Source organism: Populus nigra, chromosome 2 (assembly GCF_951802175.1).
Source record: "Populus nigra chromosome 2, ddPopNigr1.1, whole genome shotgun sequence".
NCBI lineage: Eukaryota > Viridiplantae > Streptophyta > Magnoliopsida > Malpighiales > Salicaceae > Populus > Populus nigra.
In genome coordinates, this window is record NC_084853.1 from 25,771,112 (window position 1) to 25,843,200 (window position 72,089).

Below are 72,089 nucleotides of genomic sequence, written 5' to 3' on the forward strand. Positions count from 1 at the left end.
TAGGTGTGGGTCGTCTAGTATTGGAGAATATTGACAAGTTCCTACTGGAAGGCACTTCACTGCCATCACCGTGCCTTGGAACGTGATTGATTCTCGTTCTCATATGAGGTTTGAAATAGTACGAGATAAATATTGAGATCTCCTCAACAATATAAGCCTCACATATCAAAGCCTCAACATGCGCCTTGTTCTTAACCTTTTTCTTGAGATTAAACAAGTACCTACATTGAATTAATCAAGTATTTTCAATTAAGAAAAACATAGAAAATACTTTTATATATGAATTACATTGCAATTGTAATATCTAACCATTCGAATGGGTACATCCATCTATATTGAACCGGTCCTCCAGCTTTTGTCTCGAATGGTAGATGTATAGGGAGATGCTCCATTGAGTCAAAAAATGATGGAGGGAATATCATCTCAAGTTTGCATAGTGTCTCAACGACATTCATTTGAAGCCTCTCAATATGCTCAACATTCAACTTGTTGGAGCATATATTTTTGAAGAAATGACTGATTTCCATGAGTGCATCCCATATTCCCTTTGGCAACAAATCACGAAAAGCTAATGGGATGAGTGTTTGCATAAACACGTGGTAGTCATGACTCTTTATTCCATACAATCTGCAGTCCTCTATATTAACTAGCCTTGATATGTTCGATGCATGTCCATTCAGAAAACACAGACTCTTAAGCCATTTGTAGACTAGTAGTTGTGCGTTTTTCTCTAACACGAAGCTTGCTCTTGGTTTTGCGACCCGTGACTCACCATAAACCAACTCCATATTTTTACGGTTACAATATAAAGCTATATCCAATCTAGCCTTGATGTTGTCCTTTGTCTTCCCCTTCACATCCATGACGGTGTTGAAAATGTTCTCAAACATGTTCTTTTCGATGTGCATGACGTCAAGGTTATGGCGGAGCAGATTGGTCTTCCAATAAGGAAGCTCCCAAAAGATACTTTGCTTTACCCAATTATGGGTCAAACCAAAACCAGGAAACTTTTGCTTACCTGATTGAAGGCCAAACACAATGTCACCGTACTCTAATACAACATCATGCAATTCCTCACCAGAAAGACGCGGGAATGCAACATCTTTTTCAACTCTGCCAATAAAGAAATATTTTTTGTTCTTTCTGTACCTGTGATTAAGTGGCAAGAAGCGACGGTGACAGTAGAAAAAAGAAACTTTGCCTCTGTTTGCTAGCGTGAATGCCTTGTTGTTTTCCATGCAGTATGGACATGCGAGTTTCCCATGCGTGCTCCGACCTGAAAGCATTCCATAAGCTGGAAAATCATTGATAGTCCACATCAAAGCCGCCCTCATAAGAAAATTTTGTTTCCTCGATATATCATAAGTCAGAGCTTCGAAGGACCACAACTGCGCCAACTCATCAATCAACGGTCGAAGACAAACATCTATATTCCGCCCCAGGCTGCTTGGACCGGGTATGACAGTAGATAAAAACATGAACTCCGGCCTCATACACATTCCCGGTGGCAAGTTATAAACTGTGAGTATGACCGACCAACAAGAATAAGGAGCAGCAAATGTGTAACATCCCTCATTTCTGGGATAAAACCACAATCTCATGTCAATAGAAAAATAGAGTAGTTATTTTTTATATATATACATGTTCATGGTCTTCGTATTAACATCTACCGGAATTTCGACGGAATCCCCCCTATACCGGAAGGTCCCAAGTTACCGATATGTGACCTGTTTACACTTCTAACAGTTCACATCTCATAACTTAATTCTCGACCCAATCATCCTGGGTTTCAATTCCACAATTATACTCACACCTATCAACCATAATATTTATGATATGCATTATATAACAAAAATATCATTATGGATGGATAATTTAAATAAATATAAATACATAGACATGAAATATGGTTATATAAACTACAACGTTAAATTCATCCAATCAAGTTTAAACATTTATTATACAAATTAAGTTATACAAACATTTTCATGTTTACAAAATACAAGGGTATACTCCCTAGAACCTAAATTTCAAAAAGGAAACATAAGCTAAGATCTACTCCTGTCGTGCATGCGATGATCCTGAAACAAAATACATATTATTGCAAGGTGAATATCACAATAAATATAACAATATGAATATCTTATAATTTCAACAAGGTAACATGCATTTATATTTCATTTACTTCTCCCTTCTAGTTTTTTTATATTAAAATCTCTTCCTTATTCAAACTATTAATAATCGTTCCCTCTGCCACTATCAACCTTCATTCCAGACCTTATAAGATCAACGTGATTACTTTTGCTTATCACATTACCGATACCACTTTCACTGGTATCGTCATCACCACCCCATAGGAGTCGATCTAAGGCGATCCCTTTACCCAGAATCCTAACATATACTAAATGTATGCTGGCCAATACATGGTGATCCCTTTACCCAGGATCCTAACATACACTGAATGTATGTTAGCCAATACGTGGAGATCCCCTTACCCGGGATCCTAACATACACTAAATGTATGCTAGTCCATTCATGACGATCCCCTTACCCGGGATCCTAAATTACACTAAATGTATGCTAGCCAATATAGGGTGATCCCCTTACCCGGGATCCTAACATACACTCAATGTATGCTAGACAATATATGGTGATCCCCTTACCCGGGATCCTAACATACACTCAATGTATGCTAGTTTATGCCTCAAATCACACTTCTCATATTTCCTTTGTCAGTGATAATTTCATCACTTGGCAATTCACATAACAACTTTTCACCTAGAATACACATACATTCAGTAATTCACATTTCACATCAAAAATATATTAAATCATGGAATTTAACTAGAAAGCATAGGTGTGAATTACCTACCTGCAATAGAAGCTCTACTCGTGCTCCCCTGCTGCTGCTGTTGCACCATGTCTGTGGTCCCTCCTGCAAATCACAGGTTTATCTCATAAATTTTCTTCACTCAAGGATATGTTTTATAATAACCATATCAACAACCAATAAGTCTTTCTTTCAGTCATTTCTTAGTACTTTATGTTTTTCTCATTTCACTCATTATTACTGTCGTTCTTTGTCCAATCCTAGTTATCATTCCTTTCTTTATATTTGGACTATCACTGTCCAACTGTTACTGCCTCATTTTTGAATTTTTACTCTCTGACCTCTCCTCAGATTTTTAACTATATCTAGAGTTATAGAACTCCGATTTAAGCGAAATTTGTGGCGTTGGAAAGGTAAGTTATGAGGCTACTAGTTCTATGTTTTGAGAAGAACCCAGTTCTGCCTCTAAGATAGTCAAAATCACTCCTTAACAAACACTCAGACTGTTACTGTCCAACTGTTACTGTCCATTTTTGAACTGTTACTGTCTGACCTCTCCTTAGATTTTTAACTATATCTGGAGTTATAGAACTCCGATTCAAGCGATATTTATGGCGTTGGAAGGTAAGACATGAGGCTACAAGTTCTATGTTTTGAGAAGAACCCAGTTCTGCCTTTAAGGTAGTCAAAATCACTCATTAACAAACACTTGTACTGTTACTGTCCAACTATTACTGTTCATTTTTGAACTGTCACTATCTGACCTCTCCTCATATTTTTAACTATATCTGGAGTTATAGAACTCCGATTCAAGCGACATTTATGGTGTTGGAAAGGTAAGACATGAGGCTACAACTTATATGTTTTAGGAAGAACCTAGTTCTGCCTCTAAGGTAGTCAAAATCACTCATTAACAAACACTCGGATTGTTATTGTCCATTTTTGAACTGTTACTGTCTGACCTCTTCTTAGATTTTTAACTATATCTAGAGTTATAGAACTCCGATTCAAGCGAAATGTGTGGCGTTGGAAAGGTAAGACATGAGGCTACAAGTTCTATTTTTTGAGAAGAACCGAGTTCTGCCTCTAAGGTAGTCAAAATTGCTTATTAACAAACACTCAGACTGTTACTGTCCATTTTTGAATTGTTATTGTCTGACCTCTTCTCAGAGTTTTAACTATATCTGGAGTTATAGAACTTTGATTCAAGCGATATTTATGGCGTTGGAAAGGTAAGACATGAGGCTACAAGTTCTATGTTTTGAGAAGAACCCAGTTCTACCTCTAAGATAGTCAAAATCACTCCTAAACAAACACTCGGACTGTTACTGTCCAATTGTTACTGTCCATTTTTGAATTGTTACCGTCTGCCTCTCCTTAGATTTTTAACTATATCTGGAGTTATAGAACTCTAATTCAAGCGAAATTTATGGCGATAGAAAGGTAAGACATGAGGCTACAAGTTTTATGTTTTGAGAAGAACTCAGTTCTGCCTCTAAGGTAGTCAAAATCACTCATTAACAAACACTCGGACTGTTACTGTCCAACTGTTACTGTCCATTTTTGAACTGTTACTATCTGACCTCTCCTCAGATTTTTAACTATATCTGGAGTTATAGAACTTCGATTCAAGCGAAATGTGTGGCGTTGGAAAGATAAGACATGAGGCTACAAGTTCTATTTTTTTAAGAAGAACCGAGTTCTTCCTCTAGGGTAGTCAAAATTGCTTATTAACAAACACTCGGACTGTTACTGTCCAACTGTTACTGTCTATTTTTGAACTGTTACTGTCTGACCTCTCAGATTTTTAACTATATCTGGAGTTATAGAACTCCGATTCAAGCGATATTTGTGGCGTTGGAAAGGTAAGACATGAGGCTACAAGTTCTATGTTTTGAGAAGAACTCAGTTCTACCTCTAAGATAGTCAAAATCACTCCTAAACAAACACTCGGACTGTTACTGTCCAATTGTTACTGTCCATTTTTGAATTGTTACCGTCTGCCTCTCCTTAGATTTTAAACTATATCTGGAGTTATAGAACTCTGATTCAAGCGAGATTTATGGTGTTGGAAAGGTAAGACATGAGGCTACAAGTTCTATGTTTTGGGAAGAACCTAGTTCTGCCTCTAAGGTAGTCTAAATCGCTCATTAACAAACACTTGGACTGTTATTGTCCAATTGTTACTGTCCATTTTTAAACTGTTACTGTCTGACCTCTCCTTAGATTTTTAACTATATCTAGAGTTATAGAACCCAGTTCTGCCTCTAAGATAGTCAAAATTGCTCATCAGTCTCGGTTGGTGATCCATAACTGGAGTTCTATGACTCCAAATTGAGCAAGACCAATTTCATTAGTTAGTAAACATCTAAAAATATAATTTCTATGAAGGAACTTCATCCTAATTCCTTCATTCTCCTACCCAAAATCTCTTTAAAGGTCAAGAGACGAAACTGTCCAGATTCATCAACCTTTCCATTTACACATAACACATGAAGTTATTTACTTTAACAACTCTTACTTTTTCCTTAATTCAAGTCTAAGAACTCAATATATAAATTAACATCCAGGCATCAATTCATAATCGACTTGAAATGACTCATAAGACCAGGTTTAGAATATCTTACCTGATGCGAATCAAGGCTTCGATCCCTCCTTTTCTTTCTAATGACAGCCGACCCTCCCCTCTTCTCTTCTTGTTTAATTTTTCTTGTTAATCCCTTTCCCACCAGGGTTTATTTTACCTATAACCCTCAATCTGGGATGGGTTTTTGAAATTTTGGTGTTTCTCTCTTGATTTGTAAAAATAGATATAAAAACTCCCTCTTTTCTTTCTTTACGTAGCTGCAGATCTGTTTTTGGTGAGAATATGAGTATTTATGCTCTATAATTATTCTTATTTGCATTTAGGCCCCATTTTCTTTAAGTGTATTCGTTCTTGCCCCCACTTCTTTTTAGTTTAGTTTATTTTCTTGAATTTAATCCAGCCTTGGTTTTTTTTTTTAGGATTTACAAAATGACCCAAATGGGTTGAATCTGTCTGTACACAACCCAAGACGCACATTCCTTGATTCAGCTGAAAAGTGAGGATGCACATTGTTAAAGAGTTTCCACGCTTCGCCGTCAGAAGGATGCACTATCACTCCATCAACTGCATCATGTGCTTGGTGCCATGTCATGTGCTCAGCAGTCCTTGGTGACATGAATAACCTCTCCAGTCTAGGTGTGATCAGGAAGTATCTAAGTTTTTTATATGCCACTAGAGTCTTTCCCCTGCCAGTTCTAGGTTTGTAACGGGAATGCCCGCATGTCATGCACTCGGTCATCTCAGCATTTTCAAGGTAATATAACATGCAGAAGTTAGGGCACATGTCAATTTTCTGGTATCCTAAACCGAGGGGTTTTATCATGGACTTCGCAGCATAGAAGTTCTCTTTCAGCCTGTTCCCTTCAAATAAAATGCTTCTCGCCCATTCAATAATCTTGTCATACCCGGCCTCACTCAACCCGTGATCTGACTTGATGGTGAACACCTGTGCTACGACCGATTATTTACTGTGATTCGTGCAGCCATCCCATAATGGTTCGTCAGAATCTTTCAACAAATCAAAAAACCTAGCTGTATCTGCATTAGGTTCTTCTTCTACGATTGGATATTGACTGACATTACCTTGATTCATTCTCATTGCATCTATAACCATATTTCTGTAAGGATTAGTGTTGTCATTTGTCGCTTCATGCACGTTGCTAGCATTAGAAGTAGACGCAACCACCGTTTCTTCCATTCTCCTCTTACTAACAAATACTTCTCCATGTGCATACCAACACTGGTAATTCTTCATAAACCCTTTGTGTAGAAGATGCATCATTACAACATCTGGGTGTAGATATTTTTTATTTTGACACTTCCTACATGGACACCTAATACCGCCTCCAATAAAATTTTTGGGAATAGATGTTGTGAAATTAATAAAACCCTGAACCCCGTTACAATAATCAATCCTTCGCAATCCTTGGGGTGAATCTCGATACATCCATGAACGATCATCCATGACATATATCGAACCTCTATAAAATTATGATGACATCATGTATTAATTAACTAAGTTAGGTAAATAAACTTGCAAAAATATTACTTTACCTCGAGATTATCCAACAAACCAATCACAACTTCTCATAAATATTAAATATTCATTATCATTTATCAATGTCCATACAAATTAATATATATAAATTTACAGAAATTACCACTCCGCAATACCATTGATAAAACTTTAAACGGACCCATTAAGCAAGCTATTAATTATTTCAAAACAGAACATGTAATTCGGTAGTTCCATAAAGTTTTAACAATTTACAAACAAATACAATCTTACAAAATCTAAAACAAACCATAACAGGTATAGAATTATACATTCATATACTACAAGTTTGTTTGAGAAATAACAATAAAACATATACATCTACTAACAAAATACATATACTAAAAAAAACAATAAAATTGACATTTAATTAAATGTTAAAATTTAAAAAGATGTTAAAATTGAACAGTGGAGGCTGGCAGCGAAGGAGAAGAAGCAGGAGCAAGAAGAAGGGGAGAAGGGCTGACCTGCGGTGGCTGCCGTCGTTGGCGGAGATGTTGGAGGCGACAGGCAGCGGCCCTGTTGATGTCACTGATGGTTAGTGGTGGTTCTGTTTTTTCCTTTTCTTTCTCTCCTCTGTTTTTCATTTTTTTTCTTTGCTTCTTCTTCTTCTTCTTCTTCTTTCCTGTTCTTTCTCTTTTTTTTTCTGCTCTCTATTCTCTTCTCCTCCTTTCGGTCTTCCCCCCCCTCTTTTTTTTTTCGGCCCCCCTATTTTTATAGGCAAAAACAGGGGAAGGACATGGCTGGGGCGGCCACTGTGCTGCCGCCCCAAAAACTGCCCGAGGAACACATCTCCTCCCTCTTCTCCAACACGTGGAAAGCTTCGAGCAAGTAGGGGTGGTGTCGGCGTCTTTTTAAAGAGAGAGATTGCGGCAACAGAGGAAGAAAAAAATCTTCTTCCATTGCTTCGCACGTCCAGGGGAAGAAGAAAACCCACAATGCCTTCAAAACGACACTGTTTTGGGTTTTTCCTTTTTTTTTAATGAACAGTGTATGAAACGGTGCCGTTTTGGGCAAAACACGCCGTTTCATTTAAATGAAAACGGCGCCAAACTTATCTTAAAATACAAATCAATCCTCAATTTATGATTTGTTCAATCAAGTCCTAAATTGCAATTTTGATTTAAAAATCAATGCAATTGCATCTCTGCCAAAAATCAAACAGCGGCCCTGAAGTTGGCTGCCTTTTTTACTTTGGTCCTTGGTCTTGAATTTATGCAATTTGAACCTCAATTGAGCAATAAACTTCTAATTTCTTCAATTTGGCCCTTGATCCGGTTTTAATTACAGCCCCTCTATTTACGGGCCTTTTTCAATTTGGTCTTTGGTTTTGGATTTCTTCAATTAAGTCCCTAATTGGCCATCAAACTTCAATATTTATGCAATTAAGCCCTTGATTTGACCAAATTAACTCTAAAAAATTATAATTTGACCTCAGAACTTTAATTTCTTCCAACTAAAGCCCAAATTAACTCCAAAATTAATTTTTCTTGCAATCAAACTGTAAATCCCAGGAAAAATCAAGGCTGGATTAAATTAAAGAAAATAAACTAAATTAAAAAGAAGTGGGGGCAAAATGAATACACTTAAAGAAAATGGGGCCTAAATGAAAATAATAATAATAAATAAATAAATAAAGATCTGCAGCTATCATAAAGAAAGAAAAGAGGGAATTTTTGTATCCATTTTGTTTTACAAATCAAGAGAGAAACACAAAAAATTCTAAGAACCCATCCAAGATTAAGGGTTATTCGTAGAATAAACACTAGTGGGCAAGGGATTAACAAGAAAATTTGAACAAGAAGAGAAGATGGGAGGGCCAGCTGTCATTAGAAAGAAAAGGAGGGAGTTGAAGATCGAAACCTAGATTCGTACCGGGTAAGGTGTTCTAAACATGGTTTTATGAGTTGTTTCAAAGTCGATTATAAATTCATGCATGGATGTTGAATTATAGTTAGGGTTCTTATACTTGAATTTAGGGAAAATATATGAGTCGCTAAATTAAATAACTTCAGGTGTTGTGTGTATTAAGGTTGACGAATCTGGACAGTTTCGTCTCTTCACTTTCAGAGGGATTTCGGGTAGGAGGATGAAGGAATTAGGATCAGGTTCGTCATAAAAATTGTAGTTTTAGATGTCAACTAACTAAGAAAATTGGTCTTGCTCAATTTGGAGTTATAGAACTTCAGCTATAGGTCACCAACCGAGACTAGGTCACGACAGACCTTGTAGGGTAATAGGTCTGGTTCGTTGATAAACAATTTTAACTGCCTTGGAGGCAGATTTGTGTTCTCCTTCCTTCAAAGAACTTATAGCCTCATGTCTTAGCTTCCTAAGAGAGTAATCTTGCTTGAAACAGAGTTCTATAACTCTAGATACAGTTAAACATCTGAGGAGAAGTTGGGCAGTAACAGTTGGACAGTAACAGTTCAAATGTCTAGACAGTAACAGTTTAAAACAAGACAGTAACAATTCCAAAACAAGATAGTAACAGTTTAAATATCTAGATAGTAACAGTTCAAAAACAAGATAGTAACAGTTGGACAGTAACAGATTAAATATTTAGACAATAACAGTTCAAAACAAGACAGTAACGATTCAAAAACAAGATAGTTACTGTTCAAAAACAAGACAGTAATGACAATATAAAGAAAGGAATGATAACTATGGTTGGACAAATAACGACAATATTAATGAGTGAAATGAGAAAAACATAAAATATTAAGAAATAACTGAAAGAAAGACTTATTGATTGTTCATATGGTTACTATAAAACATATCCTAGGTGAGGAAAATTTATGAGATAAACCTGTGATTTGCAAGAGGGACCACATGTGTGGTGCAACAGAATAGAAGGGGAGCACAAGTAGAGCTTCTATTGCAGGTAAGTGAATCGCACCTATACTTTCTAAGTTAAATTCCATGATTTAATATATATTACCGATGTGAAATGTGAATTGCTGAATGTATGTTTAATCAAGGTGAAAGGTTGTGGTGTGAATTGCCGAATGGTGAAATCATCGTTGACAAAAGAAATATGAAAAGTGTGATTTGAGGCATGAACTAACATACATTTAGTATATGTTTAGATCTCAGGTAAGGGGATCGAGCATGTATTGACTAGCATACATTTAGTGTATGTTAGGATCCCAGGTAAGGGGATCGAGCATGTATTGTCTAACATACATTTAGAGTATGTTAGGATTCCGGGTAAGGGGATCACCATGTAATGGCTAGCATATATTTAGTGTATGTTAGGATCCCGGGTAAGGGGATCACCTTGCATCGACTACTACAGGGTGATGATGATGATACCAGTGAAAGTGGTATCAGTAATGTGTTACACAAAAATAATCATGGTTGATCTTATAAAGTCGGAAATGGAGGTTGATAATGGAAGAGGGAACGATTATTAATAGTTGAATAAGGAAGAGATTCTAATGAAAAACCAGAAGGGAGAAATGAACAAAATATGAATGCATGTTACCCTTTTTAAATTGTTAGATATTCAAGTTGTTATATTTATTGTGATATTCATATTTCAATAATATGTATTTTGTTTCAGGATCATCGCATGCACGACAAGAGTAGATCCTAACTTATGTTTCCATTATTGTAATCTAGGTTCTAAGGAGTATACCTTTATATTTTGTAAACATGAAAATGTTTGTATAATTGAATTTGTATAATTAATGTCTAAACTTGAATGAATGAACTTAGCTTTGTAGTTCTTATAACCATATTTAATATCTATGTGTTTATATTTTTATCCATCCACAATAATATTTTGTTATATAATGTGTATCATAAATATTAAGGTTGGTCGGTGTGATAATATTTGTAGAATTGAAAACCGGGTTGATTGGGTTGGGATTGAGTTATGAGATGCGAGTTACTAGAAGTGTAAACAGGTTACATGTTGATAACTTGGAACCTTCCGGTATAACGGGGGACCTTGTTGAAATTTCAGTAGATGTTAATATGAAGACCATGAATATATATATATATATATATATATATATATATATATATATATATATAAATTCTAATTACTTTGTTTTCGGTTGACATGAGATTGTTGCTTTTATCCCGGTATAGGGGGTATGTTACACAAACCCTCCATAAATTCAATTAAACCTTCAATAAAATTTAATTGAGTCCATAAACATCTGATTTTGGACCTTTCTTCCATAAATTGAATTTTCTTTGTCAACAAGGCTCTTATCAGTCAACAAAATACTGTCAAATTTTAATATTTGTATTTTTGAACCTCCTCAACCAATTTTTAACCATTTTTAGGGCGCTTTGGCATCCTCTTTCACTGTTATATTTTTTTATAATTTTTTGTATTTTTTTGTATTTTTGTATTTTTTTAAAGAGAGAAAAAAATGTGAATTGGGTAATAACCCAAAAATTGATTCTGACAGTTGCCCCCCTCTTTACAATGCTTATGACTAAAATCTCGCAAGAGGTTTTAGATAGTAAGCTTTGTAAGAAGAAAAACAATCACATTTATCTTGGGCAACCTACCCCTCTTGAAGAAAATTGGTTTGCTTTCATGAGTGTCCTGCCCTTTTGAAGAAAAACAGTCTATTTTCACGGGCGGCCTGCCCACACACTCACACTTACCCTGGTCTATTTTTATGAGTGACCTACCCAAACATACACAAAGTGGTCTATTCTCAGGGACGACTAGCCCACACACTCACTCTTACCCTGGTCTATTTTCATGGGCGACCTGCCCAAACATACGCAAAGTGGTCTATTTTTAGGGACGACCAGCCCACACACTTATGCTTACCCTGGTCTATTTTCATGGGTGACTTGCCCAAGTAGAAAAAGAAAGAGTGGTCTCATTGTAATGGGTGACCTACCCAGGTGGAGGAATGATCTCATTATAATGGGTGACCTACTAAGATTAAAAAAAAAACACGGAGAATGGTCGAGTTGTAATGGGTGACCTATCCAAAATGGAAAAAAGGAAGAGTGGTCGTGTTGTAATGGGTGATGTAAACCTTGGTGAAAAATAAAGGTTGCTTAGATTGAAAACTAACTACATGAGAAATATAAGTGAAGAAATTCATGCATATGGTTAAATAAAAACGGGAATTTAGAAATTTTTGGATATAAGTTTATGGACGAAATATTTCAAGACAATATAAATCAACCCGAAAATGTTGAGGGTTGGATTAAATTAAAGAAAATAAGATAAACTAAAAAGAAGTGGGGGCAAAACGAATACATTTAAAGAAAATGGGGTCTAAATGCAAATAAGAATAATTATAGAGCATAAATACTACTCTTCTTACAAAAAATAGATCTGCAACTATCGTGAAGAAAGAAGAGAGGGAGTTTTGGTATCTATTTCTACAAATCAAGAGAGAAACACCAAAATTTCAAGAACCCATCCAAGATTAAGGGTTTATAGATGGAATAAACACTTGTGGGCAAGTGATTAATAAGGAAATTGAACAAGAAGAGAAGATGGAGGGCTGGCTATCATTAGATAAGAAAGGAGGAAGTTGAAAATCTTCAACTGGTTGAAGATCAAAACCTTAATTCGTACCGGGTAAGGTGTTCTAAACATGATCTTATAAGTCATTTTAAATTCGATAAGGAATTGATGCCTTGATGTGAATTATAGATTAGGATTCTTAGACTTAAATTTGGGGGAAAAGTATTTGTTGTAAAAATCAAGTTAATTCATGTGTGGAATGTGATTTGGGGACGTGAAACCATGATAATTTACCCAGAAAATATAGTTTGGGAAATTTATGTGTGAAGGGAAGGGGGGGTGACGAATCTGGACAGACTCGTCTCCTGACTTTCAGTAAGATTTCGGATAGGAGGATGAGGGAGAACCAGTGTCCTTCATAGAAATTATAGTTTTGGATGTTAGCTAACTAAGGAAATTAGAGTCTTCGTTATGAAAATGATCCAGATTGGGATCCCTTGACAGACACTTCTCTCATGTACCTGCAACATCAGTATACTCTGAAGAAGGCGAGTCAGTGGGACTTCGAGATGTCTAGATAGTAACAGTTTAAAAATGAGACAGTTGCAGTTTAATATCTTGACAGTAACAGTTCAAGACAGTAATAGTTCAATGTCTAGATAGTAACAGTTTAAAAAAATAAGATAGTAACAATTCAATATCTAGAGAGTAACAGTTCAAAAATGAGACAGTAACAGTTGGACAGTAACAGTCCAAGCGTTTGTTAATGAGCAATTTTGACTACTTTAGAGGCAGAACTGGGTTCTTCCCGAAACATAGAACTTGTAGCCTCATGTCTTACCTTTCCAAAGCCACAAATTTCACTTGAATTGGAGTTTTATAACTCCAGATATAGTTAAAAATCTGAGGAGAGGTCAGACAGTAACAGTTCAAAAATGGACAGTAACAGTTGGACAGTAACAGTCCAAGCGTCTGTTAATGAGCAATTTTGACTACCTTTGAGGTAGAAATGGGTTCTTCCCAAAACATAGAACTTGTAGCCTCATGTCTTACCTTTCCAACGCCACAAATTTCTCTTGAATCAGAGTTCTATAACTCCAGATATTGTTAAAAATCTGAGGAGAGGTCAGACAGTAACAGTTCAAAAATGGACAGTAACAGTTGAACAGTAACAGTCCAAGCGTTTGTTAATGAGCGATTTTGACTACCTTAGAGGCAGAAATGGGTTCTTCCCAAACATAGAACTTGTAGCCTCATGTCTTACCTTTCCAACGTCATAAATTTCGCTTGAATCAGAGTTCTATAACTCCAGATATTGTTAAAAATCTGAGGAGATGTCAGACAGTAACAGTTTAAAAATGGACAGTAACAGTTGGATAGTAACAATCCAAACGTTTGTTAATGAGCGATTTTGACTACCTTAGAGGTAGAACTGGGTTCTTCCCAAAACATAGAACTTGTAGCCTCATGTCTTACCTTTCCAACGCCATAAATTTTGCTTGAATCGGAGTTCTATAACTCTAGATATAGTTAAAAATCTGAGGAGAGGTCAGACAGTAACAGTTCAAAGACGAAGCAGTAACAGTTGGACAGTGAAAGTCCAAATATAAAGAAAGGAATGATAAATAGGATTGGACAAAGAATGACAATAATAATGAGTGAAATGAGAAAAACATAAAGTACTAAGAAGTGACTGAAAGAAAGACTTATTGGTTTTTGATATGGTTATTATAAAACATATCCTTGAGTGAGGAAAATTTATGAGATAAACCTGTGATTTGCAGGAGGGACCACAGATGTGGTGCAACAGCAGCAGTAGGGGAGCACGAGTAGAGCTTCTATTGCAGGTAGGTGATTCACACCTATGCTTCCTAGTTAAATTCAATGATTTAATATATTTTGATGTGAAATGTGAATTACTGAATGTATGTGTATTTAAGGTGAAAAGTTGTTATGTGAATTGCCAAGTGATGAAATTATCACTGAAAAAGGAAAATATGAGAAGTGTGATTTGAGGTATAAAACTAGCATACATTGAGTGTATGTTAGGATCCCGGGTAAGGGGATCACCATGTATTGTCTAGCATACATTGAGTGTATGTTAGGATCCCAGGTAAGGGGATCGTCACGAATGGACTAACATACATTTAGTGTAGGTTAGGATCCCGGGTAAGGGGATCTCCATGTATTGGCTAACATACATTCAGTGTATGTTAGGATCCCGGGTAAGAGGATCACCATGGAATGGCCAGCATACATTTAGTGTATGTTAGGATTCCGGGTAAAGGGATCGCCTTATATCGACTCCTATGGGGTGGTGATGACGATACCAGTGAAAGTGGTATCGGGAATGTGATAAGCAAAAGTAATCACGTTGATGTCTAGAATGAAAGTTGATAGTGGCAGAGGGAACGATTATCAATAGTTGAATAAGGAAGAGATTTTCAATAATAATAAAAAAACTAGAAGGGAGAAGTAAATGAAATATGAATGCATGTTGCCCTGCTGAAATTATTAGATATTCATATTGTTATGTTTATGGAAATATTCACCTTGCAATAATATGTATTTTGTTTCAGGATCATCGAATGCACGACAGGAGTAGATCCTAGCTTATGTTCCCCTTTTGAAGTCTAGGTTCTAAGGAGTATACCCTTGTATTTTGTAAACATGAAAATGGTTGTATAACTTAATTTGTATAATAAATGTTTAAACTTGATTGGATGAATTTAACGTTGTAGTTTATATAATCATATTTCATGTCTATGAATTTATATTTATTTAAATTATCCATCCATAATGATATTTTTGTTATATCATACATATCATAAATATTATGGTTGATAGGTGTGAGTATAATTGTGGAATTGAAACCCAGGTTGATTGGGTCGGGAATTAAGTTATGAGATGCGAACTGTTAGAAGTGTAAACAGGTTACATGTCGGTAAATTAGGACCTTCCGGTATAGGGGGTGTTGAAGATCATCAGCCTTAATCACAACACAGTCATATCTAATTCCTTCCCTTTCTCTTGCTCACAATTATGTTATAACGTTACCTTCCTTTCTCATGTAATACGTTACCTATTTCTCATGTAATACATTACATATTAGATGTATATAAATACAAGCACACTCACCACCAAATCAGTGTGGCAGATTTCAAACATTCTCATGGTATCAGAGTCTTCATTGGATTAACATCCCAAGATCCCAAGAAAATGGCCTCTTCGCCAACTTGATGTCAAGAATGCATTCCTCAATGGTCACCTCACTGAACAGGTCTACATGGAACAACCTCCTGGGTACATTGATCCTCGCTTCCCTAATCATGTTTGTCACTTGAAGAAAGCTCGTTATGGACTCAAACAAGCACCTCGTGCTTGGTTTCAGCGTTTCAGCTCTTTCCTCACTCAGCTCGGCTTTTATTGCAGTCGTGCCGACACATCACTTTTTATCTTTCACAGGAAATCTGATGTTATTTATTTGCTTCTTTATGTTGATGACATCATCATTACAGGGAACAACTCCTCTCTTCTTCACAGTTTTTCTTGTAAGCTTCATTCTGAATTCGCCACTAAGGATTTGGGTTCTCTGAGTTACTTCCTTGGTCTTGAAGCTACATCCAAAACTGATGGTCTCTTCATCAGTCAACTAAAATATGCTCGTGACATTCTTACTCGTGCTCAGTTACTTGATAGCAAGCCTGTTCATACCCCCATGATTGTTTCTCAGCACCTATCTTCTGATGGCTCTATGTTTTCGGATCCTACTCTTTATCGATCTCTTGTTAGGGCCCTTCAATATTTGACCATCACGCGTGCTGACATTGCTCATGCTGTCAACTCTGTCAGTCAGTTTTTGCATTCTCCAACTAATGACCACTTTCTTGCAGTAAAACGCATTCTTTGTTATGTCAAAGGGACTCTGCATTTTGGTCTCACCTTCCGCCCCTCTGCCACCCCTACTACTTTAGTCGCTTATTCTGATGCCGACTGGGCCGGATGTCCTGACACTCGTCGCTCCACCTCTGGTTATTCCATTTATCTTGATAACAATTTGGTTTCTTGGAGTGCCAAGAAGCAACCTACCGTTTCTCGTTCAAGTTGTGAATCTGAATATCGTGCACTTGCTCTCACTGCCGCAGAATTGCTTTGGCTCACACATCTCCTTCGTGATCTGAAGGTTTCTCTTCCACAACGGCCTCTTCTTTTATGTGACAACAAAAGTGCCATTTTCTTAAGCTCCAACCTGTTTCTCATAAGAGGGCCAAGCATGTTGAGTTAGATTATCATTTCCTTCGCGAACTTGTTCTTGCCGACAAGCTTCGCACACAATTTATTCCTTCTCACTTACAAGTTGCTGATATCTTCACTAAAAGTGTGCCTAAAGCTCTCTTTCAATTTTTTTGATCCAAGCTCCACATCGGTCCCAACCCGACGTTCAGCTTGCGGGGGGGTGTTGAAGATCATCAGCCTTAATCACAACACAGTCATATCTAATTCCTTCCCTTTCTCTTGCTCACAATTATGTTATAACGTTACCTTCCTTTCTCATGTAATACGTTACCTATTTCTCATGTAATACGTTACATATTAGATGTATATAAATACAAGCACACTCACCACCAAATCAATGTGGCAGATTTCAAACATTCTCAGGGGGGACTCCGTCGAAATTTCTGGTAGATGTTAACACGAAGACCGTGAATATGTATATATAAAAAAATTTAACTACTCTATTTTTCTATTGACATGAGATTGTGGTTTTATCCCAGAAATGGGGGATGTTACAGGTGACCTATCCAAGTGAAGGAATGGTCTCATTGTAATGGGTGACCTATCTAGATAAAAACATGGAGAATGGTCGAGTTGTAATGGGTGACCTACCTAAATGGAAAAAAAGGAAGAGTGGTGGTGTTGTAATGGGTGACCTTCCCAAGTGGAGGAATGGTTGCATTGTAATGGGTGACCTACCCATATAAAAAAACATGGAGAATGGTCGAGTTGTAATGGGTGACTTACCCAAATGGAAAAAAAAAAGAGTGGTCATGTTGTAATGGGTGACCTACCTGAGTGTAGGAATGGTCGCATTATAATGGGTGACCTACCCAGATAAAAAAAATATGGATAATGGTCAAGTTGTAATAGGTGACCTACCTAATGGACGAGGGCTCAAAGGGGCACTCGAAAGGAGGTAGGGTTAGAAAACGCACTACCCAAGTGGTGAGGGCTCAAAGACGCACTCAAAAGGAGGTGAGGGCTCAAAGGCACACTAAAAAAAGAGGTGAAGACTCAAAGACACACTAAAAAAGAAGTAAGGTTAAAAAAACGCACTACCTAGGTGGTGAGGGCTCAAAGGCGTACTAAAAAAAAAGAGGTAAGGTTAGCCAACGCACTACCTAAGAGTTTGATGATGGATTAACAATTTATTGAAATGTTGAAAACAATATATTATGATTGATACTTACCTGAGAAATATAGGCCCCCATTTCTTCATGGTGTCTTTCTTTTCTCAAAAGTTGGCATGTTGGTAGTAGGCATTTTCATTCTTGCTTTACTCAAGTCACATCATATAAGCTGGACCTCTGGAAGGGTTTTATGTCGTCATACTTCTTTGTCCTCCAATCTTTATCTCAAGGGTTGTCAATTTTGCCCTACATTTTTCTTAGAAAAGGAATCATGGAGCCAACCCTACCAGGTGTTTTTGATTGCCCCCAACTTGATCATGCCCCCTAAGTGTTCAATTCGAGTTTAATTTGGGGTGAGGATATGTGAGAGTAAGTTTGGGTTTTTTGTACAATGAAATTTTTTCATGCAAAAATTTTGGAACTTCCAAGTTATTCCAACCAAAAAAATCATTTTGACATTGGTTCAAAATAAACTTGTTCTATAAAAATCAAGCAATTCCTATGGACAAGTTTCTTGAAGTGATGAAAGCTTTTGTTTTGCTTTCGGGTTAAAGATGAAGTGACATCTGGTTGGTCACAAAAGGTTTAAATTTCAGTTTGAGGGTTATTAAAAATCGAATCAGTTCAAAACATTTATTTTATTTGCATGAATAATGATTTGACCCGCATGAGAAAGCATTGCTTAACAATCCAGATTGCTTGCCTTTGATTAGAAAGGGCTTGATTCGGTACGTAATGTAGGCTTTGGCTATTGGTTACGAAGAAAAGGATATTTTGCAGGCTCAAAAGGTGTTTTAAGGGATTTCAAGACTAAGGATCACTTGTGCTTGTTTCTTGACCTTTTTCTTTTGAATTTCTTTCCAAAATGGTTTATCGTGCCCCCTAGTGTAGGGTTTGGGCTCTTTCTCTTTGTTTTCTTTATTTTTGTTTGGTTGAGCATAATCACCTTGGTTGTTTTTATGAGAAGCTCAAATCGTTTGGATCCTTTTGGATTTTCTTTATCATGCCCCAACTTTGCGTGGGCAGCTTTGATCATTGAGTTTTTCTTTCATGCCCCTCAGTATTATTTGGGCATTTCCAATCGTTGAGGTTTTTTCTATGTCTCTCGCACTTGCCCCCTAGTGTGGGGTGTGATTCTAGCCAAGGTTATTTCAAAAATGTAATAGGCTCAAAATGGGACTATAAAGGATATATTTCAGCCTTGTGAAATGATTATCAAAGATGGTTTTTCCTCATCTCAAACTCATGCAATGAGGATCAATAAGTCTTGCTTTCATGTGTGTATGCAAAGTGATTTATTTAGTCAAATAAAACTTAGCTTTTGAGTCACCTCATGGGGCTTTTTGTCTTTGTTTTTGTTTTGTCTATTTTCGTTTAAGTTTTTTAGGTATATGTTTACCTATCTAAGGAATCATTTGAATTTCCAGCATACATTTTTTTTGGACAAATACCAATACGATTCTTGTTTTTGTACTCATTTTGGAGGTCCCAAAAAATATCCATGAAAACATATGAGATTATGTATGGTTTTGGAAGAAAGGAAAACACCAAAGGATTCTTCATGTTGTAGTTTTGTGAGCAAAAGTTGTGCTCAAAATGTTATTTACACGTAATAACAACAAAAAAGAGTGTGATTATGAACACAGGAAAGCACATGGTCTTATTTAACAAGGAAAGCTCATTTGACAAAGAAAGTCTTGTTCAAAAGCATTAAACAAAAAGCAATAAGAAGGCAGGCTTCATTCCTTTATTTTGGCAAATCTGTTCTTAGGTTAGCCTCCTCCCCAAAAGTTCTGTACCGATGGACTCAAAGACGATGTCGAACAACACCACAGTCAAAATTTGAGTTCTTCAAAATTCAACTATCATTTCCACACCTATGCTGGACCATTGATGTTTTCAGATTCCCCAACCATTCCATTGCTAGTGTTTTTCTTATCCATTACTTCCAGCATGATTCGGTAGAGGATTTGTGTTCACATTAAGAGTGTCTTCAAATTATATCCACCCAGCTTTGATTAATTGCAGAAGCTTTCTCTTGAAGGCGTTGCAGGTATGGATGCTATGCCCAATAATACTAGCATGGTATTCACAATTGAGCTCTGGCTTATACCAATTAGGATAAGGTGGTTACACAGGTGGCAGAGGTTTTGGAGCTATATGACCGATGCTTAATAGCTTCTGGTACGTCTCATTCAGGGGTAGCGGTTATGAAGGTAATTGTTCTTGAACAGTTTGGTAATTTCCAATTTGGCTTTTGGCTTGAAAGTTATTGGGCTTAGGTTTTTTGATGTTGGTAATCTGGGATGGAGTGTGGTAGTTTTGGGATGAATTTTTCTTACCCTTGTAGCCATCTTCAACATGGTGGACCTCTTTTCTCTCGAAGCCTCTTTTCTCGGTGGGTGCAGAAATTCTACCACTATTGACACCTTGCTTTATGTGTTCACACACTACCACAACATTAATGAATTGCTGGGCCGAACTACCCATCACATGTTCATAATATGGTGCTTTGAGTGTATTGGCAAATAAAGAGACCATCTCTGTGTTCAGAAGTGGAGGATGTACTTGAGCAGCTGATTCCCGCCATCTTTGAGCATATTCCCTTATACTTTCTTTGTCTTTTTTCTCTATATTGGACAAGCTAGTTCTGTCAGGAGCAATTTCCATATTGTACTTGTACTGCTTGACAAAAGCATCCACCAGATCCTTCCAACTTTGGATTTTTGTGTTGTCCAATCTCATGTATCAGCTCAATGTTGCCCCACTTAAGTTGTCTTGAAAAAAATGCATCGGTAGTTTTTCATCATGTACTACCTCTTCCATTTTATTGCAGTAAGACTTGAGATGAGTCATGGGGCATTGTGTTCCACTGTATTTGATGAATTCAGGAACGCGAAAATTTTTCGGGACAACCACATTTAGGGCTAGACACATCTCTACTGCCCTTACTAGATCATATAAGTCTACCCCTTCAATGACTTTGAGTCTGGCTTCCAGCGCCTTTATCTTAGCTTGATCAATGCTAGCAGATGACTTAGCCTGGTGGGAATCGTTAGCAGATGCCTCCATGACTGTCAGGGCTGGTGCAGGTGTCGTTGATTGCACAAATGTTGGATTTTGTTGAGGCTCTTAACCATGTTCGCTCATTCTTTCTTCAGGCTGAACTGTAGTAGGAGCCTGATTAAAGGTGACCGGTCGGTTAGAAGGACACTCACCAGCGGTATTTCTCATTGTTTGCTCGAGTAAGCTAATGAGGCGAGCCATGCTTGTTTTCAGAGACTCCAACTCTTCTTGAAAATGGGCAACACGTTGAGCACGCTCTTCATCTTCCATGTTTCTTGCTCGAAGTCGGGTGTTGTAGACTTTTTGGGGATCTATATTTCAATCTGATGCATGCATGTTAAATGTATGAACATGTAATCTATATGATGAACTTGCCCTTCGAGTGGTGACATATGATCGTAACTTTTGCATGATGAAACAAGAATCTTGATTCTTGCCCACACTTTACAATGAAAATTTTCTGAGTGATGGTCCTTGTGTCACCCACAAGTCTTGAGTTCAAGATGCTTCAAGAAGGGTTTGCCCTGATGTAAATAAAGATAGCACATACAACCTAAGGACATGTTTTATTCATTATGTGTACATGGGTAGGTTTTGTACCTGGTCTTAAAAGGGTCTCATATCTGCCCAGTGACGATCTTCATAAAGACAGTAAAGGGGCGTTGCGAGAAATGGTTAAGGCACGTATACCCACCATTACCAAGCAAACACTCAGATATGAGTTGGGTGTTTCACGCATCTGAACCCTGACCAATAGTCATAGGGCAGATCGCTAGTTCCCCACCTAACTTAAAAGTTTGTGTGTGCTTTCCAAAAGTTAAAGCATGTGATGCATTAGGCAGTTCTATACAATGCATGAACAAATATGTACAGAAAGTAAAGCGTGTAAGAAAAAAAAAAGGAGCCTATTAACAGAAAACACAAAAACAAAACAACACAATTATCAGAAAAAACAATGCTTAGTCCACAAGATCCCCAGTGGAGTCGTCATTCTGTCGTACGTGTGTGGCGTCGCGACAATCGTCCACCACTCAAGGAAAAAAATGGAATGGGGTCTATCTGGTGAATGTTGAGAGACAAGGAATTCTGGTCTCTTATCAGTAAAATATGGACTGGGAGTCACCGCTTAGTATTCTGGTCACTAAGAACCCTAACTAGTCTTAGAGATCGAGTACGGAGACTGGTTGCGTAAAGAGAAGATATTAGCACCCCAACTACGCCCTACCTAAGGTAAGCTGCATTGTTTTATTTGTCTGATCAAAATCTAAGGTTTTGTTGCGTTTTCTAGTCGTTAGTCCTATCTGTCTAAATTTCAAGAGAAGCCCTTCTTAATAAGGAGGTTCTTATCTTAATATGGTAAAACCTAATTGTTCTATGTTGTCAAAAGAAACTACCCTTTTAATATTGGGAACGCGTTTTACGTATACATTCGTAATCCCTGATATTAAAACAAAACAAAATAAAATTTTTGCTGTTTTTGAAATTTTGGCCAATGTTCTCTTGACTTTAATAAACTGGTTATTAAAGCCAAAATGCATGCTAAAACATTCTCTTTTTTTTTTGTATGAAAAACCAAGTATTTTAATACCAGATTTGTATTTTTTGAAATGATAAAAAAAAGACTAAGATTAAACAAAACAACGTAAAACAATACACACGGGGAAATCACAAATATTGAAAAATATTTTGTTCTTTTAATTTTTTTTTTTGAAATGGGCTGGGCCGAACCCGACCCAAATGCATGGGCTAGGCCGTGTGAATAGTGCCCTCCACTGTTCACATGCTATGTGAACAGTGGAGGCTGGCAGTGAAGGAGAAGAAGCAGGAGAAAGAAGAAGGGGAGAAGGGCTGACCTGCGGTGGCTGCCGTCCTTGGCGGAGATGCTGGAGGCTACACGCAGCGGCGCTGTTGATGGCGTGGCAGTTCGCGGTGGCTCTGTTTTTTCCTTTTCTTTCTCTCCTCTGTTTTTCGTTCTTTTCTTTGCTTCTTCTTCTTCTTCTTTTTTATGTTCTTTCTCTTCTTTTTTATGCTCTCTCTTCTCTCCTCCTCCCTTTGGTCCCCCCCTATTTTATAGGCAAAAACAGGGGAAGGACGTGGCTGGGGCGGCCACTATGCTGCCGCCCCAAAAACTGCCCGAGGAACACATCTCCTCCCTCTTCTTCAACACTTAGAAAGCTTCGGGCAAGTAAGGGTGGTGTCAGCGTCTTTTTGAAGAGAGAGATGGCAGTGACAAAGGAAGAAAAAAATCTTCTTCCCCTGCTTCGCACGTCTAGGGAAGAAGAAGACCCACAATGCCTTCAAAACGACACTGTTTTGGGTTTTTTCTTTTTTTTAATGAACAGTGCATGAAACGGCGCCGTTTTGGGCAAAACGCGTCGTTTCATTTAAATGAAAACGGCGCCAAACTTATGCTAAAATACAAATCAGTCCTCAATTTATGATTTGTTCAATCAAGTTCTAAATTGCAATTTTGATTTAAAAATCAATGCAATTGCATCCTTGCCAAAAATCAAACAGCAGCCCTGAAGTTGACCGCCTTTTTCACTTTGGTCCTTAGTCTTGAATTTATGCAATTTGACCCTCAATTGAGCAATAAACTTCTAATCTCTTCAATTTGGCCCTTGATCCGGTTTTAATTACAGCCCCTTTATTTACGCACCTTTTCCAATTTGGTCCTTGGTTTTGGGTTTCTTCAATTAAGTCCCTAATTGGCCATCAAACTTCAATATTTATGCAATTAAGCCCCTGATTTGACCAAATTAACTCTAAAAAATTATAATTTGACCCCAGAACTTTAATTTCTTCCAATTAAAGCCCAAACTAACTCCAAAATCAATTTTTCTTGCAATCAAACCCTCTATAAATTCAATTAAACCTTCAATAAAATTTTATTGAGTCCATAAACATCTAATTTTGGACTTTTCTTCCTCAAATTGAATTTTCTTTGTCAACAGGGCTCTCGTCAGTCAAAAAAATACTGTCAAATTTTAATATTTGTATTTTTGAACCTCCTCAACCAATTTTTAACCATTTTTAGGGCACTCTGACATCCTCTTTTTACTGTTATATTTTTTTATAATATGTTTTTTTATTTTTTTATATTTTTTTTATATTTTATTTTATTTTTGAAGAGAGAAAAAAATATGAATTGGGGAACAACCCAAAAAAGAGTTATGACAACCCTATTAGCTAAAAAATAAATAAAAAATAGGTTCCTTTCAAATTCCTGAATTTATGGGACGAGCGAGATGATTTCCTAGCCATTGTTAGCTCCTCCTGGCAGACTCAAATCACAGGGACTCCAATGTATCAATTCACCACCAAGTTGCTCCTCCTAAAAATTGAGCTCAATAAATTCCATAATCAGTACACCAACCACATTACTAGCAGAGTATCTCAATCTAGAGATGCTTGGAATGCTGCTCAAACCATCCTAGATGATAATCCAGCTTCATCAGAAGCCAGAGTCAATGAAAGGGCCACCGCTAACCAGTACATGCAATTATGTAAGGATGAGGAATCGTTTTTTCGACAAAAATCCAGGATACAATGGCTTCAGCTGGGTGACAGGAACACAAATTTTTTCCACAAATCTTTGCTACACCAACAGGTCAGGAATCGAATCCACCAACTAACGGATGAAACAGGTACTCTGATCCAAGACCAGCAAAAGATGGGTCAGATGGCAGTTTCATTCTTCGATCAACTCCTATCAGCTCTGCAGCCATCACACCACTATATCAAAACACCATCTCTGCCTCTTCCACAACAGCAATGTTTCTTCCCATAAGTAACGTTGAGATCAAGACAACACTGCTCTCCATTCCTGACAACAAAACCCCATGACCAGATGGCTACAATGTTTTCTTGTTTAAGAAATGCTGGTCTATCATTGGGGCTGACTTCATTGCTACCACCAAACATTTTTTTTATACCATCACCTTCTTACCTAACTCCACCAGGAAGGATCACTATGTATGGACCGGACATCGCTCAGAAACATTCACGGTTGCCTCTGCATGGGAGCTTTTACGTGAAAGAAAACCTACAAATACCATGCATCAGCTGCTTTGGTACAAAGGTTGCATTCCATGCCAATCATTCATTCTGTGGCTGGCCTCCCTGGGTCGCTTAAGCACTATGGACAAGTTGCACACATAATTGGGATAATAACTAGCAACACATGCATGCTATGTGATCAGCACACTGAAACTCATGAACATCTCTTCTTCCAATGTCCATACTCCACATTCGTCTGGAATAATACTGTCAGCAATAAAGCACATGTTCACTGCCCATTCGCCACTTGGGATCACCTTCTCCAGTGGGCTTCCACCGTATATATGAAGAAGAATGACATCACTCATATGATTGCTAGACTTCTGCTCTCTACCATAGTCTACTTTTTTTGGCATGAAAGGAACAACAGGGTCTTCCACAATGCCTTCCAGCTCCCATCAGCAACAGTTGATGCAATTCTCCAAAGAATTCGCATACACATCACGAACATGGGATATAAGGGAACCTGTCCGCCGCTGATCCAAGACATCTGGGGCCTCTATTCAGCAGCACCAGATGATGATGGACGGTAGCTATGGAATAATCTTCGGGAGCAGGATTAATGAAGGAATGCACCAGACAATGATGGAAAGAACGCTTGCTATGGAATGATCTTTGGGAGAAAATTAATTACATAGGCATTGTTCACGTAGAGGCCATGCATGGTTTTCTACTATTCCTTTCCTTTGTAACTCTGGGAGAGCATTCACTACAAAAAAAAATGGGGTATTAGCATCTGAATTTAGCAAAGGATAATTCCGTTGTTAAATTCAGTAACGGATTTGCACCGAATTACACATATATTATTTTTTTAATATCAGCAACGGACTTTAGCAACGGATAATCCGTTGCAAAATTTACGTTGCATTTAGCAACGGATTTTCCGTTGCTAATTAAAAAAATAATTATTTAAATTTTAATATAAAACCAAAATTACGAACACCGTTGATTACATTTACAAGGATTAAATCCCAACCGTTTATTTTTCGCTGGCCTTGGTAAATCGACCCCAGTGCTCTTCCCCCACACTGAAATACAAACAGATCTAGACAAAATGAACAAAACCAACAGATCAAAATTAATGATCTTCCACTCTTCCAGTCTCCTTCGTCCCTAACAAAATCGAACCAGAACTGTAGAAAAATCACCCTCTCTTCATCGATTTGATTTTCCTTTATCCCAAACATTTCATCTTCTTCGTGTCTTCAGCATCCCTAATTTCTTTTTTTCATCTTGTTCTCCTTCATCAGAACAAAATCGAACCAGACCCATTATTATCACCATCGAACGTGCTGATTTAAGGTATCTCCTTGTAAACGGGTTGGGTGTTTCACGGTTTTCTTTAATAGTTCAGGTAAGTAATTAAGGGTTTTTGTTTTTGTTTGTTGCAATTTAACTTGCACTAAAAAATTTTCACCTAACTTTCCCAATCCAGGTTTCTTTCTGTCATGTAGAACGATCTCGGTCACTTGTAACTCAAGAACACAGGTAACTTTTTTTTTTCAATACTTTGAATAATGGTTTTAGGCTATTAATTCGGTAATATAGGGGTTTATGAAATGTTTTTACCATGATCTATAACCTAATTATGCATGTGTAATTGAAAATTTATCAAAACCCCCAATTTAATTTTTAGGGTTACGGTTCATAAATTTGTTGATGTCCCAGCAGTTGAGCTATAATCATTTTTGCTTCCCTTTGGTTTTTTTTTGCCAGTAGATAGTTGTTTTCCCCCATGAGATACCTCCTATGATGCATTTTCTTCTTCTGTAGCAGTCCAAGTGTTTTTTTTTTTCTTGTTGTGATTTGATTGAGCATGCTTGCAGAGTTTTAGTGCTGCCTTTTAGTCACAGCCAATCCAACTTACTAGGATGTGGTGGTTGCTGATTCGTGTAGATATTATTTCAAAATATGCAATTATTAGTTTTAGTTGCAAAACTTATACGCATTTACCACATCAAAATAGTTGTCACTGGATATAAAGGGAACATAATGATAAGTTAAGGTACAGGAATTAATTTTTTATTAGAGGTTGTTTATGTTTATGTTCATGATGTTGAGTTTAATTTCCACACATACCTTATCATTACTATCATAGTTGTAAAGAAGGCATAGATGCTTTTGATATCATATACTATGAATCTTTTTAGGTTAAACAAATTGATGTAGTACTGAACAAAAAGCCTAGGGTGATTATTCTGCCAATTTTTGTAATACCTGTGTTTGATCTCCAACTGTGACAATCAACGCATCTTTATTTGGGCAGAAAGACACCCAGCTTTTCTTGGAGTAAACATGAAATTGCGATGACCCATCACATATATGCAAACACAAGGCATGGGAGTAGTCAGTTCCCCTTATTAGCATGCTGAACACATCATATCCCAAGGAGTTAGCCAGTCGATCAGCTGGAATGTCACGTCTATGCCTGTGAAGGCATGGGACTGTTTTTTTTCTTTCCTTATTCAATTCAGAAAAAAATTGTTATGAGAAGACAATTGCCATGAAAATATGAAAACTAAACAGTACTTTAACTTGGATATTCTTTCTGTTTTTCATAGTTTAACTTAGATTTGTTTTAAAGACTAGCAATTGATAAAGCTGGATGGGTTTAACATACTGTTTATGTTTTTTATTTTTCCAGCAATATGAATGGCTTATTGGATCACAATATAAATCAATAGAGTTGGCTAAGTCTGATTGGGTTGCAACAAGGAAATCTCCACCTTGGGCCATTGATTATTGGGGCTTTGGTAAGTCAATTTTGCTCCATTTTTTGATGGTTGCTTAATTAGATTATGCTTAATTTGTCTGCTGGGCATGCCTATTGTAATCTTTTAAATTAATTGGAACTCTGCTTTTCATTGGGATAAGATTATTCATATTTAAATTTATTGTCCTTGTAGATCCTAGTATGTGAACATGATGTTAGGATTATATTCAATTAACTTTTCTGGGTATAGTACTGTCTTTTTTATTTTTGCTTTTACATATTGCTTCCTGAAGTTCATGTTTTTGGTGTTTTTCCTCTTAAGAAGAATAATTAATGCTTTTTACAATAAGCTGTGGGGGGGAACATTACAAGAGTAAAAAGAATGGGGTAAGAGGTGATAAGGACATATTTAAGGGCAGAATCTTATGGGGAAACTTTATTTTTGCTAGTGGAGGGTGTGGTGACTGTTTAAGGATTCCTTAATTTGTCTATAAAGTCGTGGTGTTTTGTACCTTTGAGGTAAAATTGGATTTATAATTACGGGGAAAGAAAATAAAATTATTGGTTGACAGCAAGCTGTTGCGCTGTGAATGGATGGTGGAGGAATAAGGAGATGTTTTGGACTGTCACAATGCTACATTGATTTATTTATTTATTCTCCACTGTAAGATATTTATTTTCAAATTAAGTTGTATATCAACTGGAAAGTAAATCTCTTATGTTACACGGGCCTCATATGACATCATCATAAATGAAAGTATTGCTGTAAATTAAAGCACAGACGTCAATTGTTTTTCCTTCCATTTCATGTAGTAACAAATAAGAATTGGATTGAATAATTCCAAGATAAAAGAGACCTAAAGCAACGCTTTTTCCTGATGTACACATTCTTTTCTATGTTAATTTCTTCGGCAAAATTAATTGGTCAAATGGATATCAGACATCCACATCAGACGTAGTATAGGACTGCTTCAAATAAAAAGTAAACTGAACTTGAGTACTCCATATAAAATCAAAAGCGTAAACTGAAGAAAAAGGAAAAAAAAAAAAGTTCCCCATTCAGGAGTTACTAACTAGTGAAGTTTTATTGCAAGTAATGATTTTCCATTTGAAGAGGAAGCTGGTGGAAAAGAACCTCCATAGGATGATGTCTTTTCAGCTTTGCATCAAAGTATTAAGCAATCTGGTAGCTTCGTCGACAACAAGTCTAAAAAAGTGGTTGTATGTATTTTTTTTTTATTATTTCTTAATATAACTTAAGTATTATTCAACATTCAAATTAATTTATTATTGCATGTATTTTATTTGTAGGAAAATTATAAAATGGAGATGATTTCAAAGTATGGAACTGATCGGGAAAATCATCCTTCATTTGATGGAGCAGCTTGGTGTGTGGCTTCAGGAGGAGTTACAAAGGGTAGGGTATATGGTGCACCTCGTATGCCAAAATCAAAAGTTAGTACAAGCTCTTCATCACATTCCTACTCGGTGGAGTCATCATATCCCAGTTCATCGTATCGAGCATTGCAAAAGGAGATAAAGGATAAAGAAGAGGAGATAAAGAAAAAAGATGATTTTATTCTTGAAATGAAACGACAGATGGATTCCATGAAAGAATATCTTGTGAACAATCTTGGATACCATGATGGGACATCAAATATTGATCAAGGTATGCCACCACCTTTGACTCCATCAATACCGCCACCTATGGCTCCTCAGATAATGACACCTATGGGTCCCGCATCTCAACCAATTTTTCGACCTACACCTCGACCTTTATATCCTGATCAATCTTGTGTTGATCCACAATATCATGGTTTGTCTTCGCAACCAGCACCATGATTGTATCTTTTGTTGTTTTATTTTATTTTATTTGAACTTAATTGTATTAATGCAAGTTTAACTCAATTTTTATAATATGAATATTATTTTTATTTTGTTTTTTATTAATGATATAATTATTTTTAATATTAATTAATTTATGTTGGTTATATAAATTCTACAACTTTTAAAATATCCATAAATAATTAAATAAATAAATTAAAAGTCATTTTAATAAATAAATAAAAATTAATTTAATAAAAACAAATGAAATCACCAACGGATTCTCCGTTGGTGATTGCAACTGATGCATGAATCAGCAACGGAGAATCCGTTGCTGATTCACAAAACTAGCAACGGATTTATCCGTTGCTGACAAATCCGTTGCTGATTTGGCAGCAACGGATAATCCGTTGCTAGTTTTGCAACGGATTTTTCATTGCTGCCAAATCAGCAACGGATAAATCCATTGCAAAACAATCAGCAACGACAAATCTGCATCGGATTTTTGCCGTTGCTGATTCCGTTGCTAAATTGTTTTAGCAACGGATTTTAGTATTATTTGCAACAGAATCGTCCGTTGCTAATTACTCCATTTTTTAGTAGTGATTAATTACATAACCACTATTCACGCAGAGGCCATGTATAATTTTCTTCTCTTCATTTATGCTATTACATTCTAGCTAATTTCTGTTGGGGTATGCCACTCATAATTATGTAGAGAATATTTCTTTTATTTATATACATCTGAATTTTTTTTAAAAAAAAAGTTTAGGGTTTAAGGTTTTTAGGGTTTTGAGTTTAGAGTTGAGAGTTGAGTTAAGGTTTCAGTTGATATGTATATAACCCTGAACCCATGTTGAGACGTTACTGAAGTTCCCTGATGGATGGCCTTTCCAAACCCACTGGTCTTCGTAATAGTGCTTTGGATGGAAGAGGATGGAATGCCAGCTTTCATGCAGCGTTGTTATATCCATGGGGAAGTCCCAATGCCCTCTATTGATAATGTTTGAGACTCGGGCATTCCATGGCAACCCTGTGGCAGTGGGAGTTCGCATTGAGTAAGTGTCTATGCGTCTCTTCCCCGCAGGCAGCTAGTAATCATATCACAAAGACGTTGAGGAGCCATTGCCTATATATATAATGAACCATCCTCTGCACCATTCTCGGCTCTGCAAAATCTTCCTCCAAGACCAGGAGGGGTTGGATGGTATATTGATTTGCCATAATGATCTTCCATGTAAGAGAACTGCATGGATCCATGATGTCCATATGGAGTCTTTATCTATGAGAAGGTGCCAAATATGCTTTGGTGTTGCAGCTTGGTTCCAGATTTTAAGTCGTTTAACGCCTAATCCTTCTTCTTGCCGTGGGTAGCATATGGCCTTCCATGCCACCTTTACTCCATCAGGGGAAAGTGATGTTGTGTGGTCCCGCACCATGTGATGGGGGGACCACCACATTAATTAAGGAGATAGCTGGCTGCCTCTTTGATTTAAATTAAATGAAACGGTTACTGTAGATGGCAGTAGCAAAATTTGAGAAGAAACAGAGGAGAAAAACGTGAGAAAGAAAGAAGAGGAGGCAGCAGAGCAGTGTGTCTTCTTTCTTCGATTTCCAGTTCGTTCACCGTTGGATCGGGCTGAGATTTTGACAACAGCTTATAGACACGTTCCTATTCATACTGGACGATTGGATCGAAGATTGGTAGTGTGGAAGCTGGTCATTTTGACAGAAAACAGGGCTGTCAGTATTGTGAGTTTTTTCTCAAATAATTCTCCTTTAATCTTGTTGTCATCCGAGAATAAGTAGTTCTTGATGATATATATGTTGTAGCCCTTAGTTGAATCTGAGGAAGAAAAATTGTGAACCCATTATTTGTTGATAGTGGAAGTTTTTAGGTGGACTCCGGTCCCGTGGTTTTTCCCGCATCGAGTTTTCCACGTAAAAATCTTGGTGTTGATTTGTGTGATTATTTGCATTATATTTGGTCATTGTTTGATTCTGTTTTTACTGCACAAAGAGGGAAAAAGGATTGGGACTTGTGAATTGTGAATTGTATTCCGCTGAATTGATCCGGTTAGTTGTCCCTGGTTTTCCCAACAAAGTGGTATCAGAGCATTTGGTTGTGTAGATTGAATTCTTATGCAGTTAAAATGGAAAAGGAAGATTCAAGTATGATAAAGCTCACTTCCTCAAATTATTTTCTATGGAAAACAATGATGGAGGATCACTTATATTGCAATGATTTGGCTTTGCCGATTGAATGTAAAGGAATAAAGCCTGATGACATGGATGATGCAAAATGGAATGGACTAAATAGAAAGGCTACCGCTAATGCTAGAAAATGGGTATCTTCTAAGTCCATTAATCATATTTCTCAAGAACATGATTGCTATAAAGTTTGGAAGATGTTGGAAGAAACATTTGCCAAGGAGAGTGCACAAAACAAGGTTTTTGTAATTAGAGACCTTGTGAATTTGAAGTATAGAGATGGTGAAGATGCTTCAGTGCATATAAATATATTCCAAGGGTTCTTGAATCAGCTGTCATTGATGAACCTTGAGTTAGCCGATGAAATGCAAGCATTAATCCTATTGAGTTCATTGCCGGATAGTTGGGAGACTTTGGTAGTGTCACTTAGCAATTCTACTCCGAATGGAAAGCTCACTTTGAAAACAGTGAAGGATTGTATTCTCAATGAAGAGAAGAGGAGGAAAGGGACAAGCACTTCTGAGTCTCATGCACTTGTTACAGAAAGTCGAGGGAGAAGTCAAAGCAGGTTCTCTCACGGCAAGCAAGATGGAGAATCCAGCAATAGAAAAGGCAAATGGAAGCCAAGAGGAAGATCTCAGTCAAGGAAGGGTTTTAAGTGTTATTACTATGACAAGCCTGGGCATATGCAAAAAGATTGCAGAAAGTATAAAAGAGATAAAAAGGGTAGAGATGAAGACAAGAATGAAGAGAATGGTACAATTGCAGTTGTGTCTGATGGTGATGTTGCCATTGTGTGTGATGATGGTTGTGTTAATCTTGCATGTCAAGATACCACCTGGGTTGCAGATTCAGCAGCTTCTTACCATGTTACACCCCGGCGTGATTTTTACACATCCTACACTGCTGGTGACTTTGGTCAAGTTAGGATGGGAAATTAAGGGATGGCTAGTGTTGTCGGCATTGGAGACATTTGGTTGGAAACCAATACTGAGTGCAAGTTGCTACTCAAAGATGTTAGGCATGTGCCTGATATGTGCCTACATTTGATCTCTACTAATACTCTTGATGAAGAAGGCTATCACAGTTACTTTGGAGATGGTAAATGGAAGCTCTCCAGAAATTCCCTAATTGTTGCTAAAGGAAAGAAGATGGGTCTTTACATGTCACAAGCCAAGGTGATCAAAGGGGAGGTGAATGCAATTGAAGATTGCTCTACTGATCTATGGCATAAGCGGCTTGGGCATTTGAGTGAGAAAGGCCTTGACATCCTTGCCAAGAAGAACTACCTTCCTTTAAAAGGTATGAACTTGAACACATGTACTCATTGTTTAGTTAGTAAACAACATAGAGTTGCATTTCAAAGATCACCTTCACATAGAAGGTCACATGTTCTTGATTTAGTTCATACTGATGTTTGCTCTATGATTGATAAGTCTCTTGGAGGTGCATTGTACTTTGTTAGTTTTATTGATGATCACTCCAGGAAGATTTAGGCCATTTGTTTGAAATCCAAAGATCAGGTGTTTAATGTCTTTAAGGATTTACATGTCAGAGTTGAAAGAGAAACTAATAGAAAGCTGAAATGTGTTCGAGCAGACAATGGTGGTGAATACAGGGGTCCTTTTGAGAAGTACTGCAGGGAACAAGAACCATTGTTGAAAGAATTAGATGTATGCTCTCTCATGCAAAGCTGTCTAAGTCCTTTTGGGGTGAGGCAATGAAGACTGCAGTTGCCATGATCAACCTTTCTCCATCAGTTCCTCTTGAGTTTGATGTTCCAGATAAAGTTTGGAAAGGAAGGGATGTTTCCTATGCACACTTAAGAGTGTTTGGATGCAGAGCATTTGTACATGTTCCAAGGGATGAAAGGTCTAAGCTTGACAACAAGACAAAGCAGTGCATTTTCTTAGGCTCTGAAGATGATGAGTTTGGCTATAGGTTGTGGGATCCAAAGAAGAAGAAAATTGTGAGAAGCAGAGATGTTATCTTTTTTGAAGATCAAACCATTAAAGACTTTGAACTAAAGGAGAAAACATAGTCTACTACTTTTATTCCATCTAATTCAAATCCAGCACCTACTCCACAGTTACCTTTGATGCTTGCTAATCATGGGGGAGACTTGCAAAATGATGAAAATGATGAAAATGGTGGTTTTCTTAATGAGCCATTAGTTGGTGATCCTGAATCAGCTAATGATGATATTGATGTTATTCCTGAACAGGTTATGCAGAAAGCTCTAGATGAGCCACAATTGAGGAGGTCAACTAGACCTCGCCAACCTTCCACCAAATACGCTCCTCATGAGTATGTGCTGGTTACTGGCGGGGGAGAGCCAGAATGCTTTGATGAAGCTATATCACATGAGAAGAAAAGTGAGTGGTTGAAAGCAATGCAAGAAGAGATGAAATCCTTGCATGAAAACCATACCTTTAAGTTAGTGAAGCTTCCTAAAGGTAAGAGAGCATTCAAGAACAAATGGGTGTTCAGGTTGAAAATTGATGAGCATTGCTCACAGCCAAGGTACAAGGCAAGATTGGTTGTGAAAGGTTTCGGTCAGAAGAAGGGTATTGATTTTGAAGAAGTCTTTTCATCAGTGGTCAAGATGTCTTCAATCCGAGTTGTGCTTGGCTTAGCTGCTAGTTTGAATCTTGAAGTTGAGCAACTTGATGTGAAAACTACCTTTCTCCATGGTGATTTAGATGAGGAGATCTACATGGAACAACCTGAAGGGTTTGAAGCAAAAGGTAAAGAGCAGTTAGTTTGCAAGTTGAAAAGGAGCCTATATGGGTTAAAGCAAGCTCCAAGACAATGGTAAAAGAAGTTTGATTCTTTCATGGTGGATCATGGTTATGACAGGACCATTTCTGATCATTGTGTATTTATGAAAAGGTTTCCAGATGGAAACTTTATTATTCTCCTGTTGTATGTGGATGATATGTTGATTGTTGGCCATGATGCTAAGAAGATTCAGATGTTGAAGGAAGAGTTAAGCAAGTCTTTTGCAATGAAAGACTTAGGACCGGCAAAACAGATTCTTGGCATGAAGATCACACGTGACAGGAAAAAGGAGAAACTTTGGCTGTCTCAGGAGAGATATGTCCAAAAGGTACTTGAGAGATTCAATATGAGCAACTCCAAACCGGTTTGTTCTCCACTTGCAAGCCACTTTAAACTAAGTTCTAAGCAGTGTCCTTCAAGTGATGAAGAAAGAGATGAGATGAAAAAGGTTTCTTATGCATCCGCAGTTGGTAGCTTGATGTATGTCATGGTTTGCACAAGGCCGGATATAGCTCATGCAGTTGGTGTGGTTAGTCGGTTCCTCTCCAATCCTGGTAAAGAAAACTGGTCAGCAGTGAAATGGATACTCAGGTATCTCAAAGGTACTTCTAGTTTCAACTTATGTTTTGGTAATGATAAACCTGTGTTGGATGGATACACAGATGCAGATATGGCTGGTGATGTTGATTCTAGAAAGTCCACATCAGGATACTTGATGAAGTTTGCAGGGGGAGCTGTCTCATGGCAATTAAGGCTGCAAAAATGTGTGGCGTTATCCACTACAGAGGCTGAATATATTGCTCTTACTGAAGGGGGCAAAGAGTTGTTATGGATGAAGAAGTTCTTACATGAACTTGGTCTAGTTCAAGAGAACTTTGTGTTGCACTGTGATAGTCAAAGTGCAATCCATCTCAGTAGGCATCCTACTTTTCACTCTCGGTCAAAGCACATTAAGGTTAGATATCAATGGATTCGAGATGCTATGGAGATGAAGTCATTTGTTGTCGAGAAGATCCATACCGATGACAACGTGTCAGACATGATGACCAAACCTCTACCGAGAGAGAAGTTTGAGTTTTGCAGAAGGGAAGCAGGCTTGTCAGAGCCTCCTAAATTGAAGCTTACATGTTGATCGCCAGTATGGTGAATTTCTCACATGGTGCGTGAGGGGGAGATTTGTTGTGTGGTCCCGCACCATGTGATGGGGGGACCACCACATTAATTAAGGAGGCAGCTGGCTGCCTCTTTGGTTTAAATTAAATGAAACGGTTACTGTAGATGGCAGTAGCAAAATTTGAGAAGAAACAGAGGGGAAAAACGTGAGAAAGAAAGAAAAGGAGGCAACAGAGCAGTTTGTCTTCTTTCTTCGATTTCCACTTCGTTCACCGTTGGATCAAGCTGATATTTTGACAGCAGCTTCTAGACATGTTCCTCTTCATTCTGGACGGTTGGATGGAAGCTTGGTGGTGTGGAAGTTGGTCGTTTTGACAGAAAACGGGGCTGTTAGTATTGTGAGTTTTTTCTCAAATAATTCTCCTTTAATCTTGTTGTAATCCGAGAATAAGTAGTTCTTGATGATATATATGTTGTAGCCCTTAGTTGAATCTGAGGAAGAACAATTATGAACCCATTTTTTGTTGATAGTGGAAGTTTTTAGGTGGACTCCGGTCCCGTGGTTTTTCCCGCATCGGGTTTTCCACGTAAAAATCTTGGTGTTGATTTGTTTGATTATTTGCATTATATTTAGTCATTGTTTGATTCTATTTTTACTGCACAAAGAGGAAAAAAGGATTGGGACTTGTGAATTGTGAATTGTATTCTGCTGAATTGATCCGGTTAGTTGTCCCTGGTTTTCCCAACAAGTGAGGTGCCTCTTCCTAAGAAAGCTTCCAGAATGCTTTCTATCTTTTTGATGGTTGCACAGGAGAGAATGAAGATACATGACCAATACACTTGGATTGAGAACAATACTGATTTTATTAATTAGTTGCAGCCTGCCAACATACGTGAGTGACGAAGATGTCCACAACTTGATTCTAGCTGTGATTCTCTCTAGTAAAGGAATGCAGTCTGTGTGAGTGAGTCTCGAGGAGATGAGAGGAACTCCAAGGTACCTTACCGGTAGTGATGTTTCCTGTATGCTTATCATCTTAAAAATGGAGCTGCGCAATTTGCCATTAATACCTGATGTAAATGGAGCTTTTGGCAAGATTAATATTGAGGCCTGAGAGTTTTGAGAATCTGTCCAAGCTAGATTTTAGTACCCTTATTAATTCAAGATCAGCATGGTAGAACAATAAGATCATCTGCAAAACAAAGATGAGTTATTTTGGTTGTCTTGCACTGCCAATAATATTTGAACATGTTGTTTTGGATGGACTGTCGAATGATGCCTCCCAAGCCTTCCATTGCTAATACAAAGAGGTAAGGTGAAAGGGGATCACCCTGTCGAATGCCTCTTGTAACCTTGAAAAAATCATGCAATTGGCCATTGATATTGATAGTGTAGCGGATTCTAAATCCTAAATTCTAAATTCAAAACTGATTTTTAAAAAAAAAATTGAAAAAATTTAAGATGTATATAAATATTTCTTTTGTTATAGTTTTTGTAGGTTTTCTTTTTCTTATAATATTTTTTTCTGTCTAGGTATTATACATCCATATCTTCCTGGTAATTCAACATTCTTTTTATCACAACAAAATCTATCCATTCCTTTTATTTGTCTGGCTGCTCTCTGTGTTGTACATGTTTTTAATATATATTCTTGTAATATTCTTATTCTAGCTCCTAAAGTGTCTGGGAATATTTCTTAGTTTCTAGTTCTCCATTCTTCTTTTAAAATATTTCCTACATTAATAGGTAATTTGTTGTAAAACATTTCTCTATATTGTGGTTTTACCGCTTCATCTATTCTATAATATTATTCACAAATGTAAGGTTTTACATAGCACATGTCACATATTACTATATTTTCCAAATGCCATCTGGCTTTATCTCATTGGTGTTGCCAACTTTGTGGAGTGTGTAATAATGTATAAAGTCTTAGAAATTCTTTATATAATTTTATGTAACATCCCTTTTACAGGATAAAAACAATAATCTCATGTCAACCGAAAAACAGAGTAATTAATTTTTTTTCTATAATTCTTGGTCTTCGTATTAAAGTCTATTAAAATTTTGACGGAGTTTCTCCTATACCGAAAGGTCCCAAGTTATCAACATGTAACCTGTTTACACTTCTAATAACTCGCATCTCCTAACTTAATTCCGACCCAATCATCCTGGGTCTCAATCCCACAAATATTATCACACCTATCAACCACAATATTTATGATATACATTGTATAACAAAATATCATTATGGATGGATAAAAATATAAATACACATACATAAAATATGGTTATATAAACTACAGAGTTAAGTTCATTTAATCAAGTTTAAACATTAATTATACAAATTAAGTTATATAAACCTTTCCATGTTTACAAAATTCAAGGGTATACTCCCTATAACTTAGATTACAAGAAGGGAACATAAGCTAGTATTTACTCATGTTGTGCATGTGATAGTCCTGAAACAAAATACATATTATTGAAACATGAATATCATAATAAATATAATAACACAAATGTCTAATAATTTAAAAAGGGTAACATGCATTCATATTTTGTTCACTTCTCCCTTCTGGTTTTCATTAGAATCTCTTCCTTGTTTAACTACTAATAACCGTTTCCTCTCCCATTATCAATCTCCATTCCAAATTTTATAAGATCAATCATGATTATTTATGCTTAACACATTACCGATACCAATTCCACTGGCATCATTATCATCACCCCGTAGGAGTTGATGCAAGGTGATCCCCTTACCCGATTCTAACATACACTAAATATATGCTAGCCAATACATGGTGATCCCCTTACCCAGGATCCTAACATACACTAAATGTATTACCCGGGATCCTAACATACATTACATGTATGATAGCCAATACACGGTTGATCCCCTTACCCAGGATCCTAACATACACTAAATATTTGCTACCCAATACATGCTTGATCCCCTCATCCGGGATCCTAACATACACTAAATGTATGCTAGTTCACGCCTCAAATCATACTTCTCGTATTTCCCTTGTCAGCGATAATTTCATCACTTGATAATTCACACGACAACCTTTCACCTTGAATACACATACATTCAGTAATTCACATTTCACATTGGTAATATATTAAATCATGGAATTTAACTAGAAAGTACAGGTGCGATTCACCTATCTGCAATGGAAGCTCTACTCGTGCTCCCCTGCTGCTGCTGTTGCACCATGCCTGTGGTCCCTCCTGCAAATCACAGGTTTATCTCATAAATTTTCCTCATTCAATGATATGTTTTATAATAACCATATCGACAACTAATAAGTCTTTCTTTCAGTCATTTCTTAATATTTTACGTTTTTCTCATTACACCCATTAATATTGTTGTTCTTTGTCCAACCATAGTTATCATTCCTTTCTTTACACCCATTGAGATTGGTCTCGTTGGAAAGGTAAGACATGAGACTACAAGTTCATTGTAGGAAGGAGAACCCAGTTTTGCCTCCAAGATAGTCAAAATTGCTCATCAACAAACATTTGGACTGTTACTATCCAACTGTTACTGTCTTATTTTTGAACCGTTACTGTACTACCTCTTCTCATATTTTTAACTATATCTAGAGTTATAAAACTCTGTTTCAAGTGAAATTTGTCTCGTTCAAAAGCTAAGACATGAGGCTACAAGTTCTTTGAAGGAAAGAGAACCCAGTTCTGCCTCCAAGATAGTCAAAATTGCTCATCAACGAACTAGATGTACTACCCTACAGGTTCTATCATGACCTAGTCTCGGTTGGTGACCCATAGCTGGAGTTCTATAACTCCAAATTGAGCAAGACTAATTTCCTTAGTTATTCAACATTCAAAACTACAATTTCTATGAGGAGCCTGATCCTAATTCCTTCATCCTCCTACCCGAAATCCCTCTGAAAGTCAAGAGACAAAACTATCCAGATTCTTCGACCTTTCCATTTACACACAACACATGAAGTTATTTAATTTAGCAACTAATAATTTTTCCTCAATTCAAGTGTAAGAACTATAATCTATAATTAAACATCCAGGCATCAATTCATAATCGACTTTGAAATGACTCATAAGACCATGTTTAGAACACCTTACCTGGTACGAATCAAGGTTTTGATTTTCAACTCCTTTCTTTTTTTCTAATGACAGCTGACCCTTCCCTTTTCTCTTCTTGTTCAAATTTTCTTGTTAATCCCTTGCCCACAAGTGTTTATTCTACCTATAACCTTTAATCTTGGATGGGTTCTTGAAATTTTGGTGTTTCTCTATTGATTTACAAAAATGGATACAAAAACTTCCTCTTTTCTTTCTTTACGATAGCTGCAGATTTTTTGTGAGAAGAGGAGTATTTATGCTCTATAATTATTCTTATTTGCATTTAGGCCCCATTTTTTTTAAGTGTATTCTTTTTGCCCCACATCTTTTTAGTTTAGTTTATTTTCTTTAATTTAATCCAACCTTGATTTTTCCCGGGATTTACATTGTATTAGTCACAAACTGTAAAAATTCTCTTCCATTTGTAGCTGTTCCCTACATATTTCTTATTTGTTCATCTGTCAGGTTTTCTAACCAATCACTCACATTCCTGATACTTTATGCTTTATATATTCTAATGTATTTTTTGTACTTCTCATTAATGTTTTTGTAGTTTGCACATTTAGACTTGTTAAAGATAACCATACATCTATAGTTTCTTCTTTATTTGTCAAACAATCTAAATTTAGTGTGTGTTTGTGTGTGTGTGTGTGTGTGTGTGTGTGTGTTATAGGCACTACTCTAGTGCTCTAATCTCTACTCTTACTATTGTATATTGCCTACAGATATAAATAGTAAAGGGTTGGATATCTAATAGATTTAAAACTTCTATTTCTTCTCAACTTGCAAGATAAATCTACTATATCTCGAGTATTATAAAAAAATAAAGAAAGATAAATCTGTTATAACAAGTTAATATACTAATAATTTAAATCATATAGAGATAATGAAGAATTTGGAAATGAAGCTAGATAAAAGACAAGACGACTTTAAAGGGCAAACATAATATTCTCATTAATTAATGATCCTAAATCTATATATAATATTATATATTGCATCTTATAGCACATGGAGAAGTGATAAGCATAACCAATGGGAATTCAAAATTTAAAGCAGGTGAGGTTTTTGATGTCTATAACTCATCAAAAGTAACGAGGACGCCATACAAGAACTCAAACCATGAATATTGGTGGGTATATGGACCCATTCATTGAAACACCTTCCTTCTAATTGTAGCATATATGTGACAATGCATGAACTTCTTTTGGGATAATTAAATGGTGTGTGTATCATAAAGGCCTTTCAAAAATCAACCTTCATAAGACAACAAGGAGAAGATCGTTTCCTGCCATACTGCTGAAGAAGCTCTTGGACCAAATTAATATTATCACTCATTAGTCTGCCACCCAAGAAAGCATTATGCATGAGACTGATGATTTTTATCAAAGCATGAGCTAAGTGACCAGCAAGAATTTTAGCAATCACCTTATAGATCACATTATAGCAAGAGATTGGTTTGAAATCATTTGTTGATGAGACATTAGCTGATTTGGGAACCAAAGCAATAACAGAGTGATTAACCTACTTAAGGAGCTTGCCAGAAAGGAAGAAATCTTGAACAGCAGCACAAAAATCCCTCCCCACAACACTCTAGGCTTGTTTAAAGAAAAAAAGAGTAACCATCAGGACCAGGAGCTTTATCATTCCTAATACTAAACACCGCCTTCCGAATGTCCTCATTTGAAATCGAAGAGAGGAGAAGATCATGGGAACTTGAAGCTACACAAGGCCCATATTGGATAACATCACTATCTAGAGGAAGAGTGTCTTTGGATGTTCCAAGAAAATGCTAGTAATATTGCACAAATTCTACTCCCATTTCCTTCAAGGAGGTGCTAAGATGACCATGACTACACATGATGGCTGGAATAAAGTTCCTCCAATGATTTTGACTCATGGGAGCATGAAAGAAACTAGAGCCTTTGTCAAAAGAAACTAGAGCCTTTGTCACTCTCCTTGAGAAATTTGCATTTGATCTTCTGGCCAAAGAACATTTTTTCCGCAGATTTTAGATTGGACAACTTTAAGCGAAGGAGCTTGTCTTGCTCTAACAAAAGATGATTATTTCTATCTTTCTGAAACGTAGATTAATGAAGCTCTAACTCAGTTTCAAGTTTAGAAACTCGCTTATAAATATGGCTAAAGTGAAGCTTGTTGGGCTCGTTTAAAGACCCTTTTAGAAATTTAAGCCTTCTGCATAGTATATACATAGGAGTGCCATAAACTAAGAAGTACTGATTACTGGAGACAACCTCCAAAAATTAGTCACATAAAGCCCACATATTAAAGAATTTGAAATTGCGATGGCCTTGCACATTTTGATCAAGTTAAACTACTGTTGGGGAATGATATGTGAATGCACCAGGAGTGCCAAAATGAACATGAGCCATACGCTACAAAGAGGACTAAGAAGGATTAGTTAGAACACGATCGAGCTTACTCCAAACTGTACCATTAGTCCAACTAAAGTGACATCTGGTATAGTTGAGATCATGGAGGCCAAGATCAGAGCAACATTCTCTAAAATATGAGGTTTCATAAGTGGAAACAGCTTCACCATTATGCTTATCTACTGGAGTGAGCACATAATTAAAATCACCGAGCACCATCCAGGGACAAGTAAGGCACCATCTTCGCAAATCAGCCTATAGAGACCTTCTAGCAATAATAGTGTTGAAGCCATAAACAAAAGTGACCATGAAACTAAACTGAGAGATCAAACTACTAACAAAAAGATGAAGACCCTGTGCAAAAAAGGCAAGCAAATCAAATTTGACCGTAGCAGGATTCCAGAAAACAACAATTCTAGCATTATTAGCTACATCAGCATTAGTAAAATACTTTCAGTGCTTAAGCTGAAATTTATGCATACAAGCAACCCTGGAAGAGAGCAATTTGTTTTAAAAAAAACCGCAAACATCCATTTTATATTTCTTCATGAGGCAAACAACCTCATGTTGTTTCAAGGGATTATTAAGACCCCTGATATTCCAACTATAGATAATCATGAGTTTGCAGGGGAAGGAGGAACCCTCCCACCACTACCACTTAGTCTTTAATTTTGACTTCTTATCCCACTCTTAGTAGTCACCCCTGATAAAGATACCCCATGATAATTTCCAGCACTAACACTATCCCAGGACCAGTTATCAATTTTTCAGGGGCTATACTGAAGAAGATGTGGGTTGAACCCGTCCTTTATTGGTTAGGTTAGGAGAATCATCATAAGGGTTTGCTTCTAGAGCATCCACTGTTACTACCACTTCCTTTCCCTTAAGACTACGACTGGGCTGCTTGTTGACCTTTCTTCATGACTCCATAGTTACCCAACCATCAGAGATGGCACCAGCTTCAGTCTGCACTGGAGTCATTCTAGGAGCCTCAGATGGAGTCTTCTCTTATAGGTGCGGAAGTTGCTCCTGTTGTATTGTACGTGTAAGAGTCTCCTGCTGAATTTATGGCCTCAACCCACTAAAAACACTCCCCTTATCACTTTGCTCAGTATGAGCATTAGCTTTATTGGCCATAGCCTGGGAGTGGTTACCAATCTCCTTGTTTGCACTAGCAGCAGCTTTGGGACATAGAAGATGGGTGTGTCCAAGAACATGACAATGGTTACAAAGACTGTTGCGATGTCGTGGTCGCACAAATTAATTACCCTATCTTAAAATACACAAGATAATATAGAGCAAGCAAGGGGTCGATCCCACGAGGAAGTTTCAAGTCAGATTTTTATGTTGTACATTATGTAATTGGGGGGATTTGGTTTGTGATTATCTAAACTATGAAAGCAATTAAACTAGCAAACAAAATCAATTAAAACCGAAACTTATCAAGAAAACAAACCTTGGTCGCAAGCACACATCCACCAACGGAAATTAGAACCGATCCTTGAAATGAAAATTGCAGTTTATGTTCTGAAATTTTATCTTTTCTTAACGTTGATTAATTAACGGATCCGTCGTATAACTAATCCTAACCAATAAACAATCAAAGTGTCCGCACTAATGATTCAATTTAATGATAGCTTTAAGAACTAGATAATTTCATCAAGATTAAAATACAAGATGTCCGCAACTTGTGTCACTTTGTTCTAATGTTCTCCCTAAGTTCAATAACGTAGTTCCGCCACAATTATCAAGCTTAGTTGCTTCACAAGTTTATATATCACAACTTCGGTTTTGATATTAAACTTAGCAATAGATTGTTCACAACAATAACTTAGAGTCCGCTCTAGCAATCATCAACAACAATCATAGGAAATATGCATAGGAAAACAATCATACTCATTCATAACATAAACTGAAAATAGAAGGAAGAATAAATCTCACGGTTCTTGAAATCCGAAGGTTTGTTGTGTCCTTGCAACCAAGAAAAGAGCTTAGTCTTGCATAACTATTGAACAACTACTTCTAAAGAATGAAAAGAGCATGATTTTTGGGTTTGTAGAGGAGAAAATTTGTGTTTATTCTCTGCTGTCTGCTGCCTCCTTCTGCTGGCTGCTGCCTCCTTCTCTCTTTCTTTTTATATGCTAAGAAACCCTAGTCTCTATTTTACAAAATAGTCCTTCCTTAAGTTGACAGTTTACATTTAAGTACTTCAATAACTATTTTTCCTAAAAAGGAGAAATAGCCTTGCATGAAATCTTCAAACTCTGACTTAGAGGAGCTAAATTGCTGATATAAAAACTTGGATGTCGGTTTAGATGCTTCGGAATGTAATTTGGACTCGTTTCTTCATGAAACCTGTTTGATGGCAGAATTCAGTTGTCATCTTTGGAAAATAATATCTCCCTCATATGACATCTTTTTTAGCTGAACTTGGAACGTGGATAGGTCTTTGAATTAGGAATCCAAGAAAATTGAGTTTGCATCAATTGGACTTCTGTAGCTCCAGATAATAAAATTTGAATGGCCAAAGGTCAACATTGGCAGAATGCAAGATTTGACTTTGCAGGATGTGATTTCCATGATCTTTCTCCTTTTATTTTTCTTGCATTACATTTCCAGAAAGGTATGGATGTTAGCTTTTTAGTGCCACTGGAATCACTTCATTTCGATCTCTAGAACTCACGCTCTGCACAAAACATCGACTAAACGACAAATCTGCCAATTACCTCCAATTTACTCCTTTTTGCATCTTTCATCCAAAAATGCCTTCAAAACATAAAACAAAGAATATCAAGGCATTTTATATATAAAACATGGACAAAACATTAGGTAGATGTGGGTGAAACTATCGAATAATATGGTTACATCAAAGACATAGAAGATGGGTGTGTCCAAGAACATGACAATGGTTACAAAACTTCGGTAATGTTTCAAAAACAACCTTTTGATGGGGGGTAGAGCCATTTGGCAGGAACACATCAACAATATGTTGTAAGTCCTTCAGAAGATCAATTTCAATCAACACTCTAGCATAGGATAATCGGGAAAGGTTGGAAGTTAGCTTGTTACATTAAATTGGTTTGTCAAGCACACTAGCAATTTTGGATAAACAAGTTGGCGACCAACATTTTAGAGGAAGGTTTAGAAATTTCACCTATACTGGAACTCGTGACATTTCTTCACGGGAGAAATCAAAATACTCTATCATCAGCCTTAAAATAAGAGGTCTACCATACACAAGATAAGGACCCCATGTAGAACAACAAGCTTGTCTTCCTCACTTTTAAACCGATACACCAGCCAGCCAGATTCATGAGTAGTGAGGGTGGCATCACACTTCCAAATAGTAGTAATAAGATTATTCTGAGCCCTAAATCCAGGGCTTTTACTAGAAACATAACCCACAACACACAAATTCCATACATCAAAAATATGGTGAATATCCTTAGATGAGATGGAAAATGTTTTAGTTAGATGATTAATAGATAAATTTTTTAGCTTGGTACAAGATTCAGTGTTTCTATTTGAAGAAAATAGATCTCGCCATTTGCTGTTACCTAGAGGGAAAGATAAAGATTTATCTGCAGTAGTAGTAATGTATAGGTTTCAGCCATTAGTACAAAAAGGAGACACATGTTGCAGAAAGCAGAGAGGGAGATTTTGGGGATACCTCATATTCTTCCTTCGAGAAAGTGAAATCCAGTTGTTCCTCCTCCAGATCCTCCTCATCAGAGTAGTCTTCAACCAAGACTGCTTCCATAGACTTAGATCCAGAAGCAACCATCATCTCGTGATCAAGGTGGGGATTGCTGGGATTCACACCATTGGTAGGGGATGAGGGTATGAGGGGAGGATCTGAGTTTGATTCATGAAGAACAACACCTGATTGAGAACCATGAACAACTTTGAGGGCTAAGACCATCGAACCATCATGGTCATCGGGATCTGAAATAGGAGCATGCAGATGGTCTTGTCTATGTGGTACTGTAGTAGTAGCCTTTCTTTTGTTTCTGGCCATTTGAAAATAAGCACGGGCGGGAAAAGAAGAAAGATGGGGAAACGGGTGAGAGATTGAAAAACAGGACAGGGGAAATAAAGGAAAACTGAGAGAGGATCAAACACAGTAAACCGCTAGCAAACATAAGGGAATCAGCTCCATTAAGGAAGAAAGCATCTCTCTTTAGATTCTCACTCTAAACTAGCATTCTAACTCAAAGCGTTAGTTGTGCTGCGGCTAGGTTTGTTTGCTTTGCAGTGGTTTTGCTGTGGTCCAGAGGGTGTGGCTTTGGGTCTGCTTGCTATATGCTGCTTTTAGTTGTTGTTCTGATGTTTTGTGTTGCCTTGGTGGCTTTGTGTTTTTTGGTTCTGTAAGCTAGCCTCTTGTTGGCGCTTGATTTCCAGTAGACTTGTTTGTTGCTGGTCTTTTGATATTGATGTCTAGTTAGCTTAGCTAGCTAGTTTAGGTTTCTTTGTTTCAGGGAGTATGTTCCTTTTTGTTCAAGGGAGTCTGTTTCCTTTCACTAGTTTGTATATGCTTATACATATGACTTGCTGGTCTCCAGCTATATTTTTGTATCTATATAATTTCTTACATTTGATTAAAAAAAAGGAAAGAGACAGAGCAAAGAAAGAGCTCTCAGTCAGTCAAGAGAGAGATGCTCTCCTCCTCCATGGAGTGGATTCCCTCATGTTTGCTGGCAGTTTTTGCTGTTTGAATTTTCATTGGATTTCCTTGGCTTCCTTTTTTCGCTCTCCTCCCCTTCTCCGTTTCCCTGTTTCCCCTCCTCTGATTTTCAACCCGTCCCTGTTTCCTCCTCTTTTCTCTTTTCCCACCTGTTCCTCTTTTCAAATGGCAAAGAACAAAAGAAAGGCTACTTTTATAGTAGCTCGTAGACAAGATGGTTTACATGCTCCTATTGTTGTCCTCGATGATCATGATCACGATGGTGATGGTTCAGTGGTTCTAGCCCTCACGTTGCTCCTGGTACCAAAGCTGATGCTTTTCCTTGTGAACCCCGCACAGACCTTCCCCCCATGTCTTCATCTCAACCTAGCGATGTGTGTCTTAGTGATCTCCAACCTGCTTCTGTGATGGTGGTTGCTTCTGGCTCTACATCTTTGGATGAGGTCCGGGTGGAAGATTGTTTTGGTAATTCTGATGAAGAGATCCTGGAAGAGGATCAACTGGATTTTAATTTTTCAGATGAAGAGTGTGATGACTCCCCCATTTCTCCTACCTTGCTCCCAGCTGAGAAAGTGTCTTCCCCCCCTCCTTCTAGAGGTCGAGTACTTGATACTACCACTGTAGCAGGTAACCTATCTTCTTCACTCTTGGTAGTAGCAAATGGCGGGACCTCTTTTTTTCAAATAGATCTACTGCCTCCTGTATCAAACTTTAAAATTTCTCACTTAATCATCTCATAAAAACTTGTGCCGTGGGATATGTCTTTGGCAAAAGCCCTGGTTATAGGGCTTTGAATAGCATTATCTCTTATGTCTGAAAATGTGAGGCCACCCTTACCATTCATGACTCTGGGTGGCTGGTGTACAGGTTTAAAACAGAAGAGGACAAGCTTACAGTTCTTCGTGGAGGACCTTACTTTGTATATGGAAAGCCCCTCATTTTGCGGCCTATGACAAAAAATTTTAACTTCTCCAGTGAGGAAATGTCACGGGTCCCAGTTTGGGTAAAGTTTCCAAACCTTCCTCTGTGTTGTTTGTCACCCGTTTGTCTATCAAAGATTGCCAGTGTTCTTAGGAAGCCTATTCAGTGTGACCAGGTTACCTCAAATCTTTCTTGTATGTCATATGCATTAGTGTTGGTTGAAATAGATCTTCTTGGGGAACTTCGACACTCAGTTGAGGTCTCTCTGCTAGAGGGTCCTATTCTGCACCAAAAGGTCGTTTACAAAACTCTACCGAAGTTCTGTAATTTCTGCCGTGTTCTTGGTCATTCACGCCTCCTCTGCCCCAAAACTGTTGCTAATACCAACAAGGGGCCTAGCAGTCAGCCCCAGGCTCAGGCTATGCAAGCAGATGAAAGGAGCATTTTTAGCAGATTGGGACCATAACTTCAACACCAGGGGTCTCCTCCTCTTATATTATCACAGGTGCAAGTTTAGCCTTCTCATGATCAAGTCATTTCAGTGGCTGCTAGGGTGGATACAGTGCCAGAAGCAGTATTGTTGCAATCCAAAAGGGAAAGAGATGATTATAGCAGAGCCAATGTCTGCTGTCAACACTTATGAAACTCCCTCCCTCCATTATGTGCCAGAGAGGTGCGGAGCACCTCCCATCTCAGAACTGACTTATTGGTAGCTCATACTGGAGACAGTGTTCATGCTGGAAACTCTAAAAGTGTTCCTCTCTTGGGGGTGCCTACCAAGAGTGGAGTCAAAACTCGTAGCCAGAAACAACGTGGTCATAATGGAAGGATCTCCCCTTCCCCTGTAATCTTATGATTATATACAACTAGAATATCAGGGGACTCAATAATCCCCTGAAATAACATGAGATTGTTAGCCTCATGAAGAAGCATAAGATGGATGTGTATGGTTTACTTGAAACCAAATTGACTTCCTCTAGATGTATAGACTTCAGCTTAGGCACTAATAGTACTTTACAAATACGGATGTAGCAAGTACTGCTAGAATTGTGGATTTTTGGAATCCAGCTACAGTCAAAGTTGATCTGATTACATCCTATGCACAGGATCTTCATTTTTCTGTTAGCAGTTTGATCTCTCAGTTTAGCTTCATGATTACTTTTGTATATGGTTTTAATACTATTTCTACTAGACAATCTTTGTGGGGGGATTTAAGGCGATGGAATTCTAGCTGCCCTTGGAGTTCTTGGTGACTTTAATTCTGTACTTTCCTCAACAGATAAACACGATGGTGAGGCTATTTCTTCTTATGAAATCTCTGACTTCTGAGACTACTATTTTGATCTTGGCCTCCATGATGTCAACTTTACTGGCTGCCATTTTAGTTGGACAAATGGTTCTGTTTGGAGCAAGCTTGATCGGGTTCTAATCAATCCTTTATGGTCTTTTCTGTAGCGCCTCACTCATGTTCACTTTGGCCCTCCAGGTGCATTTACAAATCATTCTCCTGCAGAAGTTCGTCTGGATCCATTTATGCAGTGTAGATGAAATTTTAAATTCTTTAACATGTGGGCTTCACATGATTTGTTCTTGGAGGTGGTCTATTCTCATTGGTTCTCTCATGTATATGGCACTCCTATGTACATTTTCTGTCGCAGGCTTAAACTCCTGAAAGGGCATCTGAAGGAGTTCAATCGTCCTCATTTTAGTCATGTATCAGAACGAGTATTGCGGCTTGAATTTGAATTAGAGCATCATCAATTTGTATTACAGCAAGACAGGGATAATCAACTCTTATTTGCACAAGACAGGCTTCTTTGATCCAAATTGTTTACTCTGAAGTTTGCAGAAAAACAGTTCTTTAGTCAAAAGATCAAATGTAACTTTCTTAAGAGCAGTGACAAAGGCTCAAAGTTCTTACATGCTCTCATGGGTCAGAACCATCGGAGGAAATTCATTCCAGCCATTATGTGCAGCCATGGCAGTATTAGCACCTCTTTGAAGGAAGTGGGCGATGAATTTGTGGCTTATTACCAACAGTTGCTTGGCACATCCAAGACCGCCATTCCCCTTCACAATCCAGTTATTGGTTGTGGCCTATGTCTTCCATCTAGTTCTCATGGCCTTCTCCTCCTTCTCCTTCTCCTTTCTCTAGTTTCTCATGAGGATATACGAAAGGCAGTCTTCAGTATTGGGAATGACAAAGCCCCATACTCTGATGGCCACTCCTTTTTTTTCTACAAGCAAGCCTGGTCTGTTGTGGGAGGGGATTTATGTGCGGCTGTTCAGGATTTCTTCCATTCTGGCAGACTTCTTAAACATGTTAACCATTCAATTACTCTGACAGCAGGGAATGTGTCTTAGCCAGCTTCCTAGCAAAGTTTCCCAACTTCTCCATACAAAGTTTGGGTAATGTGTCTTAGGAAGGTTGGCTAGGCAGCAGAAATGCAAAAGAGGGTTGATTGGGGGAATGTTGGTTTGATTAATTTTGGGTTAATAAAAATATTAATATTTTAATTTTTTTATTTTAGATTTAATTTTGGCTGAATCAATTTCAAGTTTTGAAATTAAAATTGAACTGGATAATAGTTTTTTTGGATTTTATAATCAGTTAATTTGATTTTTTTTATTTAATTAATTTTTAAAGGCTTTTTTTATTATTATTTCAAGGCTTTATCGATACTGCATGCGCACTTAATGAACTCAAACGTCCAAACATGCTGAGAGAGGAGAAATTTGAAATTTTTCGGTTCAGGGAGAAGATTAATGACTCAAATATGTTAAAAAATTTACCTTCCGCCGATATACTTTCCTGCTTTCTCCGATTTTGCAGAGGCAACCCATTGCAATAGTTCCTTCATTCTCGATATGGCTTTGGCTTTGTCTCCTTTAACCTTGTCTTTTTTCTCCAACGTGCTACATTTTTTTTTAACTAGTACGTAGTTATGTTGATTTTCATTATTTGAAACAAATGGAGACTCATTAGCTAAAACAAGTGGAGACAAGAACGATGCATTTTAATATTTTGTTTCTTCATGGTGCCATTATCTTAAGAAGTAAAAAAAAAAAATGACCTGCAGGATGGGATCCAAAATTATAAGCATGGATCCAGAATTCATGAATTAGTCTTTGAAGATATTAGCTACTATGTGATTTCTTCATATGTTGAAAGAGTCTGCTATGTTCAATTCATATCTTAAGAAGTAAATGATTTTCATCAAGATGTCTTGTTTTCTGTCAGGATGCTCAATATAATATGGGACTCTTCAAAAGACTATTATTGTATGTGTTACAAATGTGAGTCCAAATTCATCAGCCTCGTCGTCTATAGCCACGAATGCTAACTTTTGTACTATTAATTGCTGGAGGATTTTCTTCTGCGAAGGGTCAGTTGTCTTCAATATTAGGTTATTTAGCCTGAGGAAAGGTGAGTTGAAATCTACTCCAATTTTATAGAAGTTTATGATACAAACCTAGAAATCTCACTAGTAAAGGTTCTAATAAGTCAGAGAAACAACTCTGATACTTTCCCTTGACACCAAAACTTCAGAGGCTATTCATGTCTCCACATCATGTCAAAGATATGACATGGCATCATTTTCATAGGTCAGATGATGGAGTTATGGTGTATCCATCTGACGGGGAAGCATGGAAAAAGTTGATTCAACTTATAGGGATGAACTCTTTAAGGAGTTTAAGGTACGAGATTATACATTTTTAAATTGATGAACTTATAGCAATGAAATTGATTATCTTTTAAATTGTTTTAGTAATACTTTTATGTTGACTTATTAATTGATATTATGAGACTTAAATATATTGATAAGTATAATTTAGTGTTCAGAGATTGTTTGATGAATGAGATGTGATCCAGGATGATTGGATCAAGATGAAAGTTGTAATGACATATAATAGAAGTGTTGTCGATAACTTGGTACCAACAAAAATAGAGGAAACTCTGCTAAATTTTTTAAAAAAAAATTCATAATCTTAGATATATTATTCAATACTTGACATTAGTAATGATCCAGGATGGTAAGGATTGTTTATATTTGTTATGTTGGACTTCAAATTTTCATATTTATATTGTCTAATATTTTTTATTTGTTGATAGCAAGAAAAAGCAGGTGGAAAAGAACCTCTATGGGATGATGTGTTTTCGGTGTTGCATCAGAGTGCCAAGAAGCCTGAAACCTTCATAGATAACAAGTTTAAAAAAGTTGTTGTAAGTATTTTTTTTATGTAATTTAATTATTATTTAAAATTAAAATGAATTTATTATTATATTTAATTTTATTGTAGGAGAATTACAAAAAAAAAGAAGATGATTTCAAGATATGGAACTGATCGGGAAAATTATCCTTCATTGATGGAGTAACTTGGTGTGTGGCTATAGGAGGAGTTACAAAGGGTAGAATATATGGTGCACCTGGTATGCCGAAATCCATGGTTAGTTCGAGTGCTTCATCACAATCCTATACGATGGAGTCAACACCTCCTAGCTCATCAATTCAGGCATTGAAAGAGCAAATAAAGATAAGAAATGGTCATATTTTATCACTACAATAGGAGATGACTTCAATAAAAAACTTTCTTAGTAATATGGGATACCAAGCTTGGGCATCAAATATGGACCAAGGTATGTCGACACCTATGGCTTCATCTATACTATCACATATGGCTCCACAGATATATCCCTTGTCTAATCCAATATATCGACCGAGGCCTCGACCACCGTATACTGGTCCCACCTCATGATGGTCAGCATTGTTTTGGTTCGTTTCCACCACCACTCCCACCACCACCTTTATGATAAAACATATTTATTAAATTGTGACTTATCTATTTTGATGTAAGTTTGACGAGATTTAAAAATTTATTGTGAAATTTATTTTATTTGACTTATTATTTTTGATAAAATAATTTCTAGTATTAATTTATGTTCTTTGTATATTTATCTATAATTTTTGAAATAGTCACGAATAATTAAAAAAATCAATAAATGAAAAAAATAATTTAAAAAATTCATGTTAAATCAGCAACGGATTAACAACAAAATTTTTATTATTAATCAACAATGGATATTCCGTTGCTGATCAGCAACAGAATATCTGTTGCTGATTTACATATTCAGCAACTGAATTTCAGTAACAGATAATTTGTTGCTAATTTTGTTGCTGGATTTTATCAGGAATAGATTTTAATATTATCTCCAATGGACTAGTTTGTTGGCTCATTTTTTAGCAGTGGAGTGATCATTTTTCTCTCCATGTTGGCTGCTGATCTGCCTATTGTTGACCTGTCTCTCTTTGTTTTGGGTGTGCTGGTTGTGTGTTTCTGGTCCCATCTGCCATCCAGTGCTGATGGCTTGGTCAGTGGGTTTCTTCCTAGTTGAGTAGACGATGGCGGTGGTTTCTTTGGCTAGATCTTTTGTTTCTTCGTGTTCTATATGGGTTTGCATGGGATTGCATGTGTTTTTACGTCACACATTTTGGATTTCTATTGGTTCATGGTATTTCTGCTTGGCTTGCATGGGGTTGCATGAGATTTTACGTATGCATTTGTTTCGGCTGGGAGTGAGCTTCTCGGGTTGGCTGGTTTCTCTCTTGGATTCTTGTTGATCTGGTGGGCCCTATTTGCTACAAGCGGCAGCTTTTGGTTGCTTTGGATGTTCTCCTAGCTTGTTCCTTTCCTTTTTCGTGTTAGGATGTGGGTTTTCTTTTTGGTTTGCTGTAGTTGTTGTTGCAGCAGCTGATTCTGTTCCTCTTCGGCTTGCTGCTGCTATTGTGGCTTGACCATCAATTCAGCCTTAGTTATCTGGTCATCTTTCACTGTTGTATTGTTTCTCATGATGTCCTTTTATCCTGTCTTTTGCTTTGTGTTAGGTTTGGAACCTTGTAATATTCGGTTACTCTCGTAACCTTTGTCTGATTTTAGTTGTTGTTTTTTTAGTGGTTTGTTGTATAGATCATTAAGGGACTTTGTTCCCATTTTAGCAATGTATATTTTTGATCTATTAATACACTTACATTTTGATCAAAAAAAAAAGAAAGAAAGAGATAGAGCTATCATTTGGACTACTCAAGCTCACCAGCATTCCTCCCCTTTATGGAAGTCTATAATTTATGTCAGGGACATTCTCTCTCAGCATTGTGGAATTCCAAGGGCGAGCATCCTGTTGATGAGTGATTAGTACTTAAAAGTACATTTTTATCAAAGTTTTATATTATCATTTTGCACTTGAAGTATCAACAACTCCTTAACTAAAGTATGTTTTTATAATAACAAATATGATACCATAAGATACCTTTAATTTATGGTAAATATTCATCTTAAATGCAGGCCTATCATATAAATGAAAGGATTGATTGATGAGTTTAAGTACGGAAATTGAAAGGACAAAGAGAGGGCCAAATTTAGAAAAAAGATGATGGTTCAATCCAAACTGGAACATTGTTTGGTCATTGGGTCATATCTGGAGCTGTAGATCTTGGATTTAGGTCTACCTTATATGGATGGAAAGCTAAGACATTGGCCTAAAACTTTCATGTGGAGTCCAAGATTTAAAAAGGTCGTTTTCAAGTCCAAATTGTAGCAACAACGGAGAAGTCCGAATCTGTCCTACAACCCAGACTCTGTTCAGTGTTCAACCCATATCTCGAGTTCTAGAAGTCCAAATGACCTCAACCTTTTTTCCTGGAAAGCTGAGACAATTTCCTAGAACTTTTATGATTTAAGTCTATTCAAATTATGACGTTATCAATGACCTTTTTGACAGACAAGAAGATAAGGATTGTTACCAAGTCAAGATGTGGCCACTCACTCAATAATTAGTCAACAAATCAATAGGTCTGAATTTTGGCCTATAAAAGAAGGCATTTGCCATGTATTTAGGCATGTTGGTTTTCAGATCAAGATCATGCTCTTTGTCTCTCTTTATATTTTGTAATGTTTAAGTTTTGCTTATATTAATCTCTTGCTTATGCTTTTCATTTCCTTTCCTTATTTATTTATGTTTCTCTCTTTCATTATGTTTAGCTAAGTTTATCATGTCAAGGTGAAAAGGTTACACTAATGGTGTACGAATAAGTATAATATAAACTCAACATGAACCTTAATGTTTGATACTAACATGTTTTATATTTTTTATCTTGTTCACTTTTAATACTTTGCTTGCTAAACGATTAATCTAGATTTATGTTGTATAACCCTTGGTACAACAAATAATTGTCACTTTCATAGCCCAACCGTATGGTATAACCGACACTTGTGCTATGAAAGGAACTTGATTTGTTGTTAACATAAGTTATAATCATGAATGTCTGACAACATTTACAAGTATTACCATTATTCGAATAAGATAACTAATGTAATCATGTTAACAATTTATAATCCGATTGGAACCTCCTTTGTGTGTGGTTTCTAGTTAAGTAATAAAAAGAGTTTATACTATACTTGTTTGAAATACCATTAGTGGATCCTCTAACATTGACAATTATTTTATCCTTGTTTAATCCTTACATCAATATCACATCTCAAAGCTCTCTTTAACTTATTATTATTGTTGTTGTTGTTTATAATTTATATAGTTAACCTTCCTGTGGTTCGACCCCGATCTTGCCAGGTTATTTATTACTTCGACACTCGTGCACTTGGGAGAAGACATCAATCTTTTGGTCGTGCCAAGTTTTTAGCGTCGTTGCCGGGGAGGTAAATTCTTGTACAAATTATAGTATTTATTTTATTTTCTCTTTTCACTTTTCATTTTATCTAACTTTTGTTTCTTTTGCTTTTCTTTTCTTTTCTTCCTTTTATTCTCTTCCTACACATGCATGAGAGTTTGGTCACGTATATTAAGTGGTAGACTTTGTAGGGTATCCTTATCATTTTCAGAAAAATATGGCCGAAGAAGATAACCAGTCGCTTCATAATGAGAATAACCAAGTGAGAACACTTAAAGACCACATGAATCCCACAAGAACAAGTGCACCCTCATGCATAGTTTTTGCTCCTGATGCATCTCATTTTAATTTTAAGCCAGATATTATTCAACTTTTACATTCTTTTCATGGCTTAGATTTAGAAAATTCATACTTACATATAAGGGAATTTGAGGAGGTCTGTAACACCTATAATGACTCAAATTGTAGTATGAACACCATAAGGTTAAAGCTTTTTTCTTTTTCATTAAAAGATAAAGCTAAAACATGGCTATAAAATTTGAGACTTAGATCCATTCGTATTTGGGATGAGATGCAACAACAATTTTTAAAGAAGTTTTTTCCATCTCACAGAACAAACTCTTTCAAAAGACAAATCATCACTTTCACTATAAAACTAGGAGAAACATTTTACCAATATTGGGATAGGTATCGAGACTTACTTAATACTTGCTCTCATCATAGTTTTGAAACATGGAGATTGGTTTCATATTTTTATGAAGGGTTATCCCATTTTTTGGATAAAACCACAATCTCATGTCAATAGAAAAACAGAGTAGTTAATTTTTTTTTATATATATACATATTCATGGTCTTCGTATTAACATCTACCGGAATTTCGATGGAGTAGAAAAACTGTTACTATCTGACCTCTCCTCAGATTTTTAACTATATCTGGAGTTATAGAACTCCGATTCAAGCGAAATTTATGGCGTTCGAAAGGTAAGATATGAGGCAACAAGTTCTATGTTTTGAGAAGAACTCAGTTCTGCCTCTAAGGTAGTCAAAATCGCTCATTAACAAACACTTGGACTGTTACTGTCCAACTGTTACTGTCCATTTTTGAACTGTTACTGTCTGACCTCTCCTTAGATTTTTAACTATATCTGGAGTTATAGAACTCCGATTCAAGCGAAATTTATGGCATTGGAAATGTAAGACATTAGGCTACAATTTCTATGTTTTGAGAAGAACCCAGTTTTGCCTCTAAGGTAGTCAAAATCGCCCATTAACAAACACTCGAACTGTTACTATCCAACTGTTACTGTCCATTTTTGAACTGTTACTGTCTGACCTCTCCTCTGATTTTTAACTATATCTGGAGTTATAGAACTCTGATTCAAGCAAAATTTATGGCGTTGGAAAGGTAAGCCATGAGGCTACAAATTTTATGTTTTGAGAAGAACCCAGTTCTGCCTCTAAGGTAGTCAAAATCGCTCATTAACAAACACTTGGACTCTTACTGTCCAACTGTTACTGTCCCTTTTTGAACTGTTACTGTCTGACCTCTCCTCCGATTTTTAACTATATCTGGAGTTATAGAACTCCGATTCAAGCAAAATTTATGGCGTTGGAAAGGTAAGCCATGAGGCTACAAATTTTATGTCTGCCTCTAAGGTAGTCAAAATCGCTCATTAACAAACACTTGGACTCTTACTGTCCAACTGTTACTGTCCCTTTTTGAACTGTTACTGTCTGACCTCTCCTCAGATTTTTAACTATATCTGGAGTTATAGAACTCCTATTCAAGCGAAATTTGTGGCGTTGGAAAGGTAAGACATGAGGCTACAAGTTCTATGTTTTAAGAAGAACCAGTACTGCTTCTAAGATAGTCAAAATCACTCATTAACAAATACTGGGACTGTTACCGTCCAACTGTTACTGTCCATTTTTGAATTGTTACTGTCTGACCTCTCCTCAGATTTTTAACTATATCTGGAGTTATAGAACTCCGATTCAAGTGAAATTTGTGGCGTTGGAAATGTAAGCCATGAGGCTACAACTTTTATGTTTTGAGAAGAACCCAGTGCTGCCTCTAAGATAGTCAAAATCACTCATTAACAAACACTTGGACTGTTACTGTCCCTTTTTGAACTCTTACTGTCTGACCTCTTCTTAGATTTTTAACTATATCTGGAGTTATAGAACTCCGATTCAAGCAAAATTTATGGCGTTGGAAAGGTAAGACATGAGGCTACAAGTTCTATGTTTTAAGAAGAACCCAGTACTGCCTGTAAGATAGTAAAAATCACTCATTAACAAACACTTGGACTGTTACTGTCCATTTTTGAACTGTTACTCTCTGACCTCTCCTCAGATTTTTAACTTTATCTGGAGTTATAGAACTCCGATTCAAGCGAAATTTGTGGCGTTGGAAAGGTAAGACATGAGGCTACAAGTTCTATGTTTTAAGAAGAACCCAGTACTGCCTGTAAGATAGTCAAAATCACTCATTAACAAACACTTGGACTATTACTGTCCATTTTTAAACTGTTACTATCTGACCTCTCCTCAGATTTTTAACTATATCTGGAGTTATAGAACTCCGATTCAAGCAAAATTTATAGCGTTGGAAAGGTAAGACATGAGGCTACAAGTACTATGTTTTGAGAAGAACCCAGTTCTGCCTCTAAGGTAGTCAAAATCGCCCATTAACAAACACTCGGACTGTTACTGTCAAATTGTTACTGTCCATTTTTGAACTGTTACTATCTGACCTCTCCTTAGATTTTTAACTATATCTGGAGTTATAGAACTCCGATTCTAGCGAAATTTATGGCGTTGGAAAGGTAAGACATGAGGCTACAAGTTCTATGTTTTGAGAAGAACTCAGTTTTGCCTCTAAGACAGTCAAAATTGCTCATCAATGAACCAGACCTACTACCCTATAGGGTCTGTCATGACCCAGTCTTGGTTGGTGACCCATAACTGGAGTTCTATGACTCCAAATTGAGCAAGACCAATTTCATTAGTTAGTAAACATCCAAAACTACAATTTCTATGAAGGAACTTGATCCTAATTCCTCTAATCTCCTACCCAAAATCTCTTTGAAGGTCAATAGACGAAACTGTCCAGATTCATCAACCTTTCCATTTACACACAACACATGAAGTTCTTTACTTTAACAACTCTTACTTTTTCCTCAATTCAAGTCTAAGAACTCAATATATAAATTAACATGCAGCATCAATTCATAATCGACTTGAAATGACTCATAAGACCAGGTTTAGAATATTTTACCTGATGCGAATCAAGGCTTCGATCCCTCCTTTTCTTTCTAATGACAGCCGACCCTCCCCTCTTCTCTTCTTGTTCAATTTTTCTTGTTAATCCCTTTCCCACCAGGGTTTATTTTACCTATAACCCTCAATGTGGGATGGGTTTTTGAAATTTTGGTGTTTCTCTCTTGATTTGTAAAAATAGATATAAAAACTCCCTCTTTTCTTTCTTTACGTAGCTGCAGATCTGTTTTTGGTGAGAATAGGAGTATTTATGCTCTATAATTATTCTTATTTGCATTTAGGCCCTATTTTCTTTAAGTGTATTCGTTCTTGCCCCCACTTATTTTTAGTTTAGTTTATTTTCTTTAATTTAATCCAGCCTTGGTTTTTTTTTTTCGGGATTTACAGGTTAACACCTAGAGACAGGCAAATGGTTGAATTAATGTGCAATGGAACTTTTAAGGAAAAAGACCCTAATGAAGCAATGGAGTACCTAGACTTGCTAGCTGAAAATGCTTAAAATTAGGACACTACAGGCACTTATGAGGCACCAAGTAAAACCCAACTTCATACATCTAGTGGAGCTATGTACAACCTTAGAGAAGATCATGACCTCCAAGTCATGTTTGCATCTTTAGCTAGAAAAGTCGAGGCACTAGAATTAAAAAAGAGTGGTCAACTAAAATCTGTTTAAGACATTGTGTGTCAAATCTGTGAAACCAATGAACATTCAACCAATGACTATCCAACTTTGCCTTCTTTTAAGGAATGTCTCCATGAACAAGCCCATGCTTTAAACAGTTTCCAAAGGTCCAATCATAACCCATACTCGCAAACATACAACCCTGGTTGAAGAAATCACAAAAACTTCAATTGGAAGAGTGATAACAATAATGCACAAACTTCACAGCCACCGTTTCAAGCACACCATAATTTCCAAAATTCTCATGGATATGCACCTCCTTATGCTCCACCTCCTAGAAGAAATCTTGAGGAAACATTGCATGCATTCATTGAAAAGCAGAAGACAATCAACACTCAACTTGCTCAAAGCATGACAGATTTTAAAGATACTCTTGCAAAATTAACATCTGCTCTCAGTTTTCAAGAGAAAGGTAAGTTTCCATCTAAACCACAGCAAAATCCAAAGGGGCAATACAATGTGAATGCAAGTAGTTCTGGAAGCCAACACATGGATCAAGCCAAATCAGTCATCACTCTTCGCAGTGGTAAGGTTATTGAAAAACCCATTCTTGAACCTTGTGAGAAAGATGATGAGTCAATCTTTGAGGCTAAGGAAGGGGTTGAATCTAAACATTGTAAAGAAAAGACTGATTCCCCGCCAGCACTTCTATTTCCTCATGCCATGACCAAACAAAGGAAAGTCAATCCAATAAAAGCCCATCATCTATGTTTTCATACATTGAGCACATAAAAAAGAAGGTTTATTAATATTTTGTTTAAGAGGTATTGAGCAGATATATAAATTTAATGAGTTTGTTTATCTGGATAGATTAATGGAAGTTGAATGATGAATGCCTTCCTTTGTGGAATTTGCAAATTATTTTTCTATTTTAACACTTTGATTACTAGGAACTAGTACTAAGCTGGTTGGGGGGTGTGATTAGTACATTAAAGTGCATTTTTATCAAGGTTTTATATAATCATTTTGCACTTGAAGTATCAATAACTCCTTAACTAAAGCATGTTTTATAATAACAAGTCTGATACCATAAGATACCTTTAATTTATGGTAAATGTTCATCTTAAATGCAGGCCTATCATATAAATGAAAGGATTGATTGATAAGTTTAAGTACAGAAATTGAAAGGACAAAGAGAGGGCCAAACTTAGAAAAGAGTTGTTGGTTCAATCCAAACAAGACACTGTTCGGTCATTGGGTCATATCTGGAACTGTAGATCTTGGATTTAGGTTTGCCTTATATGAATGGAAAGCTAAGACATTGGCCTAAAACTTTCATATGGAGTCCAAGATTTAAAAAGGTCGTTTTCAAGTCCAAATTATAGCAACAATGGAGAAGTCCGAATCTGTCCTGTAGTCCATACACTGTTCAGTGTTCAGCCCATATCTCGAGTTCTAGAAGTTCAAATGACCTCAACCTTTTTTTTCTGGAAAGCTGAGACAATTTCCTAGAACTTTCATGATTTAAGTCTGTTCAAATTATGACGTTATCAATGACTTTTTTGGCAGACAAGAAGATAAGGATTGTTACTAAGTCAAGATGTGGCCACCCACTCAACAATTAGTCAACAAATCAATAGTTCTGAATTTTGGCCTATAAAAGAAGGCATTTTCCATGTATTTAGGCATGTTGGTTTTCAGATCAAGATCATGCTCTTACTCTCTCTTTATATTTTGTAATGCTTAAGTTTTGCTTATATTAATCTCTTCCTTATGCTTTTCATTTCCTTTCCTTGTTTATTTATATTTCTCTCTTTCATTATGTTTAGCTAAGTTTATCATGTCAAGGTGAAAAGGTTACACTAATGGTGTAAGAATAAGTATAATATAAACTCAACATGGACCTTAATGTTTGATACTAACATGTTTTATATTTTTTATCTTGTTCACTTTTAATACTTTGCTTGCTAAACGATTAATCTAGATTTATGTTGTATAACCCTTGGTACAACAAATAATTGGCACTTTCATAGCCCAACCGTATGGTATAACCGACACTCGTGCTATGAAAGGAACTTGATTTGTTGTTAACATAAGTTATAATCATGAATGTCTGACAACATTTACAAGTATTAGCATTATTCGAATAAGATAACTAATGTAATCATGTTAACAATTTATAATCCGATTGGAACCTCCTTTGTGTGTGGTTTTCAGTTGAGTAATAAAAAGATTTTATACTATACTTGTTTGAAATACCATTAGTGGATCCTCTAACCTTGACAATTATTTTATCCTTGTTTAATCCTTACATCAATATCACATCTTAAAGCTCTCTTTAACTTATTATTGTTGTTGTTGTTGTTGTTGTTGTTCTTATTATTTATAATTTATATAGTTAACCTCCCTATAGTTCGACCCCAGTCTTGCCGGGTTATTTATTACTTCGACACTCCTGTACTTAGGAGAAGACATCAATCTTTTGGTCGTGTCAATGTGTAGGTAGTCTACTAGTGAAGGTCCCTTTTTGACTTATGCATATCAATTCTTTCGGCAAGTAGGTTCAACCATCTCATGGCATAGAGTGGTTTGGGAGCAATGGTCTCTGGTAAGTATAGTTTCATACTATGGTTGGCTGTCTTAGGCAAGCTTTGCACTCGTGATAGGTTAAGGTTTATTCCTATCGATCCCACCTGTGTGTTCTGTAGGTAGGAGGAGGAGTCTCACAGTCATTTGTTCTTTATGTGTGGATGACCATGTCGCCTGTGGGCTATGATCCAATCCTAGTTGTGGATGGACAGGAGCATGAGAACCCTGCACAATGCTTTTTGTTGGTTGCATCCAAAGAAGAAAAGCATGGACGCACGTATGAGAAGAGTTTCGCTGGGCATGGTGGTTTATCTCATCTAAGAAGAAAGAAACAGGCAGGTCTTCGAAGGGAAAACCAGAGGAGTAAACACAGCTTTCAGGAGATTCCAAGTCTTGTTTTATATCATCTTCCACTTGCATGAGAAGGATCACTCACTTTTGCATGTTGGCTGATGGGAGCTACAATGGTCTTGGGAAGTTTTTCCAAATTTGCTGCTCTGCTTGGGAGGATCAGGTTCTGTGTTTATGGTTCATGGATTCTAGTCCATGTTGCTTGTATTCTTATTTTATGTAGATTGGGATGGGTTTCTTGTGTCAGTGGTTGTTTCTCTTAGGCTCAGTTATCCTTGGCACCTAAAATCTTTGGGTTCCTAAGATAACTGAGAGTTTGTTTTTTTATGGTGTATCTGTTCGTTGATGCTTACTGGGAGCCTATTCCCACTAGCTTTGCTCTGTACATGTGTATATATGGCTTGCTGGTTTTCCAGCTAGTCTATTTTTTATATATAAAATTTCTAACATTTGATAAAAAAAAAAGAGAGAAAGAGACAGATAGTAGTCAAGAGAGAGAAGCTCCGGGTGTAGTGAGAGAAGCGGTCTCTAAGCCGTGTTTGTGTTCTTCCCTCATTGTGCACCATTCTTCTTCTCTTGTCACTGTCCTCTGCTCTTAAGTGTTCTTTCTTCGGTCACTATGACAAAATCAAAGACCAAATCTTCATTTCTTCATTCCACCTAGGGTGATTTCTGGCTTCAAACAAACCGCCATACGTTTATCTCGAGCACGCCTATGGTTTAGTCTCAAAGCTGCTCACTGGTTCAACATGGCTCTATTTCTTCTTCTCCGACCTCCACTCCACCCAGAATGAAGGTTGCATTTGTTAATTTCTCAAGTGTAGCTAGGGTTTCGTCCAAACGCAAGAACAGAACCATGTAAAAAAAAGGTTCTCCTACTCAATCACTTCATCCTCCCTCTTCTAGTGGTCGCAACGGCAGCTCCTCTGGTTGTTCCAGGGCAAGCCCCCTGCCTACAAAACGTCTAGTTGGGTATAACCCTAATGCCCCAATAGATTATTTATGAATCACTTCCATATTTCTGCAAGCAGTGTAAGGTCTTAGGACATCTACTATCACTTGCACTAAAGGAATCAAACCCAAATATAAGACAAGGCCACATGAAACTCTAGCATGTTCTGCCACCTCCAGTCCCTCTACAGAGACAGCTGCTATTGAGAAGTAGGAACCGTATTGTGTGGGCCTTTCTGCTGATCCCCTAGTGGATCCTATGTTCACCAAAGCTGTCACAGCTGGTGAACAGAGGCCTCGGTCTCCCTGTCGCAAGAGGTCTAAAGTTGCTTCACCGGAGCACTCTGGCTTCATACTCCCTACTACTCCACGAGTACACATTTCTGGAGATGGTCATACTGCTGTTGTAGCCCCTCCCAAGAGGCAGTATTTAACTAGAAGCAAAGCTGCTGCCATCACTTGTTTGGGTCTGCAGGGGAAGTCCAAGACCCTTGTTGTCGCTTTCCAGCCACTCCACAGCTCGGATGACTCTGCTCCATCATCCAACTTTTGATTTTGATTTGTATTATGTATTTTGATAAGGAGGTTGTTCCTTTGGTTTCCTGTTGGCTTGTATTGAATTGTCTGTTAACTATTTTGTAGACTAGTTAGTCCTGTCCTATCTCTTGTGCAAATTCCCTGCTTGTTTTGTTTTAGTCTGGACTGCTTTTCTTGGTGTGGCTTTGCTGGTGGTTTTGTTTTTTGTTAAGCTGGTTGGGTGGTTTGGTTTTTGTGCTGCTTGCTACTGCTAGTGGTTTGTTTGGCTGGCTGGCCAGTTTGTGTTTGGGCAGATTTGATGATTAGTTCCTGAGTTGTTGCTTTGCAGGGATCTAATTGGTGTCAATTCTCGCTGGCATATGTCTAAATTCATTTGCTGGTTGGTTCTCTTTCAGGAGTTCTTGGTTTGTGCTTGTTGCTGCTTTGTGCGACCTTGGGGTCTTTTTTTGGTTATTTGTAGCCATATGGTTTTTCCACCCATGTTTAAAGGAGCATGTTCCCTTTGTCTGTTTATATTTGTATATATATTATGTGACTTGTTGGTTCTCTAGCTTTGTTTCATTGATCTATATATTTCTTATATTTGATTAAAAAAAAAAAGAGCTCTCAGTCAGTAGTTGTTGGTTTTGCAGGCTTGTTTCCTTTGTTACAGAGTTGCCAGTATCAGCTTTTGCCTGTGACCTTTGTGTATGGTCCCTGTTTCTTTCAACTACTTCCAGTTCAGGTAGTAGTTGGTTGGTGCGCCTTTTGGGTCTAGGTGTTAGCTTCCTCTAGAGTCGCCTCTATGGGTGTCTGCTTGCTCCTAGCCGCTGGCTTTGCATCATAGCTAGTTTCTCTTAGCTGTTATAGTTGAAGCTGGCTTGCTGCTCGTCTAGGCGTTGGTTTCTCTTTTGCTGTCTACCTTGCTATTTCTGGCTGTTTCATATTCCTGGGTGCTGCTTAATGCAGTGTTTGGATCATTGGTGTCTCTATAGTCTCCGTAGGTGCTTTACAGTTTCTGCTTGTTCTGTTTAGATTGCTACTGAGTCCATTTATTGTTGTCTGGTAGGTTCATCGAGTCTGTCTTGTTGTTCAAGGAGCATGTTCCCTTTTTTTTGTTGTAATTGCTTATCCAAGGGAGCCAGTTCCTTAATGCGTTGTTGTGCTATTTTGGTTGGTTGCTTGTCCTAAGGAGCTTGTTCCCTTGAACAAGCCTATTTGTACATGTTTGTATATTTTGACTTGCTGGTTTCCAGCTGTGTTTCACTTTTGATGTATACAATTTCTTACATTTGATCAAAAAAAGAAGAAAAAAGAGACAGAGCTTTTGCAGATGATGTCCTCCTTCTCTCACGATGACTCCTCTTCAGTTCGCCGCCTTCTTTAACAGCTCATAATTTTTTGTCAGACATTAGGTCTAGTGATAAATCTACAAAAATCATCCATCTTTTTTTAGGGTGTTAGTGATGCTCACAAGCAATCCATCCTTTCAGAATCTGGCTTCAAGGAAGGGATTTTTCCTTTCACCTACTTAGGGGTTCCATTGAGCCCCCATCGGCTGTTAGCTAGCCAGTTTTCTCCTCTTCTACAGGATTTTGGAGTTGTAAGTACAAGGTTGGATTGGTAAACACCTCACGTATGTTGGGCAACTTGAGCTTCTTCGGTTTGTGCTTTTTGGTAAGGTTCATTTCTGGCTGAATATTTTCCCCATGCCAGAAATTGTAATCATGAATATCATAAGCATCTGCAGGAATTTTTGTATGGATAGGAGATGTTAGGAGGAGTAACTCTGCTTTGCTTGCATGGAAATCTCTTTGCATGCCTAAGGCAGAAGGAGGGCTTGGTCTCTTTGATCTAAGAGCACGTAATAGAAGCTTCTTTGCCAAGCAACTTTGGAACATTCATCTTAAAATGGATTCGGTTTGGATTCGTTGGGTGCACCACTTTTATTTGAGTAGTGACACCATTTGGACTGCTCAAGCTCACCAGCATTCCTCCCCATTATGGAAGTTTATTATTTCTGTTAGGGACATTCTCTCTCAGCACTGTTGAAGTCCAAGGGCGAGCATCACATTGATGAGTAGTTGATCCAATGGTGAAGGTCCCTTTCTGGCTCATGCATATAATTTCTTTCGACCAGTAGGTTCGATCATCTCATGGCACATAGTGGTTTGGGAGTAGTGGTCTCTGCCTAAGTATAGTTTCATACTATGGTTGGCTGTCTTGGGCAAGCTCTGAACTCGTGACAGATTGAGGTTTATTCCTATCAATCCCACCTGTGTATTCTATAGGCAAGAGGAGGAGTCCCACAGTCATTTGTTCTTTACGTGTGGATGGACATGTCACTTGTGGGATATGATAAAATCCTGGTTGCTGATGGGTAGGAGCATGAGAACTTTGAACAGTGCTCTTCGTAGGTTGCATCCAATGAAGAAAAGCATGGAGGCACATATGAGAAGTGTAACATCCCCCATTTCTGGGATAAAACCATAATCTCATGTCAATAGAAAAACAGAGTAGTTAAATTTATTTTTTATATATACATATTCATGGTCTTCGTATTAATATCTACCAGAATTTCGATAGAGTCCCCCCTATACCGGAAGGTCCCAAGTTACCGACATGTAACCTGTTTACACTTCTAACAGTTCGTATCTCATAACTTAATTCCCGACCCAATCATCCTGGGTTTCAATTCCACAATTATACTCACACCTATCAACCATAATATTTATGATATGCATTATATAACAAAAATATCATTATGGATGGATAATTTAAATAAATATAAATACATAGACATGAAATATGATTATATAAACTAGAACGTTAAATTCATCCAATCAAGTTTAAACATTTATTATACAAATTAAGTTATACAAACATTTTCATGTTTACAAAATACAAGGGTATACTCCCTAGAACCTATATTTTAAAAAGGGAACATGAGCTAGGATCTACTCCTGTTGTGCATGCGATGATCCTGAAACAAAATACATATTATTGCAAGGTGAATATTACAATAAATATAACAATATGAATATCTAATAATTTCAACAAGGTAACATGCATTCATATTTCATTTACTTCTCCTTTCTAGTTTTTTTTTTTATATTAAAATCTCTTCCTTATTCAAACTATTAATAACCGTTCCCTCTGCCACTATCAACCTTCATTCCAGACCTTATAAGATCAACGTGATTACTTTTGCTTATCACATTACCGATACCAATTTCACTGGTATCATCATCACCACCCCATAGGAGTCGATATAAGGCGATGCCTTTACATGGAATCCTAACATACACTAAATGTATGCTGGATAATACATGGTGATCCCCTTACCCGGGATCCTAACATACACTGAATGTATGGTAGCCAATACGTGGAGATCCCCTTACCCGGGATCCTAACATACACTAAATGTATGCTAGCCAATACAAGGTGATCCCCTTACTCGGGATCCTAACATACACTCAATGTATGCTAGACAATACATGGTAATCCCCTTACCCGGGATCCTAACATACACTCAATGTATGCTAGTTTATGCCTCAAATCACACTTCTCATATTTCCTTTGTCAGTGATAATTTCATCACTTGGCAATTCACATAACAACTTTTCACCTTGAATACACATACATTCAGTAATTCACATTTCACATCAAAAATATATTAAATCATGGAATTTAACTAGAAAGCATAGGTGTGAATCACCTACCTCCAATATAAGCTCTACTCATGCTCCCCTGCTGCTGCTGCTGCACCACGTCTGTGGTCCCTCCTGCAAATCACAGGTTTATCTCATAAATTTTCCTCACTCAAGGATATGTTTTATAATAACCATATCAACAACTAATAAGTCTTTCTTTCAGTCATTTCTTAGTACTTTATGTTTTTCTCATTTCACTCATTATTATTGTCGTTCTTTGTCTAATCCTAGTTATCATTCCTTTCTTTATATTTGGACTATCACTGTCCAACTGTTACTGCCTTGTTTTTGAACTATTACAGTCTACATCTCCTCAGATTTTTAAATATATCTGGAGTTATAGAACGCCAATTCAAGCGAAATTTATGGCGTTGGAAAGATAAGACATGAGGCTACAAGTTTTAGGTTTTGAGAAGAACCCAGTTCTGCCTCTAAGATAGTCAAAATCACTCATTAACAAACACTTGGACTGTTACTGTTCATTTTTGAACTGTTACTGTCTGACCTCTCCTTAGATTTTTAAATATATCTGGAGTTATAGAACTCCAATTCAAGAAAAATTTATGGTGTTGGAAAGGTAAGACATGAGGCTACAAGTTCTATGTTTTGAGAAGAACCCAGTTCTGCCTCTAAGGGAGTCAAAATTGCTCATTAACAAACACATGGACTGTTACTGTCCATTTTTGAACTGTTACTGTCTGACCTCTTCTCTGATTTTTAACTATATTTGGAGTTATAGAACTCCGATTCAAGAGAAATTTGTAGCGTTGGAAAGGTAAGACACGAGGCTACACGTTCTATGTTTTTAGAAGAACCTAGTTCTGCCTCTAAGGTAGTCAAAATCGCTCATTAACAAACACATGGATTGTTATTGTCCAACTGTTACTGTCCATTTTTGAACTATTACTGTCTGATCTCCTCAGATTTTTAACTATATCTGGAGTTATAGAACTCCGATTCAAGCAAAATTTATGGTGTTGGAAAGGTAAGACATGAGGCTACAAGTTCTATGTTTTGAGAAGAACTCAGTTCTGCCTCTAAGATAGTCAAAATTGCTCATCAATGAACCAGACCTACTACCCTATAGGGTCTGTCATGACCCAGTCTCGGTTAGTGACCCATAACTGGAGTTCTATTACTCCAAATTGAACAAGACCAATTTCATTAGTTAGTAAACATCCAAAACTACAATTTCTATGTAGGAACTTGATCCTAATTCCTTCATTCTCCTACCTAAAATCTCATTGAAGATCAAGAGACGAAACTGTCCAGATTCATCAACTTTTCCATTTACACACAACACATGAAGTTCTTTACTTTCATAACTTTACTTTTTCCTCAATTCAAGTCTAAGAACTCAATATATATATATATATATTAACATCCAGGCATCAATTCATAATCGACTTGAAATGACTCATAAGACCAGGTTTAGAATATCTTACCTAATGCGAATCAAGGCTTCGATCCCTCCTTTTTTTTCTAATGACAGCCGACCCTCCCCTCTTGTCTTCTTGTTCAATTTTTCTTGTTAATCCCTTTCCCACCAGGGTTTATTTTACCTATAACCCTCAATGTGGGATGAGTTTTTGAAATTTTGGTGTTTCTCTCTTGATTTGTAAAAATAGATATAAAAACTCCTTCTTTTCTTTCTTTACGTAGCTGCAGATCTGTTTTTGGTGAGAATAGGAGTATTTATGCTCTATAATTATTCTTATTTGCATTTAGGCCCCATTTTCTTTAAGTGTATTCATTCTTGCCCCCACTTCTTTTTAGTTTAGTTTATTTTCTTTAATTTAATCCAGCCTTGGTTTTTTTCTCGGGATTTACAAGAAGAGTTTCACCGGGCATCGTGGTTTATCTCATTTGGAAAAAGAGAAACAGGCGAGCCTTTGAAAGGACAACCAAAGGAGTTCACAGTTTTTAGGAGATTCCAAGTCCTGTTTTATATCAGCTTTCACTTCCATGAGAAAGATCACTCGCTTTTGCATGTTGGCTGATGGGAGCTGCATTGGTCTTGGGAGTCTTTCCATGTTTGTTGCTTTGCTTGGATGGTTCTGGTTCTGTGATTGTGGTTCGTGGATTCAAGTCCATGTTGCTTGAATTCTTATCTTATGTAGATGGGGATGGGATTTTTTATGTTTGTGGCTGGTTTCTCTTTGGGTCGGTTATCCTGGCACTTGTAATCTTTGGATTCCTAAAATAACCGATGGTTTGTTCTTTTGGGTTGTCTCTATTCTTTGATGCTTGCTGGGAGCATGTTCCCGCTAGCTTTGCTCTATATATGTGTATATATGGCTTGCTGGTTATCCAGCTAGTCTATTTTTTATCGAAAAAATTTCTAACGTTTGATAAAAAAAAAGACAGAACTTGAGAGAAGCTCCTGGTTGTAGTGAGAGAAGCGGTTTGTGTGCTCCTAGTCGCGCCTGTGTTCTTCCCTCATTGTGCACCATTCTTCTTCCCTTGTCATCTGCTCCTTAGTGTTCTTTCTTTGGTCCACTATGACAAAATCAAAAAACAAATCTTCAATTCTTCGTTCCACCTAGGGTGATTTCTGGCTTCAAATTAATCGTCATGCATTCGCCTCGCGCACGCCCAGGGTTCAATCCCGTAGCTGCTCTCTGGTTCAACATGGCTTTATTTCCCCTTCTCCGACCTCCACTCCACCTAGAATGAAGGTTATTTTTGCTGATTTTGCTGATCTCTCGAGTGCGGCTAGGGTTTCCTCAAAACACAAGAACAGAACCATGCAAAAGAATAGTTCTCCTGCTCAATCACCTCATCCTCCCCCTTCTTATGGTAGCCATGAAGGCTCCTCTGGCAGTTCCAGACTAAGCCTCTTGCCTACATAACGGTTGGTTGGGTCTAACCCTAGAGGTTCCTGCCTGGGCTCCAGTGGTCTCAACCCTACACCGTCTACTGTTTCTCCCTCCCTACCATCTTCTGGAAAGAGCCATCCTTTAGCATTTCCTTTTGGTGTCACTCCTCCCCTGTTGGCACCACCTCTTTTGCATCCCCGATGACGGATAAGTCTCTGCCTAGCTGTAGTAGGGGTGCCCCAATTGACACACCACCAGGTACTTCAAACTCCCAGTCACCTGCTCTTATTCACTTTCCTGAATATGCATCCTCTACATCATGTCATCTTCAGGAAATTGATGTCGGTGAACTTGTTGCTAAGTGGAAATTCTGCTTGATTGGCTATGTTGCTGGGAAGTTCCCAAGATATGCTTCTCTGTTAAATTACATTAGTAAAAACTGGCAACATAAAGCTCATTTCATAATGCATGATTCGGGTTGGCTAATCTTTGCCTTCTCCTCTGAAATAGAAATGTTAGATGTTCTAGGAGGAGTCCTTATTCAATATTTGACCGGCCTCTCATCCTGAAAGTAATGCCAGATTTCTTTGATTTTAAATCCACCGAAATGACCTCAATGCCAACTTGGGTGAGGTTTCCAAATCTGCCTGTAAGATGCTGGAACCCAATTTGCCTATCTAAAATTGCTAGCATGATTAGGAAGCCAATCCATTGTGATAATCCTACTGCAAAAATGACCCAACTTTTGTATGCTAGAATTCTTATTGAAGTTGACCTGCTCTTAGACTTGCCTTCCTCTGTCAATGTGGTTCTACCCAATGGCACATTGTTGCCCTAACAGATTATGTATGAATCACTTCCACATTTCTGCAAGCAGTGTAAGGTCTTAGGACATTCTACTATCACTTTCACTAAAGGAATCAGGCCCAAACATAAGACGAGGCCTCATGAAACTCTAGCATGTTCCGCCACCTCCAGCGCCTTTGTAGAGACAGCTGCTATTGAGAAGTAGGAACTGTATCGTGTAGGCCCTTTTGCTGATCCCCTAGTGGATCCCATGTTCACCGAAGTTATTGCAACTGGTGAACAGAGGCCTCAGTCTCCTAGTTGCAAGAGGTCCAAAGTTGTTGCACCAGAGAACTCTGGCTCCACACTCCCTGCTACTCCACGAGTAAATATTTCTGAAGATGGTGATACCGCTGATGTAGCCCCTCTCAAGAGATAGTATTTAACTAGAAGCAAAGCTGCTGGCATCACTTGTTTGGGTCCACATGGGAAGTCCAAGGCCTTTGTTGTCGTTTTCCAGCCACTGCATAACTCGGATGACTTTGCTCCATCATCCACCTTTTGATTTTTTATTTGTATTATGAAATTCTTAAGATACGAACGAGAAAGATATGAAGCATAAAAGAGGGTTGTTCCTTTGGTCTCCTGTTGGCTTGTATTGAACTGCCTGTTAACTATTTTGTAGACTAGTTAGTCCTGTCCTATATCTTGTACAGATTCCTTGCTTTTGCTACAGTTTGGGCTGCTTGCTTTTCCTAGTGCATCTTTGCTGGTGGTTTTGCTATTGTGTTAAGCTGGTTAGGTGGTTTGGTTTGTGCTTGCTGTTGCTGCTGATGCTTGTTGTTGTTTGGCTTCTCGCTGGCATCTACTTCTGGATGCATTTGCTGGTTGGTTCTCTTTTAGGAGTGCTTGTTGCTGCTTTGCTGGTAGTTTCCTGGTGTCTGAGTATTAGTCTCAATTCTATTTGTTTCTAGTTTTGCTCCCTAGCTGCCCTCTATAGCTTTGGGATACTTCTTGCTGTCTTGCTAAGCTTTGGGTTCTTATCTAGATGCCTGTTGTGGTTCTTGTTGTCTGCTGCA

General features: G+C 37.3%; 3 protein-coding genes and 1 long non-coding RNA gene across 4 annotated transcripts; 3 read left to right on the forward strand and 1 right to left on the reverse strand.

The window, feature by feature from the left end:
• Positions 1–15,713: 15,713 nt before the first annotated feature.
• Positions 15,714–16,712, forward strand: LOC133682892 (uncharacterized mitochondrial protein AtMg00810-like). The gene has a single exon (XM_062106437.1). It carries the CDS (start codon positions 15,714–15,716, stop codon positions 16,710–16,712), a length of 999 nt encoding a protein of 332 aa, XP_061962421.1.
• A 3,331-nt stretch (positions 16,713–20,043) lies between these two features.
• On the reverse strand, positions 20,044–21,171 carry LOC133682893 (uncharacterized). The gene is made up of 3 exons (XM_062106439.1): positions 21,054–21,171; positions 20,653–20,918; positions 20,044–20,517 (listed from the first exon to the last, which is right to left on the reverse strand). The coding sequence occupies exons 1-3, from the start codon at positions 21,169–21,171 to the stop codon at positions 20,044–20,046; spliced, it is 858 nt and encodes a 285-aa protein (XP_061962423.1).
• A 5,159-nt stretch (positions 21,172–26,330) lies between these two features.
• LOC133681685 (uncharacterized) lies at positions 26,331–27,918 on the forward strand. The gene is made up of 2 exons (XR_009836549.1): positions 26,331–26,448; positions 27,605–27,918. It is a non-coding gene; the product is annotated as an uncharacterized LOC133681685 (long non-coding RNA).
• Positions 27,919–28,821: 903 nt separating this feature from the next.
• Positions 28,822–29,515, forward strand: LOC133682894 (uncharacterized). Its single transcript, XM_062106440.1, has 2 exons — positions 28,822–28,894; positions 28,985–29,515. Exon 2 carries the CDS (start codon positions 28,997–28,999, stop codon positions 29,513–29,515), a length of 519 nt encoding a protein of 172 aa, XP_061962424.1. The 5' UTR covers positions 28,822–28,894; positions 28,985–28,996.
• The last annotated feature ends 42,574 nt before the right edge of the window (positions 29,516–72,089 follow it).

Coding starts and splice junctions, on each gene's coding strand:
- LOC133682892 (XM_062106437.1), top strand. CDS start 15,714: ATGGAACAACCTCCTGGGTACATTGATCCTCGCTTCCCTAATCATGTT.
- LOC133682893 (XM_062106439.1), bottom strand. CDS start 21,171: ATGGAAGATGAAGAGCGTGCTCAACGTGTTGCCCATTTTCAAGAAGAG. Junction 20,919..21,053: donor AACAATGAGAAATACCGCTG/GTGAGTGTCCTT, acceptor CACCTGCACCAG/CCCTGACAGTCATGGAGGCA. Junction 20,518..20,652: donor ACTGCAATAAAATGGAAGAG/GTAGTACATGAT, acceptor TTTGTCAAGCAG/TACAAGTACAATATGGAAAT.
- LOC133682894 (XM_062106440.1), top strand. CDS start 28,997: ATGGAGATGATTTCAAAGTATGGAACTGATCGGGAAAATCATCCTTCA.